We start from the raw sequence: 57,016 nt of genomic DNA, 5'->3' as shown, positions 1-57,016 counted from the left end.
ACCAACAGAGTTGCCATTCATGCAGAATTACCTGTAATGTATTGATTTGTATACGTCCATGCGAATTTCATGCAGGATACAAATTTAATACATATTGCCAAAACTATATACAGAATTATGCCTACTTCTCATCCTCCAACGCAATACAAAATCGAACCCGTTTTGTTACAATATTTACTTGCTTCTGGTCTGCCGCCACTTAATTTCGGGTGAAAACTACCAACACAATAAAAAATAGTCTAGATGAACAACGTTGAGTCAAATAAATGGTTACCTTCCAACATTGCGAAAAAGTTAAATATATTATCAATAGAGTTACTATAATCAAAGTGGCGACAGCTGTTCGTTTGGAATGACAGCTACCAGTTCCAAACGAGCAAACGGCCTGTCAATTCAATGTAAAGCTAATGGAATGTTTTTAATTGTTGCCAGCATTACGGATGAGATGTCGTCACTCTGGTTATAGGCACTCTAATTATCAACGTAATCAAAAAATTTATTGTGACGATTCATTTTCAAAAATTTTGATGAAATCAGGCATCCCTGCAAGCAGCTGATCGGTGTTGACAAACGAGGGGAAACCAACTAGTAAAACAACTTTTACGTAACACAAGGGGTGTACCGATAATAAATAGTTCGCGCAGTACAATATAGGTGGAACTAGTGCATCACGAAAAATTATTTTTATAAGAATTTACTCATACTGTCATGTCTGTTAGTCTGTGTTATAACTTTACATTAATTCAGCTTTAAAAATTCCTGTAAAATTTGATTAAATGCAACGGAGTTACATAATGCTGATATAAAGCTGAAAAGGGGTATTATTAGACTCTTATAGGATTATTACTCTTATAGTTATTATCAAAGTTTCGTTGCTTCAAAATATAGCATTGAATGACGATATATAGCACCGCGGAAGGTTGTTGTAAAATTATGCTCAGTTACATTTTGAATGCAAATTTAATGCACATTGCTTTAAAGTATGTAGGATTAGTGTAATTATATATTAACAATGTAAAAATAGAATGGTAAATGTGCAGTGATATAATGCATATGATTACTTGGGCGACTTACCCATCACGCTATATTCGTCCTAAATATGGAACAATGTTCCATTTGACGAAGCAGTTCACTCGATATTATCGTGAGATGGGAAGCGTTACGTTAAGTTAAGAAACCGTTGCATATGATAATTTTCATAAATTGAGAATTACAAATCATATGAGTTATTTTGTGGGAATTATAAATGTTAAAAATCGTTATTAGGATTAGATTCTTGCGGTAAACAAGTTACGATGCTTTACTTTTAAGGAAGTTATAGGTGTTGCGAAGTGTTATATTCGTTTCATCACAGCGGTACTTTAAGGGGCGGGTAGGGTCTAACACATTTGAAAAATCATTTATTTTTTTCTTTGTATGTTCTCATAGTAAACCATTTCAAGAATATTCTGTGAAATTTTCAAGCCTATCGGAACAAAACTCAGCAAGTTATGAACCTTAATCTTTGCTTATGTCATACTGCGAAGAAGTAAGAGCTTGGTGCATAAGACCAAGATTTCTGCTTCGATTGACTTATAAACTTGACAAAACATTCTTGAAATTCATTATAACATAACACAAAAGAAACAATATGATTTTTTGAAAATGTGAGAGCCTACGGGTTCCCTTGAGTAATAAATTGTTTCCTTCGATTTTACAGACAAAAAACTTTAAACGCGTTTTTCTCGAAAGCAGGTTTTAAAAGTCCGTGTCGATCGTTATTCAAAAACTATTGCACCAATTTTTTTTTCAAATTTTACACACACTTTCTACATATAAAAAACTAGACCCCAACGATTTCCTTTTCGTTGTTTGTTACTTTGGGGAGGTTTTACAGTTACAAAATGGCGAATTTTTTCGTGAAAAATCTAACCACCAAAAATTAAAATATATTTTAAAAAATCAAACAGAAACGTTGGGGTCTAGACAAACTCTAACTCTATCTATGTTGCTTTGATTTGGTCACTTCTGATTAGTCTGCGCTGAGATACACTGGACACCGCAAATCATGATTTTTAAGAAGCGTTCTTAAAAATACCTCTTCACCGACTTATATCTCAATATTTTTCCACGAAACAATTACAAAATGTTGTTCGAATGATGCTTTTTATCATGCAAAAGAATTGCGGAACGAAGTTAAGTGTGCAAAACCATATAAAATGGAGGAAAAAACCTGAGTAAAATATATGACAATAATAATAATAATATATAAAATTGTACTGAACGACCGGAAAGAGAAAGTGCGCCAGCATGTTAATCAATATTCTGCAGTTGAGAAAGATATCCTACCGCTGGATCCAGCACATACTTATTTAGGGCAAGAAAGACGAATGCATGCGCACTTCGAATACATGTTTGGCTCGTACGCCAGAGAACAGAATGATTACCCAACAATAGACTGAAGTCATCATGAGTGCTTCGAAGGGCGTCTGAATGAGACGGAAAGACAATGTCGGTTTTATGGGATCGGCATAGTATACTTTTGAATGACCACTTCAAAAAGAAAAAAAATAGTATTAGCGTGCATTAATGAAGCGATTTAAGACCGAAATCGCTGTGAAATGGCCTTACATGAAACACATGAGCACCGCTGCCATAGTTAAAACCAACGGATTAGGTTCCAATTACTTGGTTTTCACCGTTGTTCACCTGATTTGGCTTTCTCGTAATATTATCTGTGCGGAAACGTGATTTTATCTCTGAAAAATTTATGTGAGTTTTGATTTGGAATTTTAGACGACGAGTGTCATTTAGGGTTTTTTGGTTTGTACAAAAGCACATATTGCATTTCTACTTCGCTGACATTACCCACCCGCCTTTTTTTAATCCCGACGAACCGAGTAGACTGGTTTATTATACCCAGCACTTCAGGTTTTAATTTGAAAGTCGGTTCCATTTATGATTTTACAGTGTTTAATCCACAAATTGGTGCAATTATGCTTTTCTTATAAAACGGATGTTTTGTCACAGGATTCTGATTTTTTGGCATTAAAAATGCCTTACTCTTCACTATACGGGGCCGGGTGTCAATTAAAAGTTTCAAAAATAGCCGCGTAACCTTTTTGTGTCATAATTTTGAACGTTAATAACTCGGTCATTTGTTGATGGATTGTTATAATTTAACAACCAATCGATTCGGAAACTTTTAACTTAAACATGTATGACGACGTCGTTTCAGTATTTCAATAGCATACTATTGAAAAAATGGTTGGAATCGACCTATGTTTTCATCCACCAATCCCTGCTTTACAAAATGACGTCAACTTCTTGTTCGGCATAGGAGGCTTTGCGTCATGCATAAAAAACACCGCATCGTTCTGCGTAGTATGAAGAGAAATCTATAAATATAGGCTGCACAATATTTCTTTGCCTAGTTGATGTTTGACTGCGAATGAAACAAGTAGCTCGTCCAGTGAGCTGATGACTGGATTGTATATGCGTTCACTTGCTGGATTGTCGCTTTTGCATTATGTGTTGGTGAAACTTCCTGCTGTCTGCACAACACCGCTTCGTGTTCGCTTGAATATCTTATATATCATCTAGCTATTGAAAAACCGAACCAGCATGGTTATCGGTTCTTTTGAAATATCCGATGTATTTAGCAAATTGTTGGTCGATTTTGCCATTAAAAATGCCTTACACTTCGCTTCCCGAGGCTGGGTGTCAAATTAAAACATGCTAAACTAATCGCTTAACATTTTTCTGCCATAATTTTGAACGCTCATACCTCAGTCATTTGTTGATGGATTTATATAATTCAACAACCAATCGATTCGGAAACATTTAACTTAAACTTATGAGAAAACGTCATTTGAATATTTCAATTGCATACCATTGGAAATTTGGTTTGAATTTAGTGTTTTATTTTGGTTCTCTGGTAACTATCAGGCCAATTTAGAATTATCGGCCAAAGATTTTTCGGATCTAATTCGCAGCGCTTGTTCCTCGATGATTTGTTAAATGATTTTCCTCATTTAAATGATTCCAAAGCTTCAATATAGTAAGCTTAAAAATGTTTTAATTTGTCAACGGATCGGTTTGCATACTTAAATCTCCATTCCCATACGAACAAAACGGTGGCGCGAAAATGGATTCAGTATAAAGTTGTGTTATTATGATAATCATAGAAACTTCTTCTTCATTATATGTGACTGAACAAGTTGTTTTCCCACCAGGAATTAAACGCTTCAAAAGATTCAAAATTAAATTCTGAAACTTCTAAAAGCGGTCTCCTCGGTTTGGTAGTATAAATGAGTTCCACAGGCTCACATATACAGTACAATTAGATGCAATATCATATAGTATCAAATTGATCGTGAATAGCAACCCTCGTAGAATTTGGTTAACCGCCAGTTTCAGTTCAATTATTATTTGCTTCAAAACACGCGTTGTAACTATGACAATGTTCATTCATGTGTTAATAACATCAAGTTACAATATGAACAAAATTTCTGAATTTTGTTGCGTATCCATTTTGTATATTCCTAATATGCCAAAGCGAAAATCAATGTAAGTAACTAAATATTTTATGCGGACTGTTTCACATTTTTCTTCCTCGTATTGTTGCCATATTATTTACCGACACTTTCCAAAGATTATCGACGATTTTGAAGAAGGATTAATAAAATTACACTATTACTGAGCTTACTGGTACAACTTTTTTCGTTAAAATAAATAAAATCTTCTCTTGGATCGATTAACTGTTTATAAAATTAATAAGTTTGTACGTTTCTCGAAGATTATTGTCATAAAATAAAACAGTTTCATTTGTTCAGGATTAAATCTTTAGGTTGTTTGTATCTAAAATTGAGCTTTCAAGTAACTTTGAATTCTAGTTAAAGGACGTTATTCAAAATCTTAAAAATGTAAAAAATTGTGGAAAGGGATCAAAATTGAATATAATTAATTATCAAGAAAGAATCTAATTGTCAATTTTATCATTCGCCAACAATCTAAGCGCTTAAACTAGAGCAAGTTTGTAATTAGTCAATTGAAAAAGTTTTTAGTTTAGTGTATCATCATCTCTTTATTTTTGTATATATTATGAAGACCCTAGGAACGTTCCATTTTTAATGTTATTGTGCTCGGTCGTGTCTTGAATACAACCCTCTAATTTTTTTTACATTAAATATTTATTGTTTCTCTTTGGTTACATTTCTGTATGATGTCAAGTAATGTAGTAATGATACTTTTCATCTTTTAATTTACGGTAATTTTCTAGTTAATATTTTTTTATTAAATTTCTTTTTAACATTTTAACTGAGATACAGTTTGATTTATTACACAGGATTCTGAAACATAGATACGTTGGATGAATTTTGACAGCAGTTTTTTTTATCACGTATCTTTTGTTTTTTTTACTAAAGTTTGTTAGAATCGGCTAGAATCCTTGTAAAAAATCGGTTTATGACCCGTTTGAAAGTATCTCCTAAAGCTGTTTGATCCAAGCACTATTGACCTACAGAACTTCGGATAACAATCAACCATTAAACCTGTAATAATGTAAATCAATGTATTACGCAGAACTGCACAAGACTGTGAGCTATCAAATGTAAAGCATCATTGATTAATATGGGTTTCATCTTAATAACACAGATTATCTCGCAGTAACCTTAAAAACAACTGCAATGTACAATTCACGAATTAGCTTGAACTCGTAGGTGTTAAGCTCCTAGTAAAAAATGTAAATAAGATGAAGATAGTCCCAAGTCATTGTTAGCACTATCTTAAGTCAGTTACTTTTTGTGCATGATAAGGACTCGGAACATTGACTTACCTTATTCTGATAGATTTCGATTGAACGTAATTCGGCAGCTTCGATTGTTGATTTTTGATTATTACAGCATCGGTGATCAGTACGAGGCAGGATGGCCGGTAGGAACGTAGTCGTATGTTTCATTATTTATTTGTCCACACTAATTGTGAGTAATTTATCAGCTACCGTTTCGGGACAAAGTGTATGTGCCCGGTACGACAACTATCGATTGTACAGGGTGCAATTGGAAACGGATCGTCATGTGCAGATTTTGCAGGAACTGGAAGCAAAAAGCGATAGCTGTACATTCTACGGACATGCTCGTCAACCTGGACAACAGTTGACCATCATGGTTGCTGCCAACAAAGTAGCGGATTTTGAAGATCTGATGGACCGTTTCTTGATCAAAGGACAAGTGCTGGTTAGCTTACACAATATACAATGTTTTGTTTGAAAGAAAATTCAGCAAATGTTTATTTAATTTTTAGGAATATAATATGCAAAGTAAAATCGATCGCGAAGCCCAATGGATAAAACCAGTCACGACAAACGTAACTGAATTCGATTGGAGTCACTACTTTCACCTCGAAACTATCTACGCTTGGATGGAAGATCTGGCCGCGAAACATTCATTCATAACCGTTCTTAGTCTCGGTACCAGCTATGATGGTATACCCATTAAAGGCGTGAAATTGTCTCGAAAGTCGGACAATAGGGCCATTTTTGTCGAAGGTGGAATCCATGCTCGTGAATGGATATCTCCGGCCACCACAACGTTCATTCTAAATCAACTGGTAACATCGACCGCTCCACGAATCATTGATCTTTCAAACAATTACGATTGGTTCTTTTTTCCAATAGTCAACCCAGATGGGTACAAATTTACATTCGAAGGTGACCGCCTTTGGCGGAAGAATCGAAAACCTTATGGTCTCTGTCGTGGAGTGGATTTAAATCGAAACTTTGCTAGTAATTGGGGCGGTATTGGTTCGAGCGATGATCCATGTAGCTACGATTTCTCGGGTGCTTCAGAATTTTCTGAACCGGAATCTGCCGCCTTGGCCGAATTTATTCGCAAGAATACCGACACGCAACGCATCCGAACTTACATCGCCCTGCACTCGTATTCACAACTGCTGATGTTTCCCTTCGGACACACAGCGGAGAAAGTCGCCAACTATGAACATTTAAAGTCGATTACCGAAAAGGCAATCACCGCACTGACGGAGGTTCATGGAAGTAGATTTCAGGGTGGTAGCAAATATGAAGGGTGAAGCAAATACAAATATGCGGCGGAAGCATCGATTGGGCTTACCAAGAAGGAAAAATTCCGGTGTCTTTGACATTTGAACTGCGCGGCCCTCCGGATTCGACCGATATGTTCATTCTGCCGGCAGAACAGATCATCCCGGTGGGCCAAGAAACGTTAGCGGCCTTCCAGACAATTGTGGAGGAAGCTAATCGGCTCGGGTACTACGACAATTAATCGATTTTGTGTTTGAATAAATAAAAACAGCTGCATTTATTTTAATTGGTTTTGCATTAGTACTTTTCTGTCCTTCGCCGAGGGGAAATATCGAATTATGCATGACAAAAGGTACGATTTGTATGTACAAAAATCGTAAACGCTTTCTTCCATATACCAACAAAATGGTAAAGGGTGTTACGATCAAAAATTGGTCAATCAAGAATGTGTGTGAATCGGACAAACTTTTTATTGAAAAATTAGATCGTGATTCTTTTCCAAGCTCATTTCATACAGAAAGAACTCACTCTGGTGGCACGATTGTCATCTGCATACTGGCTTGAAGCCGAAATTTTGTCGTGAATACGACTTACCTTACTTACTAAAATTTACCCTTTAAGAGAGTGGTAAGTTTTTGATCGTGAATATCTCTTTTTGTATCTAACGAATCAGCATAATTTTTTCTACGTGCCATCGGAAATATGATCACAATTTTATGATAAAATTTTCATAATATTATTATTTTTATAATAACGTTATTTTATAATTCGTTGTTTTCTTAAAATTCCAGAAATGTGAATTCTATCTTTACGATGGATGTAATTATTGCTGCCACAATGCGCTGAACTTTCATCCGAAAACAGCAAGACTGAAGTGTGCAATGGAACAATTCCATTTGAATCCAAAGAATGTTTTATGTTTTTTTCGGCTTAAATTTTACATAAGCATTAGCAATGCCCGAAAAGTAAAACTACACAGCAAAAAATTTTGAAATTTACAGGTGACGCAAATCTACATATGACACAATTCATAGAACGCAGTCTGTGAAACGACTGAATTTTACAAGAATGATATAAAGATACGCCCGTATTTCAAGAAAACGTGTAAATTTACATATTTAGGCACTTAAAAGTGTGTCAGAATGAATTAAATATAAGTTATATTTACAGTAAAATTGAGTTATTTATGACGCTCATATATGTCGGTCTCAGAAGATGTAAATTTGCACGAATTTTTCTAGGTGTGTACACACTTAAAAATTTTTACATCTTATTAGATGCACATAAATGGAGCGTCGCAATTCACGCAAATTTACGTGGAAGAACATTTAATATTGTGTCTAAAACTCCAAGACATGAAATTCATTGAAATTAAAAAAAAAGAATTTTGAAGCAACCCACCGCGACTTGAACCGAGAATCATTGGATCGCAAGTTCGTCTGATAATCGACTGAGCCACAGAAGCATGCATCTGCTTGGCCGGTAAAAGGTGCATTTAAATTCATACAGCCACTCCTGCTAGCAGAACGCAAGTTACAGTCTACACCAGTAAAATTCAAGCTCATCTAACATTAAGTCATTACAAATGAGATTTTCCATCATTTGACGAATTAGGTCTTTATGAATTACATCGTTTGAGCGATTAAGTCACCTGTAAAATTCAATGTTTTTTGGTGTGTAGCATCACCAGTTGGGGCCATTGGTTCATGTGGGCCCAAACGTCTTCAATTGGCCCAGACATGATCCAAATTATATCAACCCTCTCGAGATGTTTTTGGGCATATTTTTCTCTAAACATCGGTTTCTGCAGAGTACTTCGACATTTCAAATTATTTGCGTTTATGTGGCTATGAACAGATCCGTACAATATACTCTAACTAACAACTCTTGCTGCTTCTACGGACATCATCGATTGAACGGGGTTTGGAAATCATCACATTGACATTTTTCATCTGTTTGTTTATTCTGATTTTGTTAGTGTTCGAAATAATTTCCATCCAAAGATAATTTTTAGCGGTACGAAGTTCGCCTGGACAGGTACAGAAATAAGGGGAACAAGTGCAGAACGCACAAAAACAAGTGTGGAAGATACAGGAACAGATATAAAAAGTGAAACAAATACAGAAAGTACAGGAACAAGTACAGACATGAGAGAACGAATACTGAAAACACTGAAACAATTGCAGAGAGGACAGGAACATGTAGAGAAAGCACAGAAATACAGAGTACTGAAACAGGTACAGAAACTAATACATACAATTCTAAAACAAGAGCAGAAAGAACAGCAACAGGTTCAGAAAGTACAACAATAAGTACAGAAAGTGCATAAAAAAGGTTCAAAGTTAAAAGGTTAATGGCAAATGTTATCTAGGGAACGATTCCAATGATACCCACTGACATGTCATTCAAATTTAAACGTCATTTTCCCGGCCATTTAGCTTTCATAGTACCACCAATAAAGCACAAGAGTAATCGTAAGCAGTTTGTGTTATGGAGAAACAAAAAATGTTTTTTTTTATCGCAGAGCAGCTATTCTCAACCTGTGGTCCGCGATATAAAAAGGCTTCGTTTTATTGACTATAACCATTAAAATTGATTGAAAGAAGTATTGATTTATTCACATCTAATCTAATATTATTGCGCTATGAAGTGTGCAGGCGGAGTTTAATATGAAAATGTATGTATAATTGTATTATTGTCAACCGTCAGAAAAAATAAAGGGGTTTTTACGCCCAATTTGACGATTGAATTATCCTAAATTGGGCTTTTCCCCAGGGTTGCGAACGGTACTGGAGAATGACACGAAACAGCAGTCAGTCATAACGCGCAAACGACAGCAGTCGCCGATTGTACTTCGCCACGACTGTAGCAGATGAAAAATGTCATAGGTCTCATGACATTTTCTCTCGTGAATGTCGCAGTTTGCTCTCATTGATAGCTGTTCTACTCTTTTCAATCTGACAATGGCTAGCGACAATAAACATTAGTTCCTTCCAAATTCAATAACTTTCGAGAGACAGTCGCCAACAAGGCTCAACTTTGAAATTCGTTTTATGTCGATTCTCATAAGGTGTAGGGGGACATGCACAAGAAAGTCTTGCTTCCCAATGCAGACGGTTTTTGGGTATCCTTACGTGTTTGGATTCTCAGCACTCCCGTTGGAAGGAAGCGGTTCAGTGAGAAAAGCAAAGTAAATGCTTTGACTTCCAGAATTTGGATGCACTTTTTCGATCAAACAATTAAACCCCGTTTGGCATGAACCAGCATTGTAGAAGTAATAGGAGCGCAAAACTTATTGTCTCTGTTGTAAGATTTCTTGCCTTTGCGTCATACTAGAAAGGCAAAAGCTGCGCTCCTGATACTTCGTGTATGAAATTTAAATAAATAGATGTAATATTTTTAAAACATCTGCATGCACGAGCTTTGTGATTGAATTTTTGAAAACTGAATTTGAACCGGTAATAAAACCGTCCCGTTATGAAAATGTCATGACATTTTTAGCTCGTGAAATTCTCGCTTCGTGGAGACTATAACAGGTCAGATGAAGGAATAAGAAGTAAATAAATAAATAAATAAACAAATAAATAAATAATTCCAGAACCGGAAGTCGGATCCGGATGAAATTCAGGAATTCAGAATAGGACCTTTTATTTGAATCTAAGTTTGTCAAAATCGGTTCAGCCATCTCCGAGAAAACCTAGTGAGATTATTTGACACATACGTACTCACACAGACAATGCTCAGCTCGACGAACTGAGTCGAATAGTATATGACACTTGGCGAGTCGAATAGTAGGGTAACGGCTCCCTATTTCATCTGAGCTCCTATTTCCATCTCATCCCTTCACCTCATTACGTTGAACATGAATAATATTTTACAACCTACCTGAAGCAAACTGTGAAATATTTTAAAATGATTTTAAAAGCTATTGTCACACTTTCCAATTGAAAGAAATGGTTTTAAATACTTCGGTGATCGTTTTTTTTTTATTTAAAATAAACTCACTTTTCAATTTAGGACACTGATTATCTACTAATCGATTCGTCTCAAAACATGACCACTACTTCGCACAATTACACTATCACTGAATGCTGGATGACTTCATAATTAGTAATGTTCACTTGTAACTTGTTTAGTTAACGATTAAACACTTCAAAAATTAACCGACAAGCAATAAAAGTCTTTAAAATATGAGATGAAAGTTTTTCACTTAGTTCACTTGATTGCGCTTTGTTTTCATCTCATTTGGTTTCGCAAAGTTGCCAAGTTATCTCATAATGTTACAAAACAAAAATTGTTTTTCGTTCGTTACTCTAGATGTTTTTCGTTCGTTACTCTAGATGTGCAGATTAATGTTTGTTCCGAACGAATTAGACTTCTCATTGGAAATATTTCTGTGCGAATTCGTTTGTGAATATCGATGAAAATTTCAACAGACTGTTTCAAATTGCGTTCCTATGGTAACGGCAGTTGATTGATAGTCCACGGAACGGAGTAGTACGGGAACATCATGCGGTAAATTTTCAAGCGGTAAACGCTTGCGGTCGGCTCGAACTACGCTTCTGGCTCGATTATCCGGCGGACATACCAACAAGGTACATTTGAATGAATGTTTCAGTTTCAACCATCATTACGCAAATATTGTTCCTCAACAGGTATTCTGATTCACCGAGACAAAAAAATGTGCACTTCAAATGCTCGTCCGGAACTAAAACTTTATGCAAATGTTGTTCAACAACAGTAATTTCAATTCAGACGACTTTAAGCGGCTTTTCTGAGCCGCACTGAGCACTTTTCTGTTTGGTTGCGTTTGGAACGCGAAAACTTTTCACTGTTTGTGAGGGACAACACCAGGCTTCCTGCGTCCAGATTATTGTCCCACTAACGTACCGTTTAAATTATACGGCTCAATCCGTATAATTTACCATGTGCATTTTGTTACCATCGCAACAGCTATACGAAGAAAAGTTTAACAACTGATCGTCTGTCTGGACCGTACAATGATCCGAGGGTTTAACTGCAAATGAGAATCTTTATTGGTTTGCTTTCTCTTTCGTTTATTACGAAGTCATTTTAAAAATTTCCGGTTTTATTCGTTAAACGAAGCATATTCATTTATTCATTTTCTGATGAGATCCATAAATTGAAACGCGAGAATTCTAAAAATATGAGCTCACGACACACAGGGTCTTAATTGGATTTATTAATCTATTTAAAAATAACAGTACTCCCCAGATTTGAGTCCCTGTACTGACAAATAAAACAATTATGTGCATTTCTGCGAAAAACAACATCCAAAGCACAAAACAAACATCCGCGCAGGCCTCGTTGCGAGAGCGGCAGGTGGATTTTTTTTTTCATTTTTGCGCCTGAATCACACGACGCACACCGAGCCAATCTGACTGGTGAAAATTTTTCCAAATAAACCAACGATTTTTGTTTGTTTGTTTTTTTTTTCTTGTCGCTTTCTCAAACTGACCAGTCAATTACCTAACGCAAAATGTTTCCCTCGGACGCCCATTAACTTGGTGTTGAGTTAAGATTATTAAAAATAGAATTTCCATGTTTCTTCAAAGAGGAGCTTAACGGAATTATTATGAAACACACAGACTGATGTGGGTGGTGCTCCAGCGCTCTCTTCCGTCAGATTCAGTAGTGTGTCTGAGTAGTAATCGGTGAAAGTATTCTGCCCGAACTAAATTTATTCAACAGGTTGCTGCAACCGAATGAAGTTATAAAAGTTAAATGTGGTTTATTTGTTCCTCACATAAGGATATTTTTTTATTTATCTAAATATTGTGATAAAACTTTCAAACTCAAACAACTGCTCGCGTTAGTGCTTTAAACACACAGTCCAACTATTTCTTTCTGTGTCATCCTGTCATTGTCAGGCCCCCTACCTCCCGGACTGTACCAAGAAAAAAAAAGAAAACCGTTTAGACGTGTCGCGAGTTTGGCTTTTCGCATTTCCTCGAGTGCGTTTACGAGTGTGCAAAGAAATTGCGCACTCGAACCAGTCAGTGGCCAGATATCAGTAATCAGTGCAGGCTCACATAATTAGTACAAGTGCTTAGGGAGTTAGTTATGATGTCGGACGAGATTTGCGCAGTTTGTGGTATTCCGGCTAGACGCAAGTGTGGCGGTTGTCAACAAGTGACCTACTGCGATCAGAATCACCAGCGGCAGCACTGGAAGGACACCCATCGAAGTGAATGCCGTTGTTACAAGGTGAGAACGTTGCTCCGGTACCGGTATTTATGGGGAGTTGCGGTGATTAGATAATAGGTGCTTTGGTGAAAAAAAACGTGAAGATTTTCGATTAATTGATTATGTCAATTAAAGTCAATCGCTTCACTAATTTTAGTTCACAGTTGCAAAGTTAGTTATTCCATATGTATGCATCTTACCACAAGCATGTGATTAGTGTAATGAAAACTAAAGTACACTTCCAAAGCTGTTTCAGTACGACAAGCAACGAAGTATAGCACAGTTACCACTTTCTGACCTAGTAAGAGCAACGGACCATGCAGGACATGTGGTTTGGGCTACGATCCTAAAGGATTTCGAAAATCTTTTCTCCAGACAGGTACACGTACAACTTGAATAACCAATGAAACCGCAAAATAAATTTGTCAACAGATTGACTACGTTGAAGTAAGATATATGTGGGGCTTAAACGGTTCTAGTTGGGAAAGGTAAAAGTTTATCAGTATACTTCAATCCAAAGTTTTAGATTGATTTTCGTCCGACTCAAGAGCATGGCAGCTAAACGGTAACATTTCACAGATTCATTCTGATTTTCTGAAGTAAGCAAGCAAACTGCATCCGTACATGAAAGTTTTTAGCCTCAACGAGAAATTTCGTGTTAAATGACGTTCGAGGTCGTAAGATGTTTACGTCAAAATATATGGTGCATACTCATTGGAGTTTACCCCTCACTACATTGTTTATTTTGTATTTTTGGTTGGAGTTTTCTTCACTCTAGATGATGTCGGTTGATGGTACAGCTTTCAAATGGATTGTCACACATTAAGTGGCTCATCGGAACTGCAGTCATGAACAGTGGGGGTATTAGAAGTTTAGCAGTGTTTAGAATTAAAACTTCGATGGGTTCAGCATCAAGAGAAAACGGAAACGAACACTAGATATAATTCAGAAACAAAAAGGCGGGTGGGTAATGTCAGAGACATAACTGGATGTCGTGAATACGAAAACAACTGACATGTTCCTTAACACTTCCGAATATCAATTAGTTGATCAATTGTATGAATAATGCAAGCATTCCCCTTTCACACAGCGAAAAGTGCACAAATCTAATCAAACTAATCTAGATTTGCACTAAACTGAGGATATTTACCTTCGACTTGCGAGCAAAAAATCCTAATAGTTCTTTAGAAAACTTTTAGATCAATTAGAACGGCTGATTTTGTGTGATGCTCTCCACCGTTGTCCTCTTTTTGTTGTTTTCTCACCAATGCAAACGACTGGCAGCTGTGACGTAATCGCTCTTGTCGGAAGCGAAACTAGCACTGTTCGGAACATTTTTCTCGAACGATTTGTTGTACAGCAGCAGATATTTAGTTCTCAAATGAGACAGGTTTTTCAATAGTGTACTATTGAAATACTTCAATGCTGTTGCTATACATGCTTAAGTTGAAAAATTTCGATTCTATTGGTAGTTAGATTATATAAATCCTTCCACAGATCACTGAGCTATGAGCTTTCAAAATACGAGAAAGGCAAACGCGCCTTGTGAATTATCCTCTTTGATACTCGTTTATACCAAACATTTCAGACAAGTTTTATTTTGAACTATTTGAGATTATGTCACACAACTGATGATTTTATCATAAAATTGTGATCATATTTCCGATGGCGTGTAGCAAAAATTATGTTGATTCGATAGATACAACAAGAGATATTCACGATCAAAAACTTATCACTCTCTCAGAGGGTAAATTTTTTAAAGGCACCCCATAGTAAAGTAAGTTGTATTCACGACAAAAGATTAAAAAAACAGCATTTTTTTTCAAATCTAGAAAAATCTGAAAATTATCACCATTGCCTAGTTCAAAGTTAGAAACTTTAGCAGCACAGCGATCGCAGAAGAGTTGGCTGACTTGTTCAATAGATTATGATATTCCGGTGACTAAAAGGTCAATTTAAAATTTTCGGCGATAGATTTCTCGGGCCCAATTCTGAGCGCTTGTACCCCGGTGATATGTTGATGGATTTGCTATAAGATAAAATGTGTATTAGTAGGGATGAGAGAAGATCTGTCATATGTTTTAGTAAACAATACAATATCAATAGAAAATACGGTGTACGCTTCCAGAATTCGTAAAACTACAAAAGATCTGGCACATCGAAAATATATTGACCGATTTAACTATTATAGAACCCAAAATTAACATATAGGTCGTTTGAGGAATTCTTCGAAAAAGTACGAATAAATTTCTTTAAATATATATATTGAACGAAGGAATGGTTTAGTAAAAATTTGTTTTAATCCACCTAAAGATGTAATCATGGCTTTCTCATATCAATCATACTATCATATATAATACTGTGGTATTCTTAAAAATAATGTTCTTTGATTCTTGAAAGAACAACCGAAATCGGTTTGTTTGACCGTCTGTTGGAGTAGTTTTGAGGCCGATTTAGATTTTTTTTCGTTTCTCGTTTTACGTTTTCGTGATGATATAATTATTTTTTTGCGAACTTTACCCTATAATTCAGGAATCCAAGTGAAATTCAGAAGTTTTGTATAGGACCATAACACCATTCATTTGAGTCTAAGTTTGTAAAAATCGGTTACGCCATTTCTGAGTAAAATTAGTAAACATATTTTGTTTTTTGCACATTTTACCCCGCAACTACGGAACCGGAAGTCAATCCAAACAAAATTCAGGAATTTGGTAAGAGACCACAAGGTCTTCCACAAAAAAAAAACACAAAAAACCGTTATATACACGCTATGAGATAAGAACTGATGGAAAACGATAACATTGCTGACGAGTCGCTATTTGAAAAAAAAATGGCGACGAGAGATGCGGATGAAGTGAGCTCCTCACCACCAATTGCGAAAGTTAAAATCAATGGAAGTTGCAAAATATTTTGTGCGGACTGTTTCACATGTTTTCTTCCTTGTATTATTACCATAATATTTACCGTCACTTCCTAATTATTATCGACGCTTTTCAACGGAGGATCAATAAAATTACACTATTACCGAGATTACTGGCTCACAGTTATTGATTCAAAATTTTTCGATCAAAATTTATGGAATCTTCTCTCGAATCGGTTCACTGTTTATAATTATTATTATAATACTAGCTGATTTACCCGACGTTGCCGTTTTAAACATCACACCCTTCTATTTAAAGGCTACATCCACCCCCCGTATAGTCATACCTAAGGTATGCAAAATGTTTCTATGACCTTCGTCAAGTTGTATGAATTTTTCATGCCCCCATCATTTAATTTATGGCAAGGGATCGTTATCATGAAAGAATCTAATTGTCAATTCAATCATTCGCAAACAATCTTAGCACGATGTAACAAACGACAACGGTCAACGATGCGTAAACTTTGCAGCCTCCCGCGGAATGGTAGTTCGAAGCACCTTCTTCCCCCGCAAAGATATCCACAAAGCCACCTGGAGATCACCTGATCAACATACATAAAATCAAATCGACCACGTTATCATCGACGGCGAATGTCAGCAGGTGGTCGAAGAGAAGAACGCAGCAAGGGCGAGGATGCTGAAACCCCGCACGAGAGCGAACGAGGAACGATACAGACAGGCGCGGAATAGACAGAACACGGGTTTCCGGAGGAAAAAGCGCCACCAGGAAGACCAAGATCACGATACGATGGAACAGCTGTACCGCGCAAATGACACACGGAAGTTCTATGAGAAGGCGAACCGCTCACGTAGAGGCTACACGCCACAGGCCGAAATGTGCAGAGATACCAGTGTAACCTTCTCACGAACGAACGTGAGGTGATCAACAGGTGGAAGCAGTACTATGACGAGCATCTGAATGGCGAAGCACAAGATACAGAGAACGATACAGGAATCAATCTGAGTGCACGTTCAGCCGACGACATATTCCCAGCCCCTGATCTGTCGGGGATAAGTGAGAAGATCGGCAAGCTGAGGAACAACAAAGCCGCGGGCAATGACCAGTTGCCAGGCAAGCTGCTCAAACATGGAGGAGAGGCACTGGCTAGAGCGCTGCACTAGATGATTTCTAGGATTTGGGAGGAGGAGATTCTACCGCAGGAATGGAAGGATGGAGTGGTATGTCCCGTCTATAAAAAGGGCGAGAAGCTAGACTGTTGCAATTACCGCGCAATCACATTGCTGAACGCTGCCTACAAGGTACTCTTCTAAATTCTTTGCCGTCGTCTATCACCAATAGCTAAGGAATTCGTAGTACCGTACCAAGCGGGCCACTACGGATCACATATTCCCGATAAGACAAGTACTCCAGAAGTGTCGTGAATACAACGTACCCACGCATCACCTATTCATTGACTTCAAAGCGGTATACGACACAATCGATCGAGAACAACTATGGCAGATAATGTACGAATACGGTTTCCCGGATAAACTGACGCGATTGGTCAAAGCAAAGATGGATAGGTTGATGTGCTACGTCCGAGTATCTGGGACGCTCTCGAGTCCCTTCGAATCTCGGAGAGAGCTACGGCAAGGTGATGGACTCTCTTGTATTTTGTTCAACATTGCCTTGGAAGGTGTGATTCGAAGAGCGAGAATCGACACGAGTGGCACGATCTTCCGAAAATCCGTACAACTTTTTGGCTTCGCTGACGATATTGATATTGTGACACGTAACCTTGAAAAGATGACGGAAACCAACATCGGACTGAAGGCTGAATCCAGGCGTATCGGACTTGCCATAATTGCGTCAAAAACAAAATACATGAGAGGAAGAGGCTCTAGAGAATAAACACAACGCCTCCCCCCACGAATATTGATAGACCTTGACGATATCGAGGTGATTGACGAGTTCGTGTATTTGGGCTCACTGGTGACCGCCGATAATGACACCAGCAGAGCAATTCAGAGACGTGTTTTTGGCAGGGAATCGTGCGTACTTTGGACTCAGAAAAACCCTTCGATCGAGAAAGTACGCCACCGCATGAAATTGACCATCTACAAAACGCTCATTAGACCGGTTGTTCTCTATGGCCACGAGACCTGGACTATGTTGGCAGAGGACCAACGCGCCCTCAGTGTTTTCGAAAGAAAGGTACTGAGGACCATCTATGGCGGAGTGCAGATGGAAAACGGAACATGGAGACGGCGTATGAATTACGAATTGCAACGGCTGCTAGGAGAACCACCTATCGTAAGGACAGCTAAAATCGGACGTCTACAATGGGCTGGGCATGTCATAAGGATATCGGACGACAGCCCAGTGAAAATGGTTCTTGAATCTAATAGGACTGGTACAAGAAAAAGAGGAGCGCAGCGAGCAAGGGGGATCGACCAAGTGGAGGGAGATCATAGAAGCATCCGTGCCTTGAGTGGTTGGCGACGAGCAGCTATGGACCAAGTTATGTGGAGACGTATGTCTGATACAGCAAAGAACACCCCAGGACTATAGCTGTTAGGTAATGTAAACAATCTAAGCGCTAAAACTAGAACATGTTTCGAATTTGTCACTTAAATAAGTTTTTAGTTTAGTGCATCCACCATCACCTTTACCTTTGTATTTATATTGGGAACCTTAGAATTGGTTCATTTTCAATGTAATTGTCTCAGACGTGTCTTGCATACAGCCAGGTAACTTTTCGCAGTAAAATTTTGTCAGCGCGGTATGGCATCGTTTTCACGTTGTATGCCTTCAGTCCTTGCCTATGCTTCACTTTTTGTACGTGTGATTTTGACTTCCCAACTTTGCGAGTCAACTTGCGCACAAAAAGATTGGGATTTCTCTCAATTGTAGCTACTTACTTCTTGTCCTTCTTGTCAAGCGCAGGTCAAATGCTTTGTACGCTCTAAACATCGTACTTTTCGGTAGTTTTAACTATTTGGCAAAATTATATGTCGATGAATCTAGATTTTGCTGCCGTTCTTACAAAATGCGTCATTGAAGGCGAGTGAGTGAGTGGTGGTTTCTTCTCTTCAACGGGTCTCGTTTTGTGTGTGCAGTGTATATCAAGAATGCTAAAACTGAAGAAATTGCCTGTAATTGTCACTACGCACTACCTGTCACTGACTGACTTCCATCCAATCACGCGCTGGTGCATTCTGCTCAGCACTAATGTCGTGTTCATTTTTAAATTGCACTACACCGGTGTAGCGAAAGCTGCACCTAAACCGTTCGTTTTTACCAATTGCACTACACCAGTGCTACACTTTTTCTGCACCGATATCACTGGTGTAGCACCTGTAGCACTCATCAAAAGTTTGGTGTAGCTCTGTGCAATGGAAACGTTAATTGTAGTCAATGGTTACTGTTTATGTTTTCGTCATTTTTGTTCGTTTATTCATGCCTCAGCACAGACTAACAGACAGGACACTCAAATTAGATTCTTCAATCATCTTAACGGTCATTTCGAATATTCCTTTATTTGGGACAGTACTCACATGTGTCATGATGGCGCCACGTTATCCTATCAAAAACATCATGTCTGTCATCTAGACTGTGTTTAATTTTTTCATTTACCAACAGAGTTGCCGTTCATACAGAATTACCTGTAATGTATTGATTTGTATACGTCCATGCGAATTTCATGCAGGATTCAGATTTAATACATATTGCCAAAACTATATACATAATTGTGCCTACTTCTCATCCTCCAACGCAATACAAAATCCAACCCGTTTTGTTACAATATTTACTTGCTTCTGGTCTGCCACCACTTAATTTCGAGTGAAAACTACCACCACAATAAAAAATAGTCTAGATGAACAACATTGAGTCAAATAAACGACTACCTTCCAACATCGCGAAAAAGTTAAATATATTATCAACGTAATCCAATAATTTATTGTGACGATTCAATTTCAAATATTTTGATGAAATCAGGCATCCCTGCAAGCAGCTGATCGGTGTTGACAAACGAGGGGAAACCAACTAGTAAAAAAACTTTTACATAACACAAGGGGTGTACAGATAGTAAATAGTTCGCGCAGTTCAATATAGGTGGAACTAGTGCATCACGAAAAAATATTTTCATAAGAATTTACTCATACTGTCATGTCTGTTAGTCTGTGGCCTCAGTGTAGCACAGCACCGGTGTAGTGCAAATTAAAAACGAAAACGCCATAAGAAGTCAGTTCCAGAGCAGTGGTAGAAGTTAGTCGCTCAAAGCCTACTTTTCCATATTTTCTGTCACATGCAACAAAGTTCCTGGAGCGCTACGACATCGAATTGTATAGCATCCTGAGAACCCAAACGAATTGTATTTCCGTGTGCCAATCCTTAGTCCATAAATTGTCAACTAGCTCGTTTCCTAACACTTCTGTAATGTGAGAACACTACAACATTCACAAAAAAAAAATTATTTTAGGTAAAGTTTGCTTGTACAATGGAATAATGGCTAAGCGAAATTTAACACCAATTCATTGTATTTCCAGTTCCAGTGGATGTTTTTGTTTGTACCTCATGAACAGATTGCTAATTTCATAATTCCATTGCAGTTGCTAGCAAACAAACGTGTCCTTAATTCATAATTCAACCTCCTCCGAAGGACCCATTTTGTTTCATCACTTTCTATTTACGTCAATGAACGAAAAGAACGGATCAAAAGCGTTGATTAGCATTTAATGCGCTTCACTTTATCACCAGTGTCCTAATCCGAGCCTATTTAAACATTTTCAGATTAGTAGCAATTCCCTTCTTGGCCGCCATTTGACAGCTACCCGAGCGATTCGTCGTGGAGAAATTATCTACCGAGACCCACCGCTGCTGCTCGGACCAAAAGTAGGCAGTGTGCCCGTCTGTTTGGGTTGCCACAGAAATTTGATCCCGCTGCTTCAGGATGACGGAAGAAAAAAGGTAATTAGAAAGTCCTTAACAAATTAGTAAACTTTCTTCGGACGACAGTTGACGTGTTTTTCAGACATTGTACACTTGCCGCCGCTGTACATGGCCTCTCTGCGGAGAAAGTTGCGAATCCTCCCGCCTGCATACCGAAGAGTGCCAGTTGTTTTCGTCCAAGGGATACCGGGCGCGAATTGCTTTCAATGAACTTGAACCAGAGCGACGAGATTCTTCCTACTGTGTAATTCTTCCGCTGAGGGCGATTCTATTGAAAAACAGCGATCCACAAATGTACGCAAAAATACTTACTTTTGAATCACATCTGGAAACTCGTCGTACCACTCAGCTCTATACTATAATGCAATCCAATCTGGTACCATTCGTACAGAGTGTGCTCGGGCTGCGGGATGTCCAGGGCGAGGAAATATTGGAACTTTGTGGAATTTTGGATACCAATACTTACGAGATACGGGTACCCGAAAAGGGCATTAAAATTCGTGCGCTCTTCAAGGAAGGGGCAATGCTGTCTCACAGTTGTCGGCCGAACACGAAGCATTATTTTGATGACAGTATGAACATGGTTTTGGTCGCAGCTGGTAACATTCAGAAAACACAATAATAAAAACCGCGCGATTCCATCGTATTTCGTTTCGATGGAGCCGCACGGTTGGTTAACCGAAATAATGATTGCGAACATTTGGTTTCAGTGGACATCGCGAGGAACGAAGTAATTAGTGCATCATACTCTCAACCATTGCAATCCACAATCCAACGTAGATACATTATCAAATTGGCCAAATGCTTTGAGTGCTGCTGCGAACGATGCCAGGATCCAACAGAATTCCAAACGTACATTAGTTGCATTATTTGTCCCGAATGCAGTACCACAGCGAAGGTATGCAGTACAGATTCAGGTTTACACATCAAATTATTTTCCAATTTATTATGGAAACATCCCCTCTGCCCTCTCCTCAGGTCATTGCTGTCGATCCGACAGATTTCCGGTCCGCTTGGCAGTGTCAAAACCATCGGTGCACCTACAGCGAATCCTTCCAGCAGTACGTCACACGAAACGAAGCATTTCAGGCGAAAATTGTGGCACTATCAAAAGGTTCCCCACAAGAGTACGAACTGTTCCTCGCCACACACCAGTCAATACTGCACCCGTGGAACACCTACGCACTGCAAGTGAAATATGCATTGTGTCAGCTCTATGACGGAAAGTTGGACTACATTGGCAAGCAGCAAGGTGAGACTCGATGTGATGTGATTTTGCGTTTCGGTGCTAGTTGTGCCAGTTGCAGTTGATCGAATTGATTGGTTAATTATTTAGAAGTAAATTGAGATGAGTGCACTCCATACCGACACCTGATTCCTTATTCAGATGACTAACAGCAGTACGTTGATGGCACATACGATACGAAAGGAACAAACTTACACAATTAAAATTAAAACACTACAGTTAAGTTTATTCTAGGAACGGAATTAGCTGGGATGATGATTGTTGAAACATCACTTGAAGTAAATTAAACATAACATCTTCACTTTTCACAGATTTAACCGAGGATCAACTCCACCGGCAAGTGGATCTATGTATGGGTCTTCTGGAGGTAGCTGATCGATTCGAACCTGGACAGAGCGTATTTCGAGGCAAACTACTGTTAAATTTACGCAAGGTGCTGTTGGTTTTGAAGAAACAACTTGGAGCTTTATTTGACACCGAGATGGTACCACAATCTCGAAATCAACAAATTGAATTCGGTGTTCGGAAAAAACAAAAAGACATCGCCAGGAAACAAGTGGTAAGTAGATAATTGACAGATACGCCATGAATTAATGCCGCAATGTGGTATCACTTAGAGTGACTATAATCAGAGTGGCGACAGCTGTTCGTTTGGAATGACAGCTACCAGTTCCAAACGAGCAAACGACCTGTCAATTCAATGTAAAGCTAATGGAATGTTTTGAATTGTTGCCAACATTACGGATGAGATGTCGTCACTCTGGTTATAGGCACTCTAGTATCACTTAAAGGGTGATTATCTTTTTGGCAACACTGTTTTTGACACATCACGCGTGAATCGTGTCTTGTGTTTTTGTCATACTTGTTCAGTTTGGTATGTAATTTAATCATGAATCGTCGTTTGGTCTATAATTTAATCATGAATGGACACTAAGTTGGTGGAAAATCCACTTTTTTTATCGAAAAATTTTGTTCAGCGGCGAAGCTCATTTCTGGTTGAATTGATACGTCAACAAGCGATCTGCCGCATCTGGAGTGAAGACCAGCCAGAAGCATTGCAAGAACTATCATACTGTATACGAGGTCTGTTCAAAAAGTACCCGGAATTCTCATTTTTCTAAAAAGATATTTATTTATTCGTCTACATCTATATGGTCCCCTTCAAAGTAATCCCCCTAGATATAATACACTTATGCCAGCGTTTTTTCCAGTCTTCGAAACACCCCTGATAGTCACTTTTTGTAATGCTCTGTAGCACTCTCAGCGATTCTGCCTTTATCTCTTCAATCGATGAAAAACGCTGTCCTTTCATGGGTCTCTTCAACTTTGGGAACAGGAAAAAATCACACGGAGCTATATCTGGTGAATAAGGAGGTTGGGGCATGATTAAAGTCTTGTTTTTAGCCAAAAAATCACGAATAAGCAACGATGAATTAGCAGGTGCGTTATCGTGGTGCAAAACCCATGAATTGTTTTTCCATAAATCGGGGCGTTTTTTTCGAATTGCTTCACGCAAACGTCGCATTACTTCAAGGTAATACTCCTTATTGACGGTTTGACCTTTTGGCAAGAATTCTTTAGGCACTATGCCATTATAATCAAAGAAAACAGTAAGCAAAACCTTGACATTTGATCGAACTTGACGTGCTTTTTTCACACTTGGTGACGTTGGGTCCCAAGTAACAATTCTATTGCCTTATGGTTTTGATTATAATTTATAGGAGTTTTATAATTGATTTTTCAATCACTACCTGTTTTATGACAACTATAATAAGTGTCTCTTTTAACCAGTAATATCATAGTTTTCAAAACTTCTATAAAACCCTTTACAACAGAACTAAAAATAAAACAATTTGTACTAGAATAAAACCATGGCAACACTCTTAATATTACTTTCAAACATTTTCTTTAAAACATTATTGTCCGTTAAATTCTTTCATAAATCTAGTTTTATGTGTGTGCGTGTTCATTCTATGACAATTTCACTCAGAGCAAATTTGAGGGTTTTAAAGTACATTTATGACACATTAGTTGTAGGCTATTTGATTTATTGCTTCTTAGGTTAAGTGTAATTTGCATTAAAAGAAATTTCATGGCCGCCATTATGAAGTTCTATACCGTAGCATTTATTGACATCAAATAAATTTTGAAATGCAAAAAGGAGGGAATATGAAGGACTTTCATGATTCGTTTTCAGAATGTATGTACAAGTTTTAACGCCACGAAATAGTTTTATACAAAAATGACGATGAAGCACAAAAAATAATTTTCATAAATCATGAAGACTTTCGCAAAAACCGCATTTATTTCAAGGCGATTAGTTATAATTCTTATTTTTATCCTTACATTCACGATAAAAATAAAAGCGCATGAAGTTTTTACGTTCGGAAAAGGCTTAAAACTCGTTAAAAAAAGTCTAATATATTCTTACTGATTGCATTCAAAGTAGACATGACACACACATAGTCAAGAAAAATATTATCAAAACGTCAGTTTATTCATAGCGGAATTCATTCCATCCAAATAAATTTAATGTTGATCGTAAAGCTGGTTTCAAAATTTGCTTGAATTTGGATTTTTAAAGCAGGTTTATGCTGATTCTTCATTTTGATTTATAAACCTTATGAAGAATGGTCCACTTGGCAGGAACATGCTCTTATAGAGGTTTTCAGAAGGCTTTCGTGGAGTTTAAAGTTTTATTGCAAGATTTATTATGTAGCATTGAAGACAGCTACAAGTATTTATTAATATTAAAAATGTTACTTGGGGTGCTTCCACGTGGACGATTGTCCTTTTGTTTCGACATCATAACCGTACACCCATGTTTCATCACCAGTTATGACCCTTTCAAGTAAATTTGGATCGTCGTTGACGTCGTTTAACAGCTCCTGAGCGATGGTAATGCGTTTGTTTTTTGATCAAAATTCAGCAGTTTTGGAACGAATTTTGCTGCCACTCGTTTCATGCCCAAAACATTTGAAAAAATATGATGGCATTAGCCAACTGATATGCCAACTTCATCAGTAACTTCTCTAATAGTGATTCGGCGATCATCCATAATAATTTTTTCCACTTTTCCCACATTTTCATCGATTATGGACGTGCTGGGTCGACCGGAGCGTTCGTCGTCTTCAACGTCTTCGCGGCCATCTTGGAAACGCTTATACCACTCGTAAACACTTGTTTTTTGTCGTGAATACGACTTACTTTACTATGGGGTGCCTTTTCAAAATTTACCCTCTGAGAGAGTGATAAGTTTTTGATCGTGAATATCTCTTGTTGTATCTAACGAATCAACATAATTTTTGCTACATGCCATCGGAAATATGATCACAATTTTATGATAAAATTTTCAGTTGTGTGACATAATCTCAAATAGTTCAAAATTAAACTTTTCTGAAATGTTTGGTATAAACGAGTATCAAAGAGGATAATTCATATGGCGCGTTTGCCTTTCTCGTATTTTGAAAGCTCATAGCTCAGTGATCTGTGGAAGGATTTATATAATCTAACTACCAATAGAATCGAAATTTTTCAACTTAAACGTGTATAGCAAGAGCATTGAAGTATTTCAATAGTACACTATTGAAAAACCTATCTCATTTGACCCATGTCAACACCAGCCAATCAGAACGCGTTCTGAGGAAGAGAAGAAAATAGCTGCTGCTGTACAACAAATCGTTCAAGAAAAATGTTTCCAAAAGTGGTGAATATCGTAGTGAGTTCCTCAATTTGGTCCTTCTGAATGCTAGAAACGAATCCCTACAGCATATTGATAGTCTCTTTCAATAAATTATGCAAATCCGAAATGAAATAATCGACATTGAAATTCTATATGCGGCTATTTTTATAGCCGTTAGGACCGCCCATTAGTGAAAAAGCTACAAACGAAATCACATAAAAGGAAATCTCTTAACAAAAATTGAATCAGTTTGGATTCTATCGCCACTGCGAGCAGATGTGTTTTGTGTCGTCTGCACAGCTAGTTTCGCTTTCGACAAGAGCGATTACGTCACAGCTGCCAGTCATTTCGATGGATGAAAAAGCAACGTTGGAGAGCATTATAAAAAATCAGCCGTTCTAATGGCTCTAAAATTTTTCTAAAGAACTATTAGGATTTGTTTTTCGCAAATCGCAGGTAATTATCCTCAGTTTAGTGCAAATCAAGAACAATTTGGTTAGATTTGTGCACTTTTCGCTGTGTGAAATTCACAGTAATCGAGATCAAGTGAAGCCGTTTTTTGCGAAAAATGTTCCGAGTTTAATATCGTAGAGAATTACGCAATTTGACCCTTCTGAATGTTGGAAATGAATCCCTACAGCATATTGATAGTTTTTTTTCAATAAATTATGCAAATCCGAAATGAAATAATCGACATTGAAATTCTATATGCGGCTATTTTTATAGCCGTTAGGACCGCCCATTAGTGAAAAAGCTACAAACGAAATCACACAAAAGGAAATCTCTTAACAAAAATTGAATCAGTTTGGATTCTATCGCCACTGCGAGCAGATGTGTTTTGTGTCGTCTGCACAGCTAGTTTCGCTTTCGACAAGAGCGATTACGTCACAGCTGCCAGTCATTTCGATGGATGAAAAAGCAACGTTGGAGAGCATTATAAAAAATCAGCCGTTCTAATGGCTCTAAAATTTTTCTAAAGAACTATTAGGATTTGTTTTTCGCAAATCGCAGGTAATTATCCTCAGTTTAGTGCAAATCAAGAACAATTTGGTTAGATTTGTGCACTTTTCGCTGTGTGAAATTCACAGTAATCGAGATCAAGTGAAGCCTTTTTTTGAGAAAAATGTTCCGAGTTTAATATCGTAGAGAATTCCGCAATTTGACCCTTCTGAATGCTGGAAATTAATCCCTACAGCATATTGATAGTTTTTTTCAAAAAATTTTGCAAATCCGAAATGAAATAATCGACATAAAAATTCTGTATGCGGCTATTTTTATAGCCGTTAGGACCGCCCATTAGTGGAAAAGCTACAAACGAAATCAAATAAAAGGAAATCTCTTAACAAAAATTGAATCAGTTTGGATTCTATCGCCACTGCGAGCAGATGTGTTTTGTGTCGTCTGCACAGCTAGTTTCGCTTTCGACAAGAGCGATTACGTCACAGCTGCCAGTCATTTCGATGGATGAAAAAGCAACGTTGGAGAGCATTATAAAAAATCAGCCGTTCTAATGGCTCTAAAATTTTTCTAAAGAACTATTAGGATTTGTTTTTCGCAAATCGCAGGTAATTATCCTCAGTTTAGTGCAAATCAAGAACAATTTGGTTAGATTTGTGCACTTTTCGCTGTGTGAAATTCACAGTAATCGAGATCAAGTGAAGCCTTTTTTTGCGAAAAATGTTCCGAGTTTAATATCGTAGAGAATTACGCAATTTGACCCTTCTGAATGCTGGAAATGAATCCCTACAGCATATTGATAGTTTTTTTTCAATAAATTATGCAAATCCGAAATGAAATAATCGACATAAAAATTCTGTATGCGGCTATTTTTATAGCCGTTAGGACCGCCCATTAGTGAAAAAGCTACAAACGAAATCACATAAAGGAAACTCTTAACAAAAATTGAATCAGTTTGGATTCTATCGCCACTGCGAGCAGATGTGTTTTGTGTCGTCTGCACAGCTAGTTTCGCTTTCGACAAGAGCGATTACGTCACAGCTGCCAGTCATTTCGATGGATGAAAAAGCAACGTTGGAGAGCATTATAAAAAATCAGCCGTTCTAATGGCTCTAAAATTTTTCTAAAGAACTATTAGGATTTGTTTTTCGCAAACCGCAGGTAATTATCCTCAGTTTAGTGCAAATCAAGAACAATTTGGTTAGATTTGTGCACTTTTCGCTGTGTGAAATTCACAGTAATCGAGATCAAGTGAAGCTTTTTTTTGCGAAAAATGTTCCGAGTTTAATATCGTAGAGAATTACGCAATTTGTCCCTTCTGAATGCTGGAAATGAATCCCTACAGCATATTGATAGTTTTTTTTTTCAATAAATTTGCAAATGCGAAATAAAATAATCGACATTAATATTCTGTATGCGACTATTTTTATAGCCGTTAGGACCGCCCATTAGTGAAAATGCTACAAACGAAATCACGTAAAAGAAAGCTCCTAACAAAAATCTAATCAGTTTGGATTCTATCGCCAATGCGAGCAGATGTATTTTGTGCCGTTTGCAAAGCTAGTTTCGCTTCCGATAAGAGTGATTACGTCACAGCTGCCAGTCATTTCGATGGATGAATAAGCATCGTTGGAAAGCATTATAAAAAATCAGCCGTTCTAATGGCTCTAAAAGTTTTCTGAAGAACTATTAGGATGTGTTGTTCGCAAATCGAAAGAAAATATCCTCAGTTTAGTGCAAATGTAGAACAGTTTGGTTAGATTCTTGCACTTTTCGCTGTGTGAAATTCACAGTAATCGAGATCAAGTGAAGCCTTCTTTGTTTTTGCGAAAAATGTGGAAAAGGGGAATGCTTGCATAATTCATACAATTGATCAACTATTTGATATTCGGAAGTGTTAAGGAACATGTCATTTGTTTTCGTATTCACGACATCCAGTTATGTCTCTGACATTACCCACCCGCCTTTTTTTCATAGCAGACTCCCGTAGGCTCTCTGTAACATTTCGCACACTTGGTTACACTTTATTTCATTTTTCACGCAAAATTTAATACAAATTCTTTGACTCTTCAATTCTTCCATTGTTTAAACTAACAAAAATCGCCGACTTCAAAAAAACACGTCTACACCAGCCGCTACAAGACAGAATGTAAACAATGAATACAGCTGAAAATTTCACCATACATTAGGGACATATGTACCAACACAATAAAAAAAAATTTTTGACCACCGGACTCCCAGACGCGCGCAATTAAAAAATTCCGGGAACTTTTTGAACAGACCTCGTATTAAAAAAAGGCGGGTGGGTAATGTCAGAGACATAACTGGATGTCGTGAATACGAAAACAAATGACATGTTCCTTAACACTTCCGAATATCAAATAGTTGATCAATTGTATGAATTATGCAAGCATTCCCCTTTTCCACATTTTTCGCAAAAACAAAGAAGGCTTCACTTGATCTCGATTACTGTGAATTTCACACAGCGAAAAGTGCAAGAATCTAACCAAACTGTTCTACATTTGCACTAAACTGAGGATATTTTCTTTCGATTTGCGAACAACACATCCTAATAGTTCTTCAGAAAACTTTTAGAGCCATTAGAACGGCTGATTTTTTATAATGCTTTCCAACGATGCTTATTCATCCATCGAAATGACTGGCAGCTGTGACGTAATCACTCTTATCGGAAGCGAAACTAGCTTTGCAAACGGCACAAAATACATCTGCTCGCATTGGCGATAGAATCCAAACTGATTAGATTTTTGTTAGGAGCTTTCTTTTACGTGATTTCGTTTGTAGCATTTTCACTAATGGGCGGTCCTAACGGCTATAAAAATAGTCGCATACAGAATATTAATGTCGAATATTTTATTTCGCATTTGCAAATTTATTGAAAAAAAAAACTATCAATATGCTGTAGGGATTCATTTCCAGCATTCAGAAGGGACAAATTGCGTAATTCTCTACGATATTAAACTCGGAACATTTTTCGCAAAAAAAAGCTTCACTTGATCTCGATTACTGTGAATTTCACACAGCGAAAAGTGCACAAATCTAACCAAATTGTTCTTGATTTGCACTAAACTGAGGATAATTACCTGCGGTTTGCGAAAAACAAATCCTAATAGTTCTTTAGAAAAATTTTAGAGCCATTAGAACGGCTGATTTTTTATAATGCTCTCCAACGTTGCTTTTTCATCCATCGAAATGACTGGCAGCTGTGACGTAATCGCTCTTGTCGAAAGCGAAACTAGCTGTACAGACGACACAAAACACATCTGCTCGCAGTGGCGATAGAATCCAAACTGATTCAATTTTTGTTAAGAGTTTCCTTTATGTGATTTCGTTTGTAGCTTTTTCACTAATGGGCGGTCCTAACGGCTATAAAAATAGCCGCATACAGAATTTTTATGTCGATTATTTCATTTCGGATTTGCATAATTTATTGAAAAAAAACTATCAATATGCTGTAGGGATTCATTTCCAGCATTCAGAAGGGTCAAATTGCGTAATTCTCTACGATATTAAACTCGGAACATTTTTCGCAAAAAAAGGCTTCACTTGATCTCGATTACTGTGAATTTCAAACAGCGAAAAGTGCACAAATCTAACCAAATTGTTCTTGATTTGCACTAAACTGAGGATAATTACCTGCGATTTGCGAAAAACAAATCCTAATAGTTCTTTAGAAAAATTTTAGAGCCATTAGAACGGCTGATTTTTTATAATGCTCTCCAACGTTGCTTTTTCATCCATCGAAATGACTGGCAGCTGTGACGTAATCGCTCTTGTCGAAAGCGAAACTAGCTGTGCAGACGACACAAAACACATCTGCTCGCAGTGGCGATAGAATCCAAACTGATTCAATTTTTGTTAAGAGATTTCCTTTTATTTGATTTCGTTTGTAGCTTTTCCACTAATGGGCGGTCCTAACGGCTATAAAAATAGCCGCATACAGAATTTTTATGTCGATTATTTCATTTCGGATTTGCATAATTTATTGAAAAAAAACTATCAATATGCTGTAGGGATTCATTTCCAGCATTCAGAAGGGTCAAATTGCGTAATTCTCTACGATATTAAACTCGGAACATTTTTCGCAAAAAAAGGCTTCACTTGATCTCGATTACTGTGAATTTCAAACAGCGAAAAGTGCACAAATCTAACCAAATTGTTCTTGATTTGCACTAAACTGAGGATAATTACCTGCGATTTGCGAAAAACAAATCCTAATAGTTCTTTAGAAAAATTTTAGAGCCATTAGAACGGCTGATTTTTTATAATGCTCTCCAACGTTGCTTTTTCATCCATCGAAATGACTGGCAGCTGTGACGTAATCGCTCTTGTCGAAAGCGAAACTAGCTGTGCAGACGACACAAAACACATCTGCTCGCAGTGGCGATAGAATCCAAACTGATTCAATTTTTGTTAAGAGATTTCCTTTTGTGTGATTTCGTTTGTAGCTTTTTCACTAATGGGCGGTCCTAACGGCTATAAAAATAGCCGCATATAGAATTTCAATGTCGATTATTTCATTTCGGATTTGCATAATTTATTGAAAAAAAACTATCAATATGCTGTAGGGATTCATTTCCAACATTCAGAAGGGTCAAATTGCGTAATTCTCTACGATATTAAACTCGGAACATTTTTCGCAAAAAAAGGCTTCACTTGATCTCGATTACTGTGAATTTCACACAGCGAAAAGTGCACAAATCTAACCAAATTGTTCTTGATTTGCACTAAACTGAGGATAATTACCTGCGATTTGCGAAAAACAAATCCTAATAGTTCTTTAGAAAAATTTTAGAGCCATTAGAACGGCTGATTTTTTATAATGCTCTCCAACGTTGCTTTTTCATCCATCGAAATGACTGGCAGCTGTGACGTAATCGCTCTTGTCGAAAGCGAAACTAGCTGTGCAGACGACACAAAACACATCTGCTCGCAGTGGCGATAGAATCCAAACTGATTCAATTTTTGTTAAGAGATTTCCTTTTATGTGATTTCGTTTGTAGCTTTTTCACTAATGGGCGGTCCTAACGGCTATAAAAATAGCCGCATATAGAATTTCAATGTCGATTATTTCATTTCGGATTTGCATAATTTATTGAAAGAGACTATCAATATGCTGTAGGGATTCGTTTCTAGCATTCAGAAGGACCAAATTGAGGAACTCACTACGATATTCACCACTTTTGGAAACATTTTTCTTGAACGATTTGTTGTACAGCAGCAGCTATTTTCTTCTCTTCCTCAGAACGCGTTCTGATTGGCTGGTGTTGACATGGGTCAAATGAGATAGGTTTTTCAATAGTGTACTATTGAAATACTTCAATGCTCTTGCTATACACGTTTAAGTTGAAAAATTTCGATTCTATTGGTAGTTAGATTATATAAATCCTTCCACAGATCACTGAGCTATGAGCTTTCAAAATACGAGAAAGGCAAACGCGCCATATGAATTATCCTCTTTGATACTCGTTTATACCAAACATTTCAGAAAAGTTTAATTTTGAACTATTTGAGATTATGTCACACAACTGAAAATTTTATCATAAAATTGTGATCATATTTCCGATGGCATGTAGCAAAAATTATGTTGATTCGTTAGATACAACAAGAGATATTCACGATCAAAAACTTATCACTCTCTCAGAGGGTAAATTTTGAAAAGGCACCCCATAGTAAAGTAAGTCGTATTCACGACAAAAAGTCACTGTTTGGTGTGGATTATGGGCCGGTAGAATACCGGCCAATATGTTGGAGAGCGTGCCAAAATTGAACCCTGCACATGGGCTATCTAAAGCGGAGCCGCGGCCCACATTTGCATGAAATCATCTTCATTAAATTATATTGATCGTTCCATTTAAGATTTCAACAGTTTCCTAAATTTTTTGATGTTTGTTTTGTAAATCAAATCCTATACCTCTTAAAAAATCACCCTTTAAAACAACTTTCGGTTTAAGTAAAAAAATCAATTATAAGAGTATTTGGTTATAAATTGAATGACTAAATTGACAACATTCACAAATGTGTCTCCCTCATATTTGTCAATTAACAACAGGCCCGTGCGCAGGAATCATCCATGGGGGGGGGGGGAGGTTTCAAGGGGAGAGGGGGGTGTCCAAAAGGCGAAAAGGGGCCTCATCCACTATATTGATAATGTAAAACGAATTCTGACAGGCTCGTGCGCAGAAATCATTAAAGAGGGGGGGCTCAAATTATGTCAGTTTATAAATTGATAAAAAATTGAACTTTTTTGTTCAATTGAAGGCATTCTATTGTATACTAAAGTGGTTCAGTTACAATTCGTCAAGTTATTTGCACTTTAATATTATAAGTACTCCATTGTTCATGAAATTTAATTAAAAAAAATTCTTCATGGGGGGAGTTAAAACCCCCAAAACCCCCCCCTGCGCACGGGCCTGATTAACAATATTCATGTTTTATAACCATCCACAATTAGTGCTTGTTTGACTAGCGAACAAAACGTGTCGTAAGCCCACAGCACTCAATCAGTGGAAAAATATTTCGTCGATTTTGCACGATACGCTTTGTGCGATGATTCGTTCAATTCATATGTTTGGAATTTTGATCGCCATATTTTGTGCACTAAATTTAACCTTAATGCTCGTTCATACCAAATATTTTGGAAAATTTCAACTTTAAGTTATTTTTGGATGTCTTACAATTTATCATAAGTTGCTGAACATATTTTTGATGGTATGAAATTTCTCATTTTCGCACATAGATAATCGTGGTGATTGTGTGACTTTTGCTTGAAATTCAGTTGCAGAATTCAGGCTCGGACTCAAGATCAAGTCATCAGATCAAAGAAATTGATTCTAAAATTATGAAACTGAACGCATTTTTTAGACTCTAAGTTCCGGATTTAGTTCTAGAACTGAGTTCTAAACTTAAATTCCAAACCTTAATAAACGAACTAAATCCATGTTCCGAATTTAGTTCCAGCATGCATGCTATTAACTTCTGGAAATGAGTGTGAATTCCGGAATTAAATTCTGGTTCAGAAGTCAGTTCTAAAGGTCAGGTTTTGAGTTCAGATTTAACATTTAGTACCAGAATTCAGATGAAACATTCATTATTCATTCTATTATTTTATTCATGAATTCAGAAGTTGAAATCCTAAATCAGAGTTCTGTATTCGAGTCCCGAACATAATTTAAGAAACTAAATTCAGTTCCAAAATCTAGTGAAGAAACCTGTTCCAGAATACTGAATTGGGATTCTGTTCCACAGTCAGTTTTTAATTCGGAACCTGTAATCTGGAACTGAATTCCGAAACTAAATTCTTAATCTGAAATTAAGTTCAGAATTTAGTTCTAGAATTCAATTAAAAAATCAGTTACTTGCCATTGCTGGTTAAAATCGACTGCTCGCCACGATGTCCGAAAGACGAATGAGAACGCGACCTGAGCGTTTGAGGTACTAAACTACGCAAGAAATTATTGCTACTGTTTATGGAAGGTCCTCACCTAGGTGTCCAGTTACGTCCAATGCACAAGAAGAAATTAAAGAGTTATTAACAGAAGAGAAAACGAAAAATGACGCCATTTTTTACCGGCAAATTGATCTGAAATTTGAACGATCACACATTGATCGGGATGCGGGTAAAAGTATTTTTAGTGGGCTTTTCGTCTGCAATTCGGCTTCAACTGTTCTCTTCCTGTCAGTTGATCAGACAATGCGAGGTTCCGAACATTTCTAAGTTCTCGCAGATGATCAGTTTGGGCGAACATTACTCGTCTTTCACCCCGAGTTTTATAATTGCTTTGCCAGTGCAATGCATTATACACCTTTTAAGCAGAAGAATAAAATTTTTTTTTTGTATTCTCCGGTGAGATTTAGTACTAATAGTTAGTCATTTTATAAGATATTACATCGAAACGACCGAAACCCAATAGAACATTTGAAAGTTCTCAAAATGTGGACTCTCCCGACGAAATAATATGTATCGAGTTTGTCCAACGGAGAAGTAGGGAAGATAAATGTCAAATTCGTGCGCGCTAAAATAGCAACACTGCGCACCCATACAATTGACATGATGTGTTCATTGAGCTGAACTGAAAACTGATTTCTCTCTAAGCTCAGTTCAGAGTAGTTTCACTTATGATCACAGTTTCGATTCAGTACACTTTCAAACTGGGAAGTTCGGTTGGGTATGAATTGCGGAATAATTAGCTGGTATTTCTGCTTGGATCACAAGAGAGGTAAATCAACTATGGTCTATTTTTGTATAAGAAAAACACACACTCAGAAAAATCTTCACTTCAATGCTACGTGAAAACGTATGTGATTTTCATCCATATAACTTTTCTTGTAATACTTATGTGAAGTATAAGTGACACAGAATGAACTCATAAACTCTTAGTCCACATTTGTATCACGTAATCCCTACGTGACTCTTTCTGTAGATTCTATAGAATAATTTTGTGAAATTTACACGAAGTTCATTTAAATTGTACTGTAAATTTACTTTCATCTGAACTTACTTTTTACCAGAATTTTTTGTAATAGTTACAATGTTTTCTTGTAATTGTTACTAAATTCTATTTTAAATCTTTATAATGCACATGGGTATTAAAAATTAGTAAATTACATATGTGCTTTCGTTAATCCACTGTTAGAATTATTTCAAATTAGTATGATTCTACGGGTTGAGATGCATGTATTGCGATTGACGACAATTTTCGATGTACAGTTTCCTTAGAAGATTGATGTACTGGAACACAATCTAGGGAATTTGTCTTTTGAACTGTAGAAAAGAAAAATTGAGTTGTGTTTCAATTTTGTAATTTTGGTATACAGAATTCGCGTAATACCGATTGGTCAAATAAGTTGTTGAGGTGTTGGTTTCGTAGAGTCATTTAGTAAACTCAATAACACTTGCTAAATTTGCTTATAAACTATACTTCTGCTAGGTACTAATATTGCATGGGTCTCCCGCAAGGCTCATGCCTCAGTCCGCTCCTCTATAATTTTTACGTGAATGACATTGACAGCTGTCTAGTAACCCCATGTACACTAAGACAATTGGCAGATGATGGCGTAGTTTCAGTTTCTGGACCCAAAGCTATTGATCTGCATAAACCATTGCAAGATACCTTAGATAACTTGTCCGATTGGGCTGTTCATCTTGGTATCGAATTCTCTGCGGAGAAAACAGAGTTAGTCGTCTTTTCAAGAAAGCATGATCCCGCGCAGCTTCAGCTCCATATGATGGGAAGAATGATCCAACAGGTTTTAACTTTTAAATACCTCGGGGTGTGGTTCGATTCCAAATGCACGTGGGGAGGACACATTAGGTTTCTGATAACAAAATGCCAACAAAGAGTAAATTTTCTTCGAACAATAACAGGATCTTGGTGGGGTGCTCATCCGGAAGATCTAATAAAATTGTATCAGACAACGATACTTTCAGTGATGGAATATGGATGCGTTTGCTTTCGTTCCGCTGCAAACTCTCATATTATCAAACTGGAGCGAATTCAGTATCGTTGTTTGCGAATTGCTTTAGGGTGCATGCATTCGACACATACAATGAGTCTTGAAGTTCTGGCGGGAGTTCTTCCATTAAAAGATCGATTTTGGGAGCTTTCATCACGCCTGCTAATAAGATGTGAGGTGCTGAATCCCATGGTAATTAATAATTTCGAACGACTAGTCGAGCTTCGATCTCAAACAAAATTCATGACAGTATATTTTAACCATATGTCACAGGAAATCAACCCTTCAAGATATATTCCTATCCGTGTCAGCCTCCTAAATGTCCATGACTCAACTTTATTTTTCGATACATCCATGCAGCGCGAAGTGCGTGGAATCCCGGATCATCTACGTTCGACGGAAATCCCAAAAATATTTTCAAGTAAGTTCAGGCATATTGACTCTGAGAAAATGTTTTACACGGACGGATCGCGAATTGAAGAAGCGACAGGGTTTGGTATGTTCAACAATAATGTTTCGGCCTCATTTAGGCTTCAAGAACCTGCATCTGTTTATATAGCAGAGCTAGCAGCAGTTCATTATAGTTTGAGTGTAATCGTCACATTAATTCCAAACCATTATTTCCTCTTCACAGATAGTCTGAGTGCAATTGAAGCCATTCGCTCAAACATGACTGGCAAGACTGAACCGTTTTTCCTGGGCAAAATAAAACAGTGCCTGAACGACATATTGAACAATAATTATCTAATCACTATAGTCTGGGTCCCGGCTCATTGCTCCATTCCTGGCAATGAAAGAGCCGATATTTTAGCCAAACGTGGTGCTATTGAGGGTGAAATTTATGAGAGACCAATTGCTTTCAACGAATTCTATAGCTCGTCTCGCCAAAGAACACTTGCCAGCTGGCAAGCTTCTTGGGATAAAGATGATCTGGGTCGGTGGATGCACTCAATTATTCCGAAAATATCGACAAAGGCATGGTTCAGGGGACTGGATGTGAGTAGAGATTTCATTCGTGTGATGTCCAGACTCATGTCCAATCACTACACGTTAGATGTACATCTCCTTCGAATTGGGCTCTCCGAGACTAATCATTGTGCTTGTGGCGAAGGTTATCGAGATATTGATCATGTCGTTTGGACATGCGTGGAGTATCGTGATGTCAGATCTCAACTAATAAATTCTTTGCGTACCCAAGGTAGACTATCCAATATCCCAGTTCGAGACATTCTTGCTTGTCGTGACCTTTCATACATGAAACTTATTTATCATTTCATAAAGAAAACTGGAGTTTCAATTTAATAAAGGCCCCTTTCAAGACTTAGTTCTGATCCCAGCTGCGTCCATGAGTTCAACCAATAGCTAAATTAGAATAAAAATAATGTAATGATACAAACAAACTCGAAACAGTTTATGAAATTATTAACAAAATGTCTGAAAATAACAGCTTATTTTATAATTTATAGAAGTTAATCGTTTGGTTCAAATAATATTTCCGAGTAGATTTCATAATTAATGACGAATTACCTAAGTTGATATTTAAGTAATAAGAGAATATGTTTTAATAAATGCAAAACGTTGTGACTATGTTAGAATTAAATTAGGATAAGAATATTATGTAAAAGTGATGCTACGGCGAAGAAAAACTTATGTAAACTGCCTTAAGAAATAAACGTATTTATGAAAAAAGGTACTAATATTAGATCTGAAAGTATAATATACATTAGCTAGACTTTATAAGTGTCGATGAAACTAATGAGCAAATATTTACCTTAAAATCACTGTGATAAATACAGTTGAAGGGTCAAAAAAGAGTTTGCATCCGAGCACAAAATGAACATATGGTTGACATAATGAATTCAAGTAAGTACGTGACACATAAAAAATATGTGACAACAGCAATAATTCTGACATTTAATCATGATCCGATGGTTGTTAAGAACATCACGTAAACTCCGATGCCAAAGCCGTTTTTGGCATCTATGTGATTTTTTACATAAAATTGTGGATTTTTTTGAGTGCAGAGACGACAGGCAGAGATGCCACTTTGGCAGGTTGTTGACTTATGCAGACAGATATTATTTGACATCCTTGGATAATTTACATCACGCGTTCACAAATTTGATAGTATATTCATTGTGAGGTATTATCGCAATAGCTTAAAAAAAGTTTGTTCAATCAATATTATGAAAATTCTTGAGTCTATACAGATCGATTCAAACAGATTAGCAAACAGTTTACTTTATATTCGATATTAATATAGTTGCTGCGGCATCCAAAAATCTTATCGAAAAAAATCTAATCAAAACTGATTATTCTGTTTACTTTCCGTAGTGCACTCAACCCTCCCTTACCTACAACCGGCAGCTGGTAGAAGTCGAAAAGGAGCTCGAAGAAATGATGAAATCGGATCCCGAACTTGGAAAGCAGTACAAAAGCAGTAGTCAGCAATGAAGTCCAGGAAATCGCTAGAAATTCGAGCATTTTCTCTCAATCCTCGGGTTGCTTCAGCTTATGGAGCTCCATTTTTGAAGACTTAGAGCCGGAGAAGTGTGTAAACGAGAAAAAAGTTTTTCCACACTTTCTCGGCATTTGCAACAACTTGCTCAGTGTTATGGTTTTATTTCTTAAATAAATTGAACAGTAATTGTGTGCTCATACCTAAATAATGTATATGACCTTTACCGAACATCTAAAACTTATCATTTAAAATTCTTTTGCCAAATTTTCATCAGTCGAAAAAAAACATCGTTTTAATTATGCATTTCATTTAATATTTAACTAATTATGTGACTTATTGCCACACATGCTTTTTTACAGAACTATGTAAATAAAAATTCAAATTTTATAGTAAATGTGAAAAGTCACCGTCACCGTCAACATTAATTACATGCATTCTTATGGAGACATTCACACGTAACGTCACCGTCACGGAACGTCTTGACGGACGGAGCGTGTGAACGTTCCGGTAAAGGAAGTATTAAATTAATTTTAACGGTACCTGACGTAACGGGTCGAGACGGATCGTCTGAATCGTGCATTAGTGTGATATCCTGAGTTATTCGATAGCTACCACAAGTTGAGTATGATTGTGTCAGCGTGCAGGCTAGGCAGAAGTTGGAGATGATCAAGAGACAGTGAGTGAGTGTTTACATGTGTTCCATTAAATTAATATACAGTATGAGTATTTTAAATAAAATAATTACATGAAGAAGTCGAAAAACTTGAAAAAATTGAAATGAGTTTTCTTTCAATTGAAAGCTTGTTGTAGGTAGTGTTGCCAAAAATACGCAGTTGATTGAGCCGAGTTATGCTCATGGCCATTGCAATGCGTTAAGGAGAAAGTCTCTTTGCAAGCGTATGAGTAATGTCAACAATGTGTGCGTAAAAACAAATTCCGACGCTTCTTTTCCTGATTTTGATCAATAAATCTTCCATAAGGTTGCAAAATAAACCAATTAGTTCATTCTGCTTAAAATTGCAATTCAAGAAAAGCGAAAATCTTAGTCTAAAACTTTTCCGTTTTCCACTTGTGCGCGGCAGGCAGATTTCCCCCCAGACGGCTGGCTATGTCTGCCAGCCATCTGGCAGAATTCCGGCAAAAGTCTGGCAACAATGCAACAACCGTTTCCGGCAGAGAATTTCGCCTAGCGGTTATTAACGGTTCTTTTCTGTCGGATTCTTGCCATACAAGATTGGCAGAACCGTTTTGAATCAGTTCTACATTTTAGGCGTCTTGGTTTTATTTTTTCAATAAAAGATACATATGAAAGGCAATAAGTTATTGCCCTTCATATATACTAATCATGGAAAATGTTATTGCCAATAACATGGCTTTCTCACTACCAAACATACCCATATTTCAATCTCATTCAACTCGTCTCAAGATTCGTTTTTTGTACGTACAAGCGGGATTGACGAATATCAAATGAAGTCGAATAAAAAAAAGTACGGGTGTGTAATGTCAGAGACATAACTGCATGTCGTGAATACGAATAAAACTGACCCGATTTCTTTACACTTTCGAATTCGAATTGATAGTTGATCGATAGTGTGAATTGCGAAACATTCCTTCTTTTAACTACTAAAATTTTAAATGCTTTTGGACGTCGATTATCTCATTTCGTATTTGCATACTTCATTGAAAGAAACTATCAAGATTCTGTACAGGATTCATTTCTGCCTTTTAGATGGACCAAATTGTAGAATTCTCTACGATATTTAGAACAGTTCGGAACATTTTTCTCGAGCGATTTTTGCACAGCGAGAAGTGCACGAAGCAAATCAAATTATTTTAGATTTTCACTAAACCGATGATTTTTACCTTCGATTTGCCCAAACTACAAGGATCAGCCCCATGGGGTTGTTCGAGCCATTGATGTGGAACGAGGCAAACAAAATTTCTAATGATCGACATTTTTAATTAATCGCCACACTTTTGAATCTGCGAATGCACGAGAGTTTGCTTAGATTGATCTTTATTAGGAATCAACACCGAACACGCGAACTCAGAATATAGACTCTATTTGTCGTGGTTTGTATTTGTAGCCGACGAAATTACATCAATAGCCCAAATGTATGCAATTATATGTTTGTACATGCTTGCGATACGGATATCGATATTTAAGCTTCTCTTCGTCAAGCTTGTGTTCAAATTTTGTATGCAAGCAGTTATTTTTATAGCGTTTCTGTACCATTACTACCATTCTGCGACTTCGGTTGAAGCAATAATCTTTTTCACATTATCAATAGAGTTCATCTTACCCTGGGGTAGTTGTAAATTTCTCAGGCGAAACGACATAACATGGCATTTCATCCGATCTTGCATGAGACACGATCAGAGCATAAAATAAAAGCTTCAAATCGTTTTATGGCATTTTTTGTCTTGCTGTCTAGCAACAATCTACCTCTGGCATGCTACGCGGAGGACTGAAACGTTAGCTATAATTTCGCTTCTATTTATAGATTCGCGTGCTTCCAACAGCTTTGCTTTTGCATCGATTGACCAATCAGAGCGATGCTTTACCGCCGTGAAACGGCCCACCTGCTGGCTGAACCACCAGTCCGAGACCAGAACATTTTCAGAAGAATACCTGCTAAACAGCTACCGTAGCGCCATCTACCTCTGATAAATAAAAGCTGGGATTTCCCCCACCAGCTAAGGGAGGTATTCAGTAGAAATTAATTTAAATCGTTGTCGATGCGCCACCTAACTTTGAAAATTAAAAGCTGGGAATTCCCCCACCAGAAAGGAGTGGATGACGCGAATTTGACGGAACAAATTTAACTAAATTACTTTCACGAAGAAATGGTCCTTTTAATGATTTTTTTCAGTATGTTGAACAATTACGAAAACCAGAAAATAAATTCTCGAATAAATAAACATAACTACAAGCGTGTTTATATTTAATAACTTTATAAATCTACCATATGTACGAACATACTTCGATTCGCAGTTTGACTGTGCCGTATAATAGAAAGACAATGAATCACATTTAATCAATATTGTATGACACCTACTCGTTATTTTGATATCGCATATGTTGCAAATTTATCGGTAAATATGCAAACAAATATATTAATCCTAACAAAAAAAGGTTAATGTGAGAAAATACGTCCGCTATCATTAAAAAATTATTTTCTACACAGAAATATTCCCATTCTATAATACTTAATCAACATTATGACCAATTCTGAGCTCCCAGATATGGGTCAGACGGAAGATATTCAATGATCAATATGAAATCAGTGGAGGTGGTCATGGGAAAGTATAAGTGGATGGAAAAAAAGTTGTTCGGAACTACAAAAAACACATTCTCCACATATCAAAATTCTTATTCTGTAATACTTGATCTACAATCTGTCCAATTTTGAGCTCCCAGATATGGGTCAGACGGAAGATATTCCAAAATTATTGTACGATAATCCCATGCAACGGCTCTATCGAAACGCCATCTTCTTGTGATTTCTTTAACTAAGCCGGATTTTCCCCACCAAATCAAAAATGAAAAATTATGTTCGGGACTACAAAAAACACATTCTTCACATCTAAAAATTCTTATTCTGTAATACTTGATCTACATTCTGTCCAATTCTGAGCTCCCGGATATGGGTCAGACGGAAGATATTCAATGATCAATATGAAATCAGAGAAGGTGGTCAAGGGAAAGAATAAGTGGATGGAAAAAAGTTGTTTGGGACTACAAAAAACACATTCTCCACATATTAAAATTCTTATTCTGTAATACTTGATCTACATTCTGTCCAATTTTGAGCTTCAATATTGACGAAATATTTACTGGAGTTATTTTCGTAAATTAATCCGAATGTTTAAGAATAGGCTGCTCAACCTAATTGAAAAAGGCGGGTGAGTAATGTCAGAGACATAACTGGATGTCGTGAATACGAAAAAACTGACACGCTCCCATCACTTTTCCGAATATCAGTTAGTTGATTGATTGTATGAATTGTGCAAGCTTTCCTCTTTTTCACTAAGGGGCTGTCCATAAAAGACGTCACGCTTTTTTTGACGATTTTTGACTCCCCATCCCCCCTTTGTCACAAATTGTCACAGAAGCAAAGACCCCCCTTCCCCCCTATGTCACGTGTCACGAATTCAAAATAAATAAAATTCATCTCAATAAATTCTCAATATGTATGACAAACCATAAAAATATGAGGGAAAAATCGATTTATTACATGCTGTCATTAGATTAAAAAATATCCATAAATCTACAAAATCATCGGAATTATTTTATTAATATCAATTATATAAATTAACAAAAGTATTTGGTTGGAATTGATGAAACATTTAAATCATTTGTTTTAGTCCTCCTAGGGCTACACAGATATATTATTGTTTTAGGTAAAGAATAATATTTCCGTAATGTAGCTTACAGGGCTGAGAAAATAAAGACCAAAACCTCATCAAAACGAGATCACTGCCGGAGAATCTTTTCATTATTAGTTGATCAGTGAAAGTTCAATCATTGGATGATTCGATAAGCTTTTATGTTGGTGGAGTAAAATCACATATGATCAAGATAAGACATGACATGTTCTAAGTTTGAAATCGTTAATCTCCCGCCCTTTTTCAAATTAAGTATAATTGAATAAACTGCATCAGAATCAGATAAGAGAAATTATTATGATATACTATTATCATTGCTAGAAAATCAAATTACTGAAAAAATTGTCAGTGCACATCTTAAGTTAAACTGTTTGAAGGCATCTTTTTCCTTTTTACTCATATTAGGCAAAATTTATAAATTTCGCTAATTTACTCGCTCCTCCGTGCACTTTTGCTGATCACAACAGAAATGATTTCCTGCATCACTCATTTCCGAATTTACAAGAAAAAGCTTTTATATCTACAAATACACGTTTTCCTATAGAATGTAAACGTTTATTGTGGAGATTTTTTCAGGAAATAGGGCAAAGCAGTAATATAATTAGGTATTTCAAAAATGCGCTCATTGAAAATATTGGACGTCACATTCCGAAAACCTCCCCCCCTCCCCCCTGTCACAAAAGGTCACGTTTTAGGAAACACCTCCCTCCCCCTTGCGGCGTGACGTCTTTTATGGACAGCCCCTAATAGAATTTGAAGCGATACACCTACATTAAAGTACAGATTAGTTACATTAAACAGCTACTATTCTACAACTATATATTCCAAACTTGAAACAATTCCTTTTTAATTTGCTAATATAGGAAGCTAGGTACGACAAATTTGTAGTTTATTTTTATTGAAGCTATGAAGTTCGAAGATATCTGATTCTTCTCGAAATTTCAGTACGAGACAATTGCAATGGCCTGGTCTGAAATGTATCTACGATCTTCGGTATGCAAGAGTGATTCTAATAATAATAATGATAGTAATAATAATAATACAGATTAACCTGTATATATGGCAACCCTGTTTCGCATGGCATATTTTCACACGACCCCATACTAGTATAAAGATGTGTTCAACATCATCACTTTCGCATTGCCGTTCGTAATTGAATGTGTTAGTGACGGTACAAATCTGCTTTTCTACCTGTTTTCGGAGCCATCGTTCTGACGGTGTCTCGTACGTACAGAGTAGCTGCTTTAACTTAAATGACGCTATTTCTCACATCACATTTCCTTTTATACGTGCTAGTGGTAGCACGGTAGGACGTCCCCTTTGTTAGAATTCCTTTCCTATACGCAGAACGGGAAACAGTGAAACGATATAAAAGAGAGAGTTAGCAGAGCGGCAGCCAGTAATACTGAATGGGTCGTCGAGCTGCTAACAGCATATTGTGGAGGAACAATTCAGGGCAAGATAAAGTCCCGCTCAAACCGTGCTGGTCTGAAGTGCCCAGTTGGCGGCAGAATCCATCGTTTGCCTCGGGAGAGGAACTACGCCGAGCGTGTCAGTGCTGGTGCATCGGTCTATCTGGCGGCAGTGATGGAGTACTTGGTTGCCGAAGTGTTGGAATTGACCGGTAACGCTGCCCATGACAACGAAAACGAAAATCATCCCTCGCCATCTGCAGCTGGCCATCCGTTGAAAACCCCGTCCTTTTCAGGATGACCACATCACTGTGATAAAGAAATATTTAGAATTGCTTTAAGTTTAGCCAGTTCTGATACGCCTGGAAAGTAGAATGCGCAAATCAAGTGGAAACATTTGTTCTAACAATTTTTGTTTTCGGCCGCATACTAAAGTAATCGCAACAAAAATACATATTGATCTGTGGCAACTCTGTTTCGCACGGCATATTTGTATACTAGTATAAAGATGTGTTCAAAATCATCACTTTCGCTTTCGCATTGCCATTCGTAATTGAATGTGTTAGTGACGGTGCAAATTATTTTAACTCCCATCTTGATGAATCTTTTGGTAGGAAATATTAGGTTTTGCACGATGACGACACAAATGAACTGCCGATGAATCAAGTTCATCTTTGACAGTTGCCGTGTACTTGTTTTGTTTTGCGACTGCAAGTTAAAAATTGAAAAAAATGACGAAAAAGTGCCTGCTAAAAACGTATTCCACAGTGAAAATGACTACAAAGATTGTCCTGTATGTGTTTCCAGAATCAAGGAGCGATATATGTATGAATCTGTTGAGTGTGAGGCGACTTGCAACTTTTACATTCGAACGATGAACTTGTGATGAACTTTTGAACTGTAAACAAGTACACGTCGACTGTCAAAAAAAGTTCATTCTGTTCATTTATGTGAGGTTATGTCATGTTCGTGCAAAACCTAATTGAGATCTGAGATGGTTCTCGTGTGTGTCTTGTTTCGGCAATGGGCCTTGCTGGACTTTTTGGCTGCCTTTTTCGGTGTCATTGTGCCGACGGTGTCTCGTGCATTCATATCGGGAAACAATGAGACGACAGGTCCTCGATGTTGCTGTCGTGTGTCTTGTTTCGGGAAGAGTTGCTCAGCAAATGATAGGAAAAGTGAACCATTCAACTTTTATATGGATGCTCTTGTATAGATACAGACATCTCGCGTTCTGATTGGCTGGTGCTGTCATGGGTTAAATCAAACAGGTTTTTCAATAGTGTACTATTGAAAAACTTCAATATTGTTGTAATACACGTTCAAGTTGAAGATTTTCGATTCTATTGGTAGTTAGATTATATAAATCCTTCTACAGATCACTGAGCTATGAGCTTTCAAAATTCGAGAAAGGCAAACGCGCCATATGAATTATCCTCTTTGATACTCGTTTATACCAAACATTTCAGAAAAGTTTAATTGTGAACTATTTAAGAATATGTCACACAACTGAAAGTTTTATCATAAAATTGTGATCATATTTCCGATGGCATGTAGCAAGAATTATGTTGATTCGTTAGATATAACAGGAGATATTCACGATCAAAAACTTATCACTCTCTCAGAGGGTAAATTTTGAAAAGGCGCCCCATAGTAAAGTAAGTCGTATTCACGACAAAACTTTGTGCCCAATGCTCAAAATATTTCATTTCGTCGATTGAACAGTCAAATTTATGCTCTTAGCATTAGCCATCAACTTGTGCAAAAATCACCAACAAAGTCTATCCAACCCACATTATTAAATGGTTCAAATTTGGTATTTTGGTATGGTATTGGTTGAATTCCTTTTCGTAAATTATAAATAAAATTATCGATTATCTAATTCATTTTTTTTTCAAGACAGTTAAATCGATTTCCGTAAACTTACCCAGTTAAATCACCTGGAATTTGATTCGGAATTCAGTATGAATTCTCAATTAAGTCAAAAACAGTTACAACAATTAATTCCGAACCGATCCTAGTCGGGATAGGTTTTCGCATATGATTTGGAATCCATTCGGAAATCATACTCGTAGTACTAGTTATGCAATGCAACGATTTTGTACACAATGAATCGGCTGCTCGATCTGTTCAAACAGAAAGGCCAAACTGCACAACATACATGATGTAATGTCAAAACTTTGCTATGCTTTTGTATAAAGAGAAGGTTGACGGATGTGCATCAAATCAGCCGTACTTTCATCAGACAATACATCAATGAATTTCATTTGGGTAATACCAGACCCTGTCAGTTTGGAGCGCAATCAATCATCACTTCAGCAACTCCATTGACATTTCTCTTATGTACTTGTTTGTACAAGATTCGATGCGGACTCACCTGAGGGCGCCATGCTTGCAAAAAAGGATGTTGCCAATGATTTGTTCATGAATGTGAGAGCTGGATATCTTTTTAATATGTTGTGTTTGATTTGCCCTTTCCGTCATATTCGGTTTTTAATCGAATATCGCATACTGTGTGTGTAACCCCGAATTTAGATGGAAATTACTCAAAATTAGGTAGTTTTACGGTTCCGTGTAGGATCGAAGAAAATTGATCGATCATATCTATATTATTTGCTACCAATAATCGATTAATTCGACTATTGGATACTGCTAATCGATCATTTGAATAGCATTACCGTTTCAGTCATCATCGAGAAAGGACGAAAGGAGCGCGCTTCAGAAAAGTGAGTATTTTAAATTTAAATTATATTTTTATTATAAATTTTAAATGCTATACTGGAGCTAATCTGTTTTATAAATTTTACAGATGCAGATACACTTGCACACCTATCGTTGCCCGGCCCGACGAGGCCAGTCTAGAGGGTACCGGCGTCCAACACGGTACTACAACAACTATATTCCAACCGAAAATTATTCTACGCCAGGCCAACCAGGTGGTTGGCCAATATATCAGCCAGGAATCCACCAATCACGAGGCGGAATGCCTCGTGGTATGTATCCGCGCGGCGGAAGATCACGTGGGGGAATGTGTTTTTTGTGTTTATGGTCTTAAAAAAGTATCGGCTCTCGTCAAATTGGACCGTTAACCCTTCTTAATCCACCTAGTGGTGTGATAATGCCTTTCTCTTTTTTCATAAAAGTCTCATGAAAATATATTTCATACTTTTATTAAATAATTTCGGATACCAATTTTGACACCAATTGATTCAGATTGATTCGAGTAGTTCACAAAAGCATGCTTATGTCACACAGTCAGCATCATTTTTCCAAACTAGTGCTTGACATTTGCGTTGCCTATTTGTATGAGAACAGTGATGCTAATCTAAAAAAAGTACGGGTGTGTAATGTCAGAGACATAACTGGATGTCGTGAATACGAATACGACACGCTTTATTTATGCTTCCGAATTCAACTACCGATTCGAATTCGGAAGCATAAATAAAGCGTGTCATATTCGTATTCACGACATCCAGTTATGTCTCTGACATTACACACCCGCACATTTTAATGCAGGCGTTCCCTGATGAAAACAAACCAATCTCATTTGCTTTTGTGGTTGTAAGTGAGCTTTCAGAAATCCTTATTCGGCATAAAATTGATTTGTTTGTCTGAGTTAGTCTAGATTGATTTGCTTGATCGATTGTTCGAATTGTGCAGCTTTCCCCTCTTTCATTACTAGAATTTTAAACGATGCGCCTAGACTAAATTACAGATTAGTTACAATAAACATTCTGAAACGCAATTGAATATTATGAAATAAGCAGTATAGTTCTTTATAATAAAATAATGGTGACTCTGAAAAGAACTTTTTGTGAAAGCGTTCGTGATGAAGAGTGACGAGTTGAGTTAGTTCAGCACACAGACTCTGAATTCTAAACTCATATTCCGAAACTAAGCTCTGAAACTTGAAGACGATTTTTCGACATGACTACCAGAATGGATTGTGTAAAAAGAACCGAATAGATTAAGTCTGGAATAAAGAACTGCTGGACCCTGAGTTCAAAAACTAAATTTAGAACAAATACCAGACTCAGAATCCAGTTTCAATTCTAGTTCCAGAATCCAGTTTCAGCACGCAGGCTCCGCATTCTAAACCTATACTGCGGAACTAAAATCTGAAACTTGAACTTCTCGTTATGGCTACCGAAAAGCAAATGAGAGTTGCGACCTGAGCGATTGAGGTTTTAACCACGCAGAAGGTGCACTGTCCGTCGCTGCTGGTTGAAGGTTTAACTCCCACGGTTTCTACTTCCATCGAACGCACGTAAAGAAATTATCGATTATCGACCACTGTTCCCTTTTTTATTCACAGTCAGTTGAAGATATGTAATCGTCGTCCTTGCACGAAAAACCCAAGCGAAAGTAAATAGTTTTCCGCATTATTTTCAAATTTTGAAAAAACTTAATTTTTGAGTTGTTTGTGGTTATCTCACACTGTTCAAAATTTTATCCTAAATTCCTGATCAGATTTTTGATGAAATAGTGAAAGAATCATGTTGCTGCCATTAATACAAGTCGAGATATTCGCGATTAAGTTCTGCCCATTCTTCCATATGGCTAATTTTGAAAAGGCACCCCATAGTAAAGTAAGTCGTATTCACGACAAAAGTTGGATGAATTCAATAACTTAGGGCGGCGTTTTTCCGCCCTTGGCCGGGCCATAATTGTTTTACATATTTAGTAATTATAGTAAGTATTTTTGTTTTTCTTTTCAGCATCTTCGTCATACTTACAACAAATGAGAACGATTATAGCTCAAGTAAACGACTCTTTCACAATAAAAATAATATAAATTGTTGGAAAACCCGACTTTCTATCGGAGCATCGGCGACCCTAGTGGTATATACCATTCGACTCATGTGGCGGAAACGTAAAAGCCACCATCCGAAAAGTCCGAACCTGTTGCACTCAGCTTGACAAGATGGAAAAATGTCAGTGTGTTTCTCGTATGGCTGAACCGATTTCAATAAACTTGAGCTGGTTTGAAACTATGGCTGTCACTTTTGGGTTATTGATCAAGTTCAAGACGTAAAGCCTCAAACGCTCGGGTCGCAACTCTCATTCGCTTTTCGGACAACGTGGTAAGCAGTGGCGTTCAACCAGCAGCAACAAAATCAAACATGTGTGACGCAAAGTCTCAAGCCCACCAACATCAGTAAGAACAAACCAGGTATAGAGCGTGAAACGCCCAGGTCGTGCTCTCAATTGAACTTCGGTCGTCGGGAGTAGCAGTCCCCAGTAATGAGAGCAGAACTTTTGCGTGGTATAAAAGGCTATCCGTATTAGACCGATCCGAGCTTTCCGTCACCGACTTTTTTCCTGCTTCGGCTATGGCTGAGCTGCACATGCACCTGTGTGCATGTGCAGCTCTGCCATAGCCGATGCAGAAAAAAGTCGACACCGGAGGTCGAAAATTTCCTATACATCACGAAGTATGGAAGTCCGACGCATGTCATTTCGAATAAACTTCAATTCATTGTGGAGCATCTGAAAATGTGCTACCCTACTTATCAATCTTATGTCGTTTTCGTTTTTAAATTGCACGAATTCCCGAACAACTTTTTTCCATCCACTTATACTTTCCCATTACCACCTCCACTGATTTCATATTGATCATTGAATATCTTCCGTCTGACCCATATCTGGGAGCTCAAAATTGGACAGATTGCAGATCAAGTATTACAGAATAAGAATTTTGGTATATGGAGAATGTGTTTTTTGTAGTCCCGAACAACTTTTTGCCTTTCTCATGTAGAAATCACTGTGAAAATCGACTTTTTAACCGAGGCCCGGAGGGTCGAATGTCATATACCATTCGACTCAGCTCGACGATCTGAGCAAATGTCTGTGTGCGTGTGTATGTGTGTGTATGTAACAAAAATATGCACTCACTTTTCTCAGAGATGGCTAAACCGATTTTTACAAACAAAGATTCAAATGAAAGGTCTTATGGTCCCATAGCCTGCTATTGAATTTCATTCCGATCCGACTTCCGGTTCCGGAGATATAGGATGATATGTACCAATAAAGTGAAAGAAATATACACTCACTTTTTTCAGAGATAGCTGAACCGATTTTCGCAAACTAAGATTCAAATGAAAGGTCTGAAATTTGTGGAACATTTTATCTGGATCCGACTTCCGGTTCCGGAACTAAAGCGTGATAAGTGGAAAATTACCCATTTTATTAGTATTTTTCCACGAACGATGGTTAAAAACAGGTACAAATCCCATAAAACTGTCTGATAAATTCTTCTAGTTTGCAGAGCTTGTTAGTTTGTGGGCATGAAAACTTAATTCGGCACTACTGGTCCCCTCTTTTCCTGTTCCGAGAGCACCGAAAGTGGAGAAGAAAAACTCCTAAACCTAATTTACTTCGATTTCTCTGCGATGCTTGAACCGATTTTCACAAATCTTGATTTGAATTAAAGTTCATGCTGTCTTTAAAGCTACTGTGAAATTTCATCTGGATCCGACTTCCGGTTCCGCAATTACAGGGCGATGAGTGTCAAAGTTTTCAAATCGCCATATAGAGTGACAATATGTACAACACCGAAAGAAGAAGAAAACACAAAACGAACAAGGCGTGCTTTGTTCTATTTCGTACACGTTGTGTAGTGATGTCAATAATAATAATAATAATAATAATAATAATAATAATAATTATAATTATAATAATAATCTTACTACATGTTTTATGCTGCTGATTCATGATGTTTAGCTTGACTTACATATGCAGAAGTAACAAAAACGCAGGTTCGTTTCGTTTGTTAGATTTCGTTTGATTGGTTTAATCGAAATAGAGCATGAGATAGTAAGTATGAGTTTAACTACGTTCAAAACTGTTCCAATTTGTAGGTCATATTTGTTGGTCGCAAACGAACCAACTTCGGCTATTCCGTTTATCTGGATCCGGTTTTGGAAGAACTGGAAATAGTGATTTAAAAAAAAGGATCCCACTCACTTTTCTTGGAGATGGCCAAATCGATTTTCACAAATTTATAGGTTCAAAAGAAAAGTCTTACAGTTTCATATGGAATTCCTTAATTTGTTGTGGATACTACTTTCGGTTCCGGAACTACAGGTTAAACAGGATTTATAGAGTTTGTGAGATTAGATCCGAACAAATTTTCCTATTTCTATTCAATAAACAATTGTTTTTGCAAATTTCACGGTTATATTTATGATGTAATGAGTAATATGACAAAGGCATCATTACATCACAAGGTGGATTAAAATAGGTTTTTCCATCCACTTATACTTTCCCATGACCACCTGCACTGATTTCATATTGATCATTGAATATCTTCCGTCTGACCCATATCTGGGAGCTCAGAATTGGTCATAATGTTGATTAAGTATTATAGAATGGGAATATTTCTGTGTAGAAAATAATTTTTTAATGATAGCGGACGTATTTTCTCACATTAACCTTTTTTTGTTAGGATTAATATATTTGTTTGCATATTTACCGATAAATTTGCAACATATGCGATATCAAAATAACGAGTAGGTGTCATACAATATTGATTAAATGTGATTCATTGTCTTTCTATTATACGGCACAGTCAAACTGCGAATCGAAGTATGTTCGTACATATGGTAGATTTATAAAGTTATTAAATATAAACACGCTTGTAGTTATGTTTATTTATTCGAGAATTTATTTTCTGGTTTTCGTAATTGTTCAACATACTGAAAAAAATCATTAAAAGGACCATTTCTTCGTGAAAGTAATTTAGTTAAATTTGTTCCGTCAAATTCGCGTCATCCACTCCTTTCTGGTGGGGGAATTCCCAGCTTTTAATTTTCAAAGTTAGGTGGCGCATCGACAACGATTTAAATTAATTTCTACTGAATACCTCCCTTAGCTGGTGGGGGAAATCCCAGCTTTTATTTATCAGAGGTAGATGGCGCTTCGGTAGCTGTTTAGCAGGTATACTTCTGAAAAGGCTCTTGTCTCGCACTGGTGGTTCAGCCAGCAGGTGGGCCGTTTCACGGCGGTCGATGCTTTCCCTTTGATATATGGCTTAATTCTTCAAAACCGTCGATTATGGCAGGGAAATCCGATATGCTGGAGACTTTTAGCAGACAAAATAGGACACTGTTCGCTACTAATCATAATTTCAATCATATATAATTGAAAAAACGTGGCCTGATACATTCAAACCGAAACTTAAAAATATTTCCAATCAAATAATGAAATAATATTGATAATTGATACAAAATGAACTGAGCTGTAAGTGTTTAAAACCTGACCACATTTCTACGTGTATTTTTCCTTGAGTTTCTGATTTGCACCCCTATATAGAAAATAAAGATGTGTTCCACATCAAAAAACTTCAACTTTCTTGTGTAAGTTAAATTGGTTCACTCCAGTAGAAAAGGTATATAACCAAAATCCGTATATCTAGTGTTAAGTAAACCCGCAAAATAGGAACCTTTAATTTAACACGCGAAAGGCAATGGGTATGAAATGTTGTCGTAAAACTATTTATTTTTCAGGAATACTGCTTTTGTAACAGAAAATATTTAGTTTTGTTTATTTTGTGTAGCTCAATCTAATACACATGCATAGTGATGTATTTTCTATGTGGAACACATTTTTGTTTTCTATATAGGGATGCAAACTAGAAACTCAAGAAAAATACATGTAGAAATGTAGTCAGGTTTTGATCAATTACAGCTCAGTCAATTTTGTATCAATTATTAATATTATGTCACCCTGGTATGCCCTGATCTTGTGTCATGAAAGATTGGATGAAATCTCATGTTATGTCGTTTCGCCTGAGAAATTGACAACTACCCCAGGGTAAATTTTGAGTGCATAAGACTAATTTCTAATTTATATAAGATGATTGATAATGAGAAATATTTTATCGCTTCAACCGAAATCACAAAATGGTAGTAATGGTACAGAAACGCTACCAAAATAACTACTTGCATACAAAATTTGAACACAAGCTTGGCGAAAAGAAGCTTAAATATCGATATCTGTATCGCAAGCATATGCAAACATATAATTGCATACATTTGGGCTATTGATGTAATTTCGTCGGCTAAAAAACAAATACAAATCATGACAAATATAGTCTATATTTTTGGTTCGCGTGTTCGGTGTTGGTTCATAATAAAGACTAAGCAGACTCTCGTGCATTTGCGGATTCAAAAGTGTGACGATTAATTGAAAATGTCGATCATTAGAAATTTTGGTTGCCTTGTTCCACATCAATGGCTCGAACAACCCCATGGGGCTGATCCTTGTAGTTTTTACTCGATTGATCAAAATAATTGATTAAAAGGCTAAAGTAATCGAGTATTTGTAATCGATTAACGACAGTGCCAATAATCGAGCTAATCGATTAATAGCAATCAATTAATCGAGATTTATATCAGTTAGACTGTGAACCATTTCGCGGTTAATTTTAACTTTTGGTTGAAATCTGACACTTGAGTGGTTATTTTGTGTCGTAAAGTTTAACTATAACTACGTCCCATTTCAAAATTCGACGGACGGAGAGTTATTTGGATTTATTTTCCACTGGAAATAATTTCAACTAAAGAATTAATATTAGAATTTTCATTGCAATAATTTTTCCAGTTGTTCCATCGATCTGTCAAATATAACCATACTCTCGAGCAGGGTTATTTTTGACAACATCAAATTAACCGCTCCACTGTCAGATCCTTTAACCAAAAGTTGAAATTAACTGCAAAATGGTTCACAGCCTAAGAACTAAGGCAAAATGAATTTTCTCAAGAAAACAAAAACATCTTTGATATAACAATTTCAATAAACTTATTTTACAATAGCACTGAGTTTATTGGTAATGCTTGTACGTTTTATATCGGCGCTATAAAGTCATATCAAACCAACTATGCTTTTACATTCAAGTATGTCATCTTATACAAAATAATCGAGAATAAAAGCAAACAACTGATAACTGTCAAGCAAAAACGCTATTCAACACGAGTTCATTTGTGACGTTTTCTTGAATTATTCTTCGCATACAACACAGCATTTAGCCTAATTTTTCTGTAATAGTGTTTCTTTTATTTATTTTATTAAAGTTACTATATCAAGGTGAATTCAAAATCAGTCATTCAAACATAGTGAATCGGGTCCAAGTTATTGGATTACAGATATAAACATCCATAATCTATACATAAATAAACTTCTGAAGGAACTAATGGGTATTTCAAAATAGCGATAATAGAAAATACTGAACATTCCATTCCAACAAACCCGACGCGATTTTTACTCAGCAGTTTTCTTCATTCAACCTTAGATTTCATGCGGTTTATATAATTTCAACTTCCCACGCTGAACTCCTATTGTTGCGAGATTTTCTTTCCAGACAACAATGAAACGAATGAATAAACGGAATGATGCAAACAAACTCAACAGTAAGTTGAAAGTAATTAATTATTCATTACTTTACTGTCTTCTTATCCTGGCATCTGGATACATAGTCAATGAAGTAAAGGGCAGGATGCTCTGAATGACGAATTCAGGCGAGCGGTTAAAGTGGCATTTATATTGTTCTTAAACAAGGTTAAAATAGGGTTTAATACAATCACACGAAGCGTTTTATCAAAGACATATTAACAAGATATCCAGCTCTCACATTTCCCGAACGAATCATTGGTAACATCCTTTTTTACAAGCATGGCGCCCTCAGGCGAGTTCGCATTGAATCTCGTACATAGAAGTAGGGGAAAGAAATGTCAAATTCATGCGCACCAAAATAGCAGCACTGCGCACCCATACAATTGACATGATATGATGAATGTGATGCCGTGCGATGGCGTTGCTGAACTGAAGATTGGTTTGGCTGGTTTAGAAGAAAACCGTTAATTTTGAACAATAATAGTTTTCAATGATCAAATTTTTACGTTCCGTTTTTGCTTTTTGGCATTAAAAATGCCTTACTCTTCACTATATGGGGCCGGGTGTCAATTAAAAGTTTCAAAAATAGCCGCGTAACCTTTTTGTGTCATAATTTTGAACGTTAATAACTCGGTCATTTGTTGATGGATTGTTATAATTTAACAACCAATCGATTCGGAAACTTTTAATTTAAACATGTATGACGACGTCGTTTCAGTATTTCAATAGCATACCATTGAAAAAATGGTTGGAATCGACCTATGTTTTCATCCACCAATCCCTGCTTTACAAAATGACGTCAACTTCTTGTTCGGCATAGGAGGCTTTGCGTCATGCATAAAAAACACCGCATCGTTCTGCGTAGTATGAAGAGAAATCTATAAATATAGGCTGCACAATATTTCTTTGCCTAGTTGATGTTTGACTGTGAATGAAACAAGTAGCTCGTCCAGTGAGCTGATGACTGGATTGTATATGCGTTCACTTGCTGGATTGTCGCTTTTGCATTATGTGTTGGTGAAATTTCCTGCTGTCTGCACAACACCGCTTCGTGTTCGCTTGAATATCTTATATATCATCTAGCTATTGAAGAACCGAATCAGCGTGGTTATCGGTTCTTTTGAAATATCCCATGTATTTAGCAAATTGTTGGTCGATTTTGCCATTAAAAATGCCTTACACTTCGCTTCCCGAGGTTGGGTGTCAAATTAAAACATGCAAAACTAATCGCGTAACATTTTTCTGCCATAATTTTGAATGCTCATACCTCAGTCATTTGTTGATGGATTCATATAATTCAACAACCAATCGATTCAGAAACATTCAACTTAAACTTATGAGATAACGTCATTTGAATATTTCAATTGCATTCCATTGAAAAATTTATTTGAATTGAGTATTTTATGTTGGTTCTCTGGTAACTATCAGGCTAATTTAGTATTAACGGCACTAGATCTAATTCGGATCTAATTTGCAGCGCTTGTTCCTCGATGATTTGTTAATGGGTTTCCCTCATTTAAATGATTCCATAGCTTCAATATTGTAAGCTTAAAAATGTTTTAATTTGTCAACGGATCGGTTTGCATACTTAAATCTCCATTCCCATACGAACAAAACGGTGGCGCGAAAATGGATTCAGTATAAAGTTGTGTTATGATGATAATCATAGATACTTCTTCTTCATTATATGTGACTGAACAAGTTGTTGTCCCACCAGGAATTAAACGCTTCAAAAGATTCAAAATTAAATTCTGAAACTTATCTAAAAGCGGCCTCCTCGGTTTGGTAGTATAAATGAGTTCCACAGGCTCACATATACAGTACAATTAGATGCAATATCATATAGTATCAAAGATAAACTAAAGGTAAGTTTACTTGCGATTTTACATGATCAAAATTGAATATAATTAATTATCAAGAAAGAATCTAATTGTCAATTTTAT

General features: G+C 36.9%; 2 protein-coding genes across 3 annotated transcripts; both read left to right on the top strand.

The window, feature by feature from the left end:
* Positions 1-5,738: 5,738 nt before the first annotated feature.
* On the top strand, positions 5,739-7,310 carry LOC131425665 (zinc carboxypeptidase A 1-like). 2 transcript variants are annotated; one of them, XM_058587722.1, is made up of 3 exons: positions 5,739-6,215; positions 6,283-6,588; positions 6,656-6,890. In XM_058587722.1, exons 1-3 carry the CDS (start codon positions 5,907-5,909, stop codon positions 6,746-6,748), a joined length of 708 nt encoding a protein of 235 aa, XP_058443705.1. In that variant the 5' UTR covers positions 5,739-5,906; the 3' UTR covers positions 6,749-6,890. The 2 variants fall into 2 exon arrangements, with proteins under 2 accessions (XP_058443705.1, XP_058443704.1); XM_058587721.1 differs by having other exon boundaries at positions 6,283-7,310.
* Positions 7,311-12,784: 5,474 nt separating this feature from the next.
* Positions 12,785-39,079, top strand: LOC131425664 (SET domain-containing protein SmydA-8). The gene is made up of 7 exons (XM_058587720.1): positions 12,785-13,267; positions 20,902-21,078; positions 21,143-21,659; positions 21,771-21,958; positions 22,039-22,312; positions 22,618-22,865; positions 38,754-39,079. The coding sequence occupies exons 1-7, from the start codon at positions 13,124-13,126 to the stop codon at positions 38,871-38,873; spliced, it is 1,668 nt and encodes a 555-aa protein (XP_058443703.1). The 5' UTR covers positions 12,785-13,123; the 3' UTR covers positions 38,874-39,079.
* Positions 39,080-57,016: the final 17,937 nt, after the last annotated feature.

Source organism: Malaya genurostris, chromosome 1, assembly GCF_030247185.1.
Source record: "Malaya genurostris strain Urasoe2022 chromosome 1, Malgen_1.1, whole genome shotgun sequence".
Taxonomy (NCBI): domain Eukaryota; kingdom Metazoa; phylum Arthropoda; class Insecta; order Diptera; family Culicidae; genus Malaya; species Malaya genurostris.
Note: the sequence above shows the minus strand (reverse complement) of the source record. Positions and strands in the feature narration are given on the sequence as shown.

What these genes read in the sequence shown, in the direction of transcription:
- LOC131425665 (XM_058587721.1), top strand. Translation starts at nt 5,907, where the DNA reads ATGGCCGGTAGGAACGTAGTCGTATGTTTCATTATTTATTTGTCCACA. An exon ending in TGATCAAAGGACAAGTGCTG is followed by an intron (nt 6,216 to 6,282) that starts GTTAGCTTACAC and finishes TTTAATTTTTAG; the next exon opens with GAATATAATATGCAAAGTAA.
- LOC131425664 (XM_058587720.1), top strand. Translation starts at nt 13,124, where the DNA reads ATGATGTCGGACGAGATTTGCGCAGTTTGTGGTATTCCGGCTAGACGC. An exon ending in GTGAATGCCGTTGTTACAAG is followed by an intron (nt 13,268 to 20,901) that starts GTGAGAACGTTG and finishes AAACATTTTCAG; the next exon opens with ATTAGTAGCAATTCCCTTCT. An exon ending in CTACATTGGCAAGCAGCAAG is followed by an intron (nt 22,313 to 22,617) that starts GTGAGACTCGAT and finishes CACTTTTCACAG; the next exon opens with ATTTAACCGAGGATCAACTC.